The sequence below is a fragment of the Calliopsis andreniformis genome, unplaced genomic scaffold, assembly GCF_051401765.1.
Source record: "Calliopsis andreniformis isolate RMS-2024a unplaced genomic scaffold, iyCalAndr_principal scaffold0026, whole genome shotgun sequence".
In the NCBI taxonomy this organism is placed as follows: Eukaryota; Metazoa; Arthropoda; class Insecta; order Hymenoptera; family Andrenidae; genus Calliopsis; species Calliopsis andreniformis.
Window position 1 is genome coordinate 2,821,135 of NW_027480435.1, and position 72,089 is coordinate 2,893,223.

The following is a 72,089-nucleotide window of genomic DNA, read 5'->3' on the forward strand; positions in this document are numbered from 1 at the left end:
GGCCCTAACTATTCGATCTGGCGGAACAACGCCGTAGAGTGAAGCCTAGGTTGCCCGGAACGTAGAAATGACCATTACTTTCACACTGTTTGCAATTATCCCTTTTATACGATGGAAAAGCTGTTGTATTTATATCGTAGTTTATGCTTCTGGCGTTGACTTCTAAGGACCTAACTATTCGATCTGGCGGAGCATCGCCCTATAGTGAAGCCTAGGCTGCTCGGAATGTAGAAATAACAATAACTTTCACACTGGTAGCAATAATTCGTTTTATACGATGGAAAAACTGTTCTATTTATTTTGTATTTTATGCTTCGGGCGTTGACTTCTAAGGCCCTAGCTATTCGATCTGGTCGAGCAACGCCTTAGAGTGAAGCCTAGGTTGCCCGGAACGTAGAAATGACCATAACTTTCACAATGTATGCAATTATTCATTTTATGCGATAGAAAAACTGTTGTACTTATATTGTATTTTATGCTTCTAGCGTTGACTCCATAGGCACTAACTATTCGGTCTGTTGGAAAAACGCCCTAGAGTGAATCCTAGGTTGCTCGGAATGTAGAAATGGCCATAACTTTCACACTGGTTGCAATTAGTCCTGCTATACGATGGACAAACGGTTGCATTTTTATGGTATTTTATGCTTCTGGCGTTGACTTCTAAGGCCGTAGCTATTAGATATGGCGGAGCAACGCCCTAGAGTGACTGCTAGGTTACCCGGAACGTAGAAATGACCAGTACTTTCACACTGGTTGCAGTTATTCCTGTTATACGATGGAAAAACTGTTGCATCTTTATTGCATTTTATCCTTCTGGCGTTGACTTGTAAGGCCCTAACTATTCGATCTGGTGGAGCAACGCCCTAGAGTGAACCCTAGGTTGCCCGGAACGTAGAAATGACTATGACTTTCACACTGTTTGCAATTATTCATTTTATGCGATGGAAAAGCTGTTGTATTTATATTGTATTGTATGCTTCTAGCGTTGACTTCTAAGGCCCTAACTGTTCGATCTGGTGGAGCAACGCCCTAGAGTGAAGCCTAGGTTGCCCGGAACGTAGAAATGACCATTACCTTAACACTGTTTGCAAATATACATTATATACGATGGAAAAGCTGTTGTACTTGTATTGTAAGTTATGCTTCTGGCGTTGACTTCTTAGGCCCTAACTATGCCATCTGGTGGAACAACGCCCTTGGGTGAAGCCTAGGTTGCGCGGTACGTAGCAATGACTATTACTTTCACACTGGTAGCAATTATTCGTTTTATACGATGGAAAAACTGTTCTATTTATTTTGTATTTTATGCTTCGGGCGTTGACTTCTTAGGCCCTAACATTTCGATCTAGTGGAGCAACGCCCTACAGTGAAGCCTAGGTTGCCCGGAACGTAGATATGACCATGACCTTCACACAGGTTGCAATTATTCGTTTTATACGGTGTAAAGGCTGTTGTATTTATTTTGTATTTTATTCTTCTGGTGTTGACTTCTTAGGCCCTAACTATTCGATCTGGCGGAACAACGCCGTAGAGTGAAGCCTAGGTTGCCCGGAACGTAGAAATGACCATTACTTTCACACTGTTTGCAATTATCCCTTTTATACGATGGAAAAGCTGTTGTATTTATATCGTAGTTTATGCTTCTGGCGTTGACTTCTAAGGACCTAACTATTCGATCTGGCGGAGCATCGCCCTATAGTGAAGCCTAGGCTGCTCGGAATGTAGAAATAACAATAACTTTCACACTGGTAGCAATAATTCGTTTTATACGATGGAAAAACTGTTCTATTTATTTTGTATTTTATGCTTCGGGCGTTGACTTCTAAGGCCCTAGCTATTCGATCTGGTCGAGCAACGCCTTAGAGTGAAGCCTAGGTTGCCCGGAACGTAGAAATGACCATAACTTTCACAATGTATGCAATTATTCATTTTATGCGATAGAAAAACTGTTGTACTTATATTGTATTTTATGCTTCTAGCGTTGACTCCATAGGCACTAACTATTCGGTCTGTTGGAAAAACGCCCTAGAGTGAATCCTAGGTTGCTCGGAATGTAGAAATGGCCATAACTTTCACACTGGTTGCAACTAGTCCTGCTATACGATGGACAAACGGTTGCATTTTTATGGTATTTTATGCTTCTGGCGTTGACTTCTAAGGCCGTAGCTATTAGATATGGTGGAGCAACGCCCTAGAGTGACTGCTAGGTTACCCGGAACGTAGAAATGACCAGTACTTTCACACTGGTTGCAGTTATTCCTGTTATACGATGGAAAAACTGTTGCATCTTTATTGCATTTTATCCTTCTGGCGTTGACTTGTAAGGCCCTAACTATTCGATCTGGTGGAGCAACGCCCTAGAGTGAACCCTAGGCTGCTCGGAATGTAGAAATGTCTATAACTTTCACACTGGTTGCTATTATTCGTTTTATACGATGGAAAAGCTGTTATATTTATATTGCATTTTCTGCTTCTGGCGTTGAATGCTAAGTCCCTAGCTCGTCGATCTGGTGGAGCAACGCCCTAGAGTGAAGGCTAGGTTGCCCGGAACGTAGAAATGACTATGACTTTCACACTGTTTGCAATTATTCATTTTATGCGATGGAAAAGCTGTTGTATTTATATTGTATTGTATGCTTCTAGCGTTGACTTCTAAGGCCCTAACTGTTCGATCTGGTGGAGCAACGCCCTAGAGTGAAGCCTAGGTTGCCCGGAACGTAGAAATGACCATTACCTTAACACTGTTTGCAAATATACATTATATACGATGGAAAAGCTGTTGTACTTGTATTGTAAGTTATGCTTCTGGCGTTGACTTCTTCGGCCCTAACTATTTGATCTGGTGGAGCACCGCCCTAGGGTGAAGCCTAGGTTGCCCGGAACGTAGAACATTCCATCACCTTCACAACGGTTGCAGTTATTTCTGTTATACGATGGAAAAACTGTTGCACCTTTATTGTATTTTATGCTTCTGGCGCTGACTTCTTAGGCCCTAACTACTCAATCTGGTGGAGCAACGCCCTAGAGTGAAGCCTAGGTTGCCCGGAACGTAGAAATGACCATTACTTTCGCAATGTTTGCAATTATTCATTTTATACGATGGAAAAACTGTTGTATTTATATCGTATTTTATGCTTCTGGCGTGGACTTCGAAGGCCCTAACTGTTCGATCTGGTGGAGCAACGCCCTAGAGTGAAGCCTAGGTTGCCCGGAACGTAGAAATGACCATTACTTTCACAATGTTTGCAACTACTCATTTTATACGATGGAATAACTGTTGTACTTATATTGTATTTTATCCTTCTGGCGTTGAATTCTAAGTCCCTAGCTATTCGATCTGATAGAGCAACGCCCTAGAGTGGAACCTAGGTTATCCGGAACGTAGAAATGACCAGTACATTCACACTGGTTGCAGTTATTCCTGTAAAACGATGGAAAAACTGTTGCATCTTTATTGTATTTTATGCTTCGGGCGTTGACTTCTAAGGCCCAAACTGATTGATCTGGTGGAGCAGCGCCCTAGTGTGAAGCCTAGATTGCCCGGAACGTTGAAATGATCATAACTTTCACACTGGTTGCTATTATTCGTGTTATACGATGGAAAAAGTGTTATGTTTATATTGTATTTTATTCTTATGGCGTTGACTTCTTAGGCCCTAACTATTCGTTCTGGTGGAACAACGCCATAGAGTGAAGCCTAGGTTGCCTGGAACGTAGAAATGGCCACTACTTTGAGACTGTTTACAATTATTCGTTTTATACGATGGAAAAACTGTTGCATATTTATTGTATTTTATGTTTCTGGCGTTGACTTCTAAGGCCCTAACTATTCGATCAGGTGGAGCAACGCCCTGGAGTGAAGCCTAGGTTGCTCGGAACGTAGAAGTGACCATTACTTTCATAATGTTTGCAACTACGCATTTTATACGATGGAATAACTGTTGTACTTATATTGTATTTGATCCTTCTGGCGTTGAATTCTTAGGCCCTAACTATTCCCTCTGGTGGATCAACGCGGTAGGGTGAAACCTACGTCGCCCGGAACGTAGAAATGACCATTACTTTCACACTGGTTGCAATTATTCGTTTTATACGATGGAAAAGCTGTTGTATTTATATCGTATTTTATGCTTCTGGCGTTGACTTCTTAGGCCCTAACTATTCCATCCGGTGGAGCACCGCCCTAGAGTGAAGCCTAGGTTGTCCGGAACGTAGAAATGACCATAACTTTCACACTGGTAGCAATTATTCGTTTCATACGATGGAAAAGCTGTTGTATTTATATCGTAGTTTATGCTTCTGGCGTTGGCTTCTAAGGACCTAACTATTCGATCTGGCGGAGCATCGCCCTATAGTGAAGCCTAGGCTGCTCGGAATGTAGAAATAACAATAACTTTCACACTGGTAGCAATAATTCGTTTTATACGATGGAAAAACTGTTCTATTTATTTTGTATTTTATGCTTCGCGCGTTGACTTCTAAGGCCCTAGCTATTCGATCTGGTCGAGCAATGCCTTAGAGTGAAGCCTAGGTTGCCCGGAACGTAGAAATGACCATAACTTTCACAATGTATGCAATTATTCATTTTATGCGATAGAAAAACTGTTGTACTTATATTGTATTTTATGCTTCTAGCGTTGACTCCATAGGCACTAACTATTCGGTCTGTTGGAAAAACGCCCTAGAGTGAATCCTAGGTTGCTCGGAATGTAGAAATGGCCATAACTTTCACACTGGTTGCAACTAGTCCTGCTATACGATGGACAAACGGTTGCATTTTTATGGTATTTTATGCTTCTGGCGTTGACTTCTAAGGCCGTAGCTATTAGATATGGTGGAGCAACGCCCTAGAGTGACTGCTAGGTTACCCGGAACGTAGAAATGACCAGTACTTTCACACTGGTTGCAGTTATTCCTGTTATACGATGGAAAAACTGTTGCATCTTTATTGCATTTTGTCCTTCTGGCGTTGACTTGTAAGGCCCTAACTATTCGATCTGGTGGAGCAACGCCCTAGAGTGAACCCTAGGCTGCTCGGAATGTAGAAATGTCTATAACTTTCACACTGGTTGCTATTATTCGTTTTATACGATGGAAAAGCTGTTATATTTATATTGCATTTTCTGCTTCTGGCGTTGAATGCTAAGTCCCTAGCTCGTCGATCTGGTGGAGCAACGCCCTAGAGTGAAGGCTAGGTTGCCCGGGACGTAGAAATGACTATGACTTTCACACTGTTTGCAATTATTCATTTTATGCGATGGAAAAGCTGTTGTATTTATATTGTATTGTATGCTTCTAGCGTTGACTTCTAAGGCCCTAACTGTTCGATCTGGTGGAGCAACGCCCTAGAGTGAAGCCTAGGTTGCCCGGAACGTAGAAATGACCATTACCTTAACACTGTTTGCAAATATACATTATATACGATGGAAAAGCTGTTGTACTTGTATTGTAAGTTATGCTTCTGGCGTTGACTTCTTCGGCCCTAACTATTTGATCTGGTGGAGCACCGCCCTAGGGTGAAGCCTAGGTTGCCCGGAACGTAGAACATTCCATCACCTTCACAACGGTTGCAGTTATTTCTGTTATACGATGGAAAAACTGTTGCACCTTTATTGTATTTTATGCTTCTGGCGCTGACTTCTTAGGCCCTAACTACTCAATCTGGTGGAGCAACGCCCTAGAGTGAAGCCTAGGTTGCCCGGAACGTAGAAATGACCATTACTTTCGCAACGTTTGCAATTATTCATTTTATACGATGGAAAAACTGTTGTATTTATATCGTATTTTATGCTTCTGGCGTGGACTTCGAAGGCCCTAACTGTTCGATCTGGTGGAGCAACGCCCTAGAGTGAAGCCTAGGTTGCCCGGAACGTAGAAATGACCATTACTTTCACAATGTTTGCAACTACTCATTTTATACGATGGAATAACTGTTGTACTTATATTGTATTTTATCCTTCTGGCGTTGAATTCTAAGTCCCTAGCTATTCGATCTGATAGAGCAACGCCCTAGAGTGAAACCTAGGTTATCCGGAACGTAGAAATGACCAGTACATTCACACTGGTTGCAGTTGTTCCTGTAAAACGATGGAAAAACTGTTGCATCTTTATTGTATTTTATGCTTCGGGCGTTGACTTCTAAGGCCCAAACTGATTGATCTGGTGGAGCAGCGCCCTAGTGTGAAGCCTAGATTGCCCGGAACGTTGAAATGATCATAACTTTCACACTGGTTGCTATTATTCGTGTTATACGATGGAAAAAGTGTTATGTTTATATTGTATTTTATTCTTATGGCGTTGACTTCTTAGGCCCTAACTATTCGTTCTGGTGGAACAACGCCATAGAGTGAAGCCTAGGTTGCCTGGAACGTAGAAATGGCCACTACTTTGAGACTGTTTACAATTATTCGTTTTATACGATGGAAAAACTGTTGCATATTTATTGTATTTTATGTTTCTGGCGTTGACTTCTAAGGCCCTAACTATTCGATCAGGTGGAGCAACGCCCTGGAGTGAAGCCTAGGTTGCTCGGAACGTAGAAGTGACCATTACTTTCATAATGTTTGCAACTACGCATTTTATACGATGGAATAACTGTTGTACTTATATTGTATTTTATCCTCCTGGCGTTGAATTCTTAGGCCCTAACTATTCCCTCTGGTGGATCAACGCGGTAGGGTGAAACCTACGTCGCCCGGAACGTAGAAATGACCATTACTTTCACACTGGTTGCAATTATTCGTTTTATACGATGGAAAAGCTGTTGTATTTATATCGTATTTTATGCTTCTGGCGTTGACTTCTTAGGCCCTAACTATTCCATCCGGTGGAGCACCGCCCTAGAGTGAAGCCTAGGTTGTCCGGAACGTAGAAATGACCATAACTTTCACACTGGTAGCAATTATTCGTTTCATACGATGGAAAAGCTGTTGTATTTATATCGTATTTTATGCTTCTGGCGTTGACTTCTAAGGCCGTAGCTATTCGATGTGGTGGAGCAACGCCCTAGAGTGACGCCTAGGTTGCCCGGAACGTAGAAATGACCATTACTTCCACAATGTTTGCAATTACTCATTTCATACGATGAAAAAACTGTTGTACTTATACTGTATTTTATCCTTCTGGCTTTGAATTCTAAGTCTCTAGCTAATCGATCTGCTGGAGCAACGCCCTAGAGTGAAACCTAGGTTTCCCGGAACGTAGAAATGACCATCACTTTCAAACTGGTTGCAGTTGTTGCTGTTATACGATGGAAAAACTGTTGCATCTTTATTGTATTTTATGCTTCTGGCGTTGACTTCTAAGGCCCTAACTATTCGATCTGGTGGAGCAACTCCCTAGAGTGAACACTAGGTTGCTCGGAATGTATAAATGTCCACAACTTTCACACTGGTTGCAATTATTCGTTTTATACGATGGAAAAGCTGTTGTATTCACATCGTATTTTATGCTTCTGGCGTTGACTTCTTAGGCCCTAACTATTCCATCTGGTGGAACAACGCCCTAGGGTGAAGCCTAGGTTGCCCGGAACGCAGAAATGACCATAACTTTCACACTGGTAGCAATTATTCGTTTTATACGATGGAAAAACTGTTCTATTTATTTTGTATTGTACGCTTCGGGCGTTGACTTCTAAGGCCCTAGCTATTCGATCTGGTCGAGCAACGCCTCAGAGTTAAGTCTAGTAAGCCCGAATCGTCGATATGGTCATTACTTTCGCACTGGTTGCAATTAGTCATGCTATACGATGGAAAAACTGTTGTATTTTTATTGTGTTTTATGCTTCTGGCGTTCACTTCTTAGGCCCTAACTATTCGATCTGATGGAACAATGCCCTAGAGTGACCCCTAGGTTGCCCGGAACGTAGAAATGACCATTACTTTCACAACGTTTGCAATTATTCATTTTATACGACGGAAAAACTGTTGTACTTATATTGTATTTTATCCTTCTGGCGCTGAATACGAAGTCCCTAGCTATTCCCTCTGGTGGAGCAACGCCCTAGAGCGAATCCTAGGTTGCCCGGAACGTAGAAATGACCATCACTTTCAAACTGGTTGCAATTATTCCTGTTCTACGATGGACAAACAGTTGTATTTATATCGTATTTTATGCTTCTGGCGTTGACTTCTTAGGCCCTAACTATTCCATCTGGTGGAACAACGCCCTAGGGTGAAGCCTAGGTTGCCCGGAACGTAGAAATGACCATAACTTTCACACTGGTAGCAATTATTCGTTTCATACGATGGAAAAGCTGTTGTATTTATATCGTATTTTATGCTTCTGGCGTTGACTTCTAAGGCCGTAGCTATTCGATGTGGTGGAGCAACGCCCTAGAGTGACGCCTAGGTTGCCCGGAACGTAGAAATGACCATTACTTTCACAATGTTTGCAATTACTCATTTCATACGATGAAAAAACTGTTGTACTTATACTGTATTTTATCCTTCTGGCTTTGAATTCTAAGTCTCTAGCTAATCGATCTGCTGGAGCAACGCCCTAGAGTGAAACCTAGGTTTCCCGGAACGTAGAAATGACCATCACTTTCAAACTGGTTGCAGTTGTTGCTGTTATACGATGGAAAAACTGTTGCATCTTTATTGTATTTTATGCTTCTGGCGTTGACTTCTAAGGCCCTAACTATTCGATCTGGTTTAGCAACTCCCTAGAGTGAACACTAGGTTGCTCGGAATGTATAAATGTCCACAACTTTCACACTGGTTGCAATTATTCGTTTTATACGATGGAAAAGCTGTTGTATTCATATCGTATTTTATGCTTCTGGCGTTGACTTCCTAGGCCCTAACTATTCCATCTGGTGGAACAACGCCCTAGGTTGAAGCCTAGGTTGCCCGGAACGCAGAAATGACCATAACTTTCACACTGGTACCAATTATTCGTTTTATACGATGGAAAAACTGTTCTATTTATTTTGTATTGTATGCTTCGGGCGTTGACTTCTAAGGCCCTAGCTATTCGATCTGGTCGAGCAACGCCTTAGAGTGAAGCCCAGGTTGCCCGGAACGTAGAAATGACCATAACTTCCACACTGGTAGCAATTATTCGTTTCATACGATGGAAAAGCTGTTGTATTTATATCGTATTTTATGCTTCTGGCGTTGACTTCTTAGGCCCTAACTATTTGATCTGGTGGTGCACCGCCCTAGAGTGAAGCCTAGGTTGCCCGGAACGTAGAAAAGACCATTATCTTCACACTGGTTGCAATTATTCCTGTTTTACGATGGAAAAACTGTTGCATCTTTATTGTATTTTATGCTTCTGGCGTTGATTTCTAAGGCCCTAATTATTCGCTCTGGTGGAGCAACGCCCTAGAGTGAAGCCTAGGTTGCCCGGAACGTAGAAATGACCATTACATTCACACTGGTTGCAATTATTCATCTTATACGATTGAAAAGCTGTTGCATTTATATCGTATTTTATGCTTCTGGCGTTGACTTCTTAGGCCCTAACTATGCCATCTGGTGGAACAACGCCCTTGGGTGAAGCCTAGGTTGCGCGGTACGTAGCAATGACTATTACTTTCACACTGGTAGCAATTATTCGTTTTATACGATGGAAAAACTGTTCTATTTATTTTGTATTTTATGCTTCGGGCGTTGACTTCTTAGGCCCTAACATTTCGATCTAGTGGAGCAACGCCCTACAGTGAAGCCTAGGTTGCCCGGAACGTAGATATGACCATGACCTTCACACAGGTTGCAATTATTCGTTTTATACGGTGTAAAGGCTGTTGTATTTATTTTGTATTTTATTCTTCTGGTGTTGACTTCTTAGGCCCTAACTATTCGATCTGGCGGAACAACGCCGTAGAGTGAAGCCTAGGTTGCCCGGAACGTAGAAATGACCATTACTTTCACACTGTTTGCAATTATCCCTTTTATACGATGGAAAAGCTGTTGTATTTATATCGTAGTTTATGCTTCTGGCGTTGACTTCTAAGGACCTAACTATTCGATCTGGCGGAGCATCGCCCTATAGTGAAGCCTAGGCTGCTCGGAATGTAGAAATAACAATAACTTTCACACTGGTAGCAATAATTCGTTTTATACGATGGAAAAACTGTTCTATTTATTTTGTATTTTATGCTTCGGGCGTTGGCTTCTAAGGCCCTAGCTATTCGATCTGGTCGAGCAACGCCTTAGAGTGAAGCCTAGGTTGCCCGGAACGTAGAAATGACCATAACTTTCACAATGTATGCAATTATTCATTTTATGCGATAGAAAAACTGTTGTACTTATATTGTATTTTATGCTTCTAGCGTTGACTCCATAGGCACTAACTATTCGGTCTGTTGGAAAAACGCCCTAGAGTGAATCCTAGGTTGCTCGGAATGTAGAAATGGCCATAACTTTCACACTGGTTGCAACTAGTCCTGCTATACGATGGACAAACGGTTGCATTTTTATGGTATTTTATGCTTCTGGCGTTGACTTCTAAGGCCGTAGCTATTAGATATGGTGGAGCAACGCCCTAGAGTGACTGCTAGGTTACCCGGAACGTAGAAATGACCAGTACTTTCACACTGGTTGCAGTTATTCCTGTTATACGATGGAAAAACTGTTGCATCTTTATTGCATTTTATCCTTCTGGCGTTGACTTGTAAGGCCCTAACTATTCGATCTGGTGGAGCAACGCCCTAGAGTGAACCCTAGGCTGCTCGGAATGTAGAAATGTCTATAACTTTCACACTGGTTGCTATTATTCGTTTTATACGATGGAAAAGCTGTTATATTTATATTGCATTTTCTGCTTCTGGCGTTGAATGCTAAGTCCCTAGCTCGTCGATCTGGTGGAGCAACGCCCTAGAGTGAAGGCTAGGTTGCCCGGAACGTAGAAATGACTATGACTTTCACACTGTTTGCAATTATTCATTTTATGCGATGGAAAAGCTGTTGTATTTATATTGTATTGTATGCTTCTAGCGTTGACTTCTAAGGCCCTAACTGTTCGATCTGGTGGAGCAACGCCCTAGAGTGAAGCCTAGGTTGCCCGGAACGTAGAAATGACCATTACCTTAACACTGTTTGCAAATATACATTATATACGATGGAAAAGCTGTTGTACTTGTATTGTAAGTTATGCTTCTGGCGTTGACTTCTTCGGCCCTAACTATTTGATCTGGTGGAGCACCGCCCTAGGGTGAAGCCTAGGTTGCCCGGAACGTAGAACATTCCATCACCTTCACAACGGTTGCAGTTATTTCTGTTATACGATGGAAAAACTGTTGCACCTTTATTGTATTTTATGCTTCTGGCGCTGACTTCTTAGGCCCTAACTACTCAATCTGGTGGAGCAACGGCCTAGAGTGAAGCCTAGGTTGCCCGGAACGTAGAAATGACCATTACTTTCGCAATGTTTGCAATTATTCATTTTATACGATGGAATAACTGTTGTACTTATATTGTATTTTATCCTTCTGGCGTTGAATTCTAAGTCCCTAGCTATTCGATCTGATAGAGCAACGCCCTAGAGTGAAACCTAGGTTATCCGGAACGTAGAAATGACCAGTACATTCACACTGGTTGCAGTTATTCCTGTAAAACGATGGAAAAACTGTTGCATCTTTATTGTATTTTATGCTTCGGGCGTTGACTTCTAAGGCCCAAACTGATTGATCTGGTGGAGCAGCGCCCTAGTGTGAAGCCTAGATTGCCCGGAACGTTGAAATGATCATAACTTTCACACTGGTTGCTATTATTCGTGTTATACGATGGAAAAAGTGTTATGTTTATATTGTATTTTATTCTTATGGCGTTGACTTCTTAGGCCCTAACTATTCGTTCTGGTGGAACAACGCCATAGAGTGAAGCCTAGGTTGCCTGGAACGTAGAAATGGCCACTACTTTGAGACTGTTTACAATTATTCGTTTTATACGATGGAAAAACTGTTGCATATTTATTGTATTTTATGTTTCTGGCGTTGACTTCTAAGGCCCTAACTATTCGATCAGGTGGAGCAACGCCCTGGAGTGAAGCCTAGGTTGCTCGGAACGTAGAAGTGACCATTACTTTCATAATGTTTGCAACTACGCATTTTATACGATGGAATAACTGTTGTACTTATATTGTATTTTATCCTTCTGGCGTTGAATTCTTAGGCCCTAACTATTCCCTCTGGTGGATCAACGCGGTAGGGTGAAACCTACGTCGCCCGGAACGTAGAAATGACCATTACTTTCACACTGGTTGCAATTATTCGTTTTATACGATGGAAAAGCTGTTGTATTTATATCGTATTTTATGCTTCTGGCGTTGACTTCTTAGGCCCTAACTATTCCATCCGGTGGAGCACCGCCCTAGAGTGAAGCCTAGGTTGTCCGGAACGTAGAAATGACCATAACTTTCACACTGGTAGCAATTATTCGTTTCATACGATGGAAAAGCTGTTGTATTTATTTCGTATTTTATGCTTCTGGCGTTGACTTCTAAGGCCGTAGCTATTCGATGTGGTGGAGCAACGCCCTAGAGTGACGCCTAGGTTGCCCGGAACGTAGAAATGACCATTACTTTCACAATGTTTGCAATTACTCATTTCATACGATGAAAAAACTGTTGTATTTATATCGTATTTTATGCTTCTGGCGTTGACTTCTAAGGCCGTAGCTATTCGATGTGGTGGAGCAACGCCCTAGAGTGACGCCTAGGTTGCCCGGAACGTAGAAATGACCATTACTTTCACAATGTTTGCAATTACTCATTTCATACGATGAAAAAACTGTTGTACTTATACTGTATTTTATCCTTCTGGCTTTGAATTCTAAGTCTCTAGCTAATCGATCTGCTGGAGCAACGCCCTAGAGTGAAACCTAGGTTTCCCGGAACGTAGAAATGACCATCACTTTCAAACTGGTTGCAGTTGTTGCTGTTATACGATGGAAAAACTGTTGCATCTTTATTGTATTTTATGCTTCTGGCGTTGACTTCTAAGGCCCTAACTATTCGATCTGGTGGAGCAACTCCCTAGAGCGAACACTAGGTTGCTCGGAATGTATTAATGTCCACAACTTTCACACTGGTTGCAATTATTCGTTTTATACGATGGAAAAGCTGTTGTATTCATATCGTATTTTATGCTTCTGGCGTTGACTTCCTAGGCCCTAACTATTCCATCTGGTGGAACAACGCCCTAGGGTGAAGCCTAGGTTGCCCGGAACGCAGAAATGACCATAACTTTCACACTGGTACCAATTATTCGTTTTATACGATGGAAAAACTGTTCTATTTATTTTGTATTGTATGCTTCGGGCGTTGACTTCTAAGGCCCTAGCTATTCGATCTGGTCGAGCAACGCCTTAGAGTGAAGCCTAGGTTGCCCGGAACGTAGAAATGACCATAACTTCCACACTGGTTGCAATTATTCGTTTTATACGATGGAAAAGCTGTTGGATTTATATCGTATTTTATGCTTCTGGCGTTGACTTCTAATGCCCTAACTATTCGATCTGTTGGAGCAACGCCCTAGGGTGAAGCCTAGGTTGCCCGGAAAGTAGAAATGACCGTAACTTTCATACTGGTTGCAATTATTCGTTTTATACGATGGAAAAACTGTTGTATTTGTATTGTATTTTATGCTTCGGGCGTTGACTTCTAAGGCCCTAACTATTCAATCTGTTGGGTCAACGCCCTAGAGTGAAGACTAGGTTGCTCGGAATGTAGAAATGACCATAACATTCACACTGGTTGAAGTTATTCGTTTTATACGATGGAAAAACTCTTGTATTTTTATAGTATTTTATGCTTCTGGCGTTGACTTCTAAGGCCCTAAATATTCGATCTGGTGGAGCAATGCCTCAGAGTTAAGATTAGGATGCCCGAAACGCCGAAATGATCATGACTTTCACGCTTGTTGCAATTATTCCTGTTATGCGATGAAAAGACTGTTGTATTTTTATTGTATTTTATGCTTCAGGCGTGGACTTCTGAGGCCGTAGATATTCGATGTGGTGGAAGAACGCCATACAGTGAAGCCTAGGTTGCTCGGAACGTAGAAATGACCACTACTTTCACACTGTTTGCAATTATTCATTTAATACGATGGAAATGCTGTTGTATTCATATCGTATTTTATGCTTCGGGCGTTGACATCTTAGGCCCTAACTTTTCGATCTGGTGGAACAACGCCCGACAGTGAAGCCTAGGTTGCCCGGAACGTAGATATGACGATAACCTTCACACAGGTTGCAATTATTCGTTTTATACGGTGTAAAGTCTGTTGTATTTATTTTGTATTTTATTCTTCTGGCGTTGACTTCATAGGCCCTATCTATTCGATTTGGTGGAACAACGCCGTAGAGTGAAGCCTAGGTTGCCCGGAACGTAGAAATGACGATTACTTTCACACTGTTTGCAATTATTCCTTTTATACGATGGAAAAGCTGTTGCATTTATATCGTATTTTATGCTTCTGGCGTTGACTTCTAAGGACCTAATTATTCGATCTGGTGGAGCAACGCCCTAGAGTGAGGCCTAGGTTGCTCGGAATGTAGAAATGACCATAGCTTTCACACTGGTTGCAATTATTCGTTTTATACGAACGAAAAACTGTTGCATCTTTATCGTATTTTATGCTTCTGGCGTTGACTTCTTAGGCCGTAACTATTCGATCTGGTGGAGCAACGCCCTGGAGTGAAACCTGGTTTGCACGGAACGTAGAAATGACCACTACTATCACACTGGTTGCAAATTATTCCTGCTATACGATGGAAAAACTGTTGTATTTTTATTGCATTTTATGCTTCTGGCGTACACTTCTTAGGCCCTAACTATTCGATCTGGTGGAACAACGGCCTAGGGTGAAGCCTAGGTTGCACGGAACGTAGAAATGACCATAACTTTCACACTGGTTGCAATTATTTGTTTTATACGATGGAAAAGCTGTTGTATTTATATCGTATTTTATGCTTCTGGCGTTGACTTCTTAGGCCCTAACTATTCCATCTGGTGGAACAACGCCCTAGAGTAAAGCACAGGTTGCCCGGAACGTAGAAATGACCATTACTTTCACACTGTTTGCAATTATTCCTTTTATACCATGGAACAGCTGTTGTATTTATATCGTATTTTATGCTTCTGGCGTTGACTTCTAAGGACCTAACTATTCGATCTGGTGGAGCAGCGCCCTAGAGTGAAGCCTAGGTTGCTCGGAATGTAGAAATGACCATAAGTTGCATACTGGTTGCAATTATTCGTTTTATACGATGGAAAAACTGTTGCATCTTTATCGTATTTTATGCTTCTGGCGATGACTTCTTAGGCCGTAACTATTCGATCTGGTGGAGCAACGCCCTGGAGTGAAACCTGGGTTGCCCGGAACGTAGAAATGACCACTACTATCACACTGGTTGCAAATTATTCCTGCTATACGATGGAAAAACTGTTGTATTTTTATTGCATTTTATGCTTCTGGCGTACACTTCTTAAGCCCTAACTATTCGATCTGGTGGAACAACGGCCTAGGGTGAAGCCTAGGTTGCACGGAACGTAGAAATGACCATAACTTTCACACTGGTTGCAATTATTTGTTTTATACGATGGAAAAGCTGTTGTATTTATATCGTATTTTATGCTTCTGGCGTTGACTTCTAAGGACCTAACTATTCGATCTGGTGGAGCAACGCCCTAGAGTAAAGCCTAGGTTGCTCGGAATGTAGAAATGACCATAAGTTGCATACTGGTTGCAATTATTCGTTTTATACGATGGAAAAACTGTTGTATTTATATTGTATTTTATGCTTGTGGCGTTGACTTCTAAGGCCCTAAATATTCGATCTGGTGGAGCAATGCCTCAGAGTTATGTCTAGGATGCCCGAAACGCCGAAATGGTCATTACTGTCACGCTTGTTGCAATTATTCCTGTTATACGATGAAAAGACTGTTGTATTTTTATTGTATTTTATGCTTCAAGCGTGGACTTCTGAGGCCGCAGCTATTCGATATGGTGGAAGAACGCCATACAGTGAAGCCTAGGTTGCCCGGAACGTAGAAATGAACATTACTTTCACACTGTTTGCAATTATTCATTTAATACGATGGAAATGCTGTTGTATTTATATCGTATTTTATGCTTCGGGCGTTGACATCTTAGCCCCTAACTTTTCGATCTGGTGGAGCAACGCCCGACAGTGAAGCCTAGGTTGCCCGGAACGTAGATATGACGATAACCTTCACACAGGTTGCAATTATTCGTTTTATACGGTGTAAAGTCTGTTGTATTTATTTTGTATTTTATTCTTCTGGTGTTGACTTCTTAGGCCCTAACTATTCGATCTGGTGGAGCAACGCCCTAGAGTGAAGCCTAGGTTGCTCGGAATGTAGAAATGACCATAACTTTTACACTGATTGCAATTATTCGTTTTATACGATGGAAAAACTGTTGCATCTTTATCGTATTTTATGCTTCTGGCGTTGACTTCTTAGCCCGTAACTATTGGATCTGGTGGAGCAACGCCCTGGAGTGATACCTGGGTTGCCCGGAACGTAGAAATGACCACACTATCACACTGGTTGCAAATTATTCCTGCTATACGATGGAAAGGCTGTTGTATTTTTATTGCATTTTATGCTTCTGGCGTTCACTTCTTAGGCCCTAACTATTCGATCTGGTGGAACAACGGCCTAGGGTGAAGCCTAGGTAGCCCGGAACGTAGAAATGACCATAACTTTCACACTGGTTGCAATTATTTGTTTTATACGATGGAAAAGCTGTTGTATTTATATCGTATTATATGCTTCTGGCGTTCACTTCTTAGGCCCTAACTATTCCATCTGGTGGAACAACGCCCTAGAGTAAAGCCCAGGTTGCGCGGAACGTAGAAATGACGATAACTTTCACACTGGTAGCAATTATTCGTTTTATACAATCGAAAAACTGTTGTATTTATATTGTATTTTATGCTTCTGGCGTTGACTTCTTAGGCCCTAACTATTGGCTTTGGTGGAACAACGCCGTAGAGTGAAGCCTAGGTTGCCCGGAACGTAGAAATGTCCATAGCTTTTACACTCGTAGCAATTATTCGTTTTATACAATGGTAAAACCGTTCTATTTATTTTGTATTTTATGCTTCGGGCGTTGGCTTCTAAGGCCCTAACTATTCAATCTGTTGGAGCAACACCCTAGGGTGAAGCCTAGGTTGCTCGGAAAGTAGAAATGACCATAAGTTTCATACTGGTTGCAATTATTCGTTTTATACGATGGAAAAACTGTTGTATTTATATTGTATTTTATGCTTCTGGCGTTGACTTCTAAGGCCCTAATTATTCGATCTGGTGGAGCAATGCCTCAGAGTTAAGTCTAGGATGCCCGAAACGCCGAAATGATCATGACTTTCACGCTTGTTGCAATTATTCCTGTTATGCGATGAAAAGACTGTTGTATTTTTATTGTATTTTATGCTTCAGGCGTGGACTTCTGAGGCCGTAGATATTCGATGTGGTGGAAGAACGCCATACAGTGAAGCCTAGGTTGCCCGGAACGTAGAAATGACCACTACTTTCGCACTGTTTGCAATTATGCATTTAATACGATGGAAATGCTGTTGTATTTATATCGTATTTTATGCTTCGGGCGTTGACTTCTTAGGCCCTAACATTTCGATCTGGTGGAGCAACGCCCGACAGTGAAGCCTAGGTTGCCCGGAACGTAGATATGACGATAACCTTCACACAGGTTGCAATTATTCGTTTTATACGGTGTAAAGGCTGTTGTATTTATTTTGTATTTTATTCTTCTGGTGTTGACTTCTAACGCCCTAATTATTCGATCTGGTGGAGCAATGCCTCAGAGTTAAGTCTAGGATGCCCGAAACGCCGAAATGATCATGACTTTCACGCTTGTTGCAATTATTCCTGTTATGCGATGAAAAAACTGTTGTATTTTTATTGTATTTTATGCTTCAGGCGTGGACTTCTGAGGCCGTAGATATTCGATGTGGTGGAAGAACGCCATACAGTGAAGCCTAGGTTGCCCGGAACGTAGAAATGACCACTACTTTCACACTGTTTGCAATTATTCATTTAATACGGTGGAAATGCTGTTGTATTTATATCGTATTCTATGCTTCGGGCGTTGACTTCTTAGGCCCTAACATTTCGATCTGGTGGAGCCACGCCCGACAGTGAAGCCTAGGTTGCCCGGACCGTAGATATGACCATAACCTTCACACAGGTTGCAATTATTCGTTTTATACGGTGTAAAAGCTGTTGTACTTATTTTGTATGTTATTCTTCTAGTGTTGACTTCTTAGGCCCTAACTATTCGATCTGGTGGAACAACGCCGTAGAGTGAAGCCTAGGTTGCCCGAACGTAGAAATGACCATTACTTTCACACTGTTTGCAATTATTCCTTTTATACGATGGAAAAGCTCTTGTATTTATATCGTATTTTATGCTTCTGGCGTTGACTTCTAAGTACCTAACTATTCGATCTGGTGGAGCAACGCCCTAGAGTGAAGCCTAGGTTGCTGGTAATGTTGAAATGACCATATCTTTCACACTGATTGCAATTATTCGTTTTATACGATGGAAAAACTGTTGCATCTTTATCGTATTTTATGCTTCTGGCGATGACTTCTTAGGCCGTAACTATTCGATCTGGTGGAGCAACGCCCTGGAGTGAAACCTGGGTTGCGCGGAACGTAGAAATGACCACTACTATCACACTGGTTGCAAATTATTCCTGCTATACGATGGAAAAACTGTTGTATTTTTATTGCATTTTATGCTTCTGGCGTACACTTCTTAGGCCCTAACTATTCGATCTGGTGGAACAACGGCCTAGGGTGAAGCCTAGGTTGCACGGAACGTAGAAATGACCATAACTTTCACACTGGTCGCAATTATTCGTTTTATACGATGGAACAGCTGTTGTATTTATATCGTATTTTATGCTTCTGGCGTTGACTTCTAAGGACCTAACTATTCGATCTGGTGGAGCAGCGCCCTAGAGTGAAGCCTAGGTTGCTCGGAATGTAGAAATGACCATAAGTTGCATACTGGTAGCAATTATTCGTTTTATACAATGGAAAAACTGTTCTATTTATATTGTATTTTATGCTTCTGGCGTTGACTTCTTAGGCCCTAACTATTCGATCTGGTGGAGCAATGCCTCAGAGTTAAGTCTAGGATGCCCGAAACGCCGAAATGATCATTACTTTCACGCTTGTTGCAATTATTCCTGTTATACCATGAGAAGACTGTTGTATTTCTATTGTATTTTGTGCTTCAGGCGTAGGCTTCTAAGGCCGTAGCTATTCGATATGGTGGAGCACCGCCCTAGAGTGAAGCCTAGGTTACCGGGAACGTAGAAATGACCATAACTTTCACACTGGTTGCTATTATTCGTTTTATACGATGGAAAAACTGTTATATTTATATTGTATTTTATGCTTCTGGCGTTGACTTCTTAGGCCCTAACTATTCGATCTGGTGTAGCAATGCCTCAGAGTTAGGTCTAGGATGCCCGAAACGCCGAAATGATCATTACTTTCACGCTTGTTGCAATTATTCCTGTTATACCATGAGAAGACTGTTGTATTTCTATTGTATTTTGTGCTTCAGGCGTAGGCTTCTAAGGCCGTAGCTATTCGATATGGTGGAGCACCGCCCTAGAGTGAAGCCTAGGTTGCTCGGAACGTAGAAATGACCACTTCTTTTACACCGTCTGCAATTATTCATTTAATATGATGGAAAAGCTGTTGTATTTATTTCGTATTTTATGCTCCGGGCGTTGACTTCTTAGGCCCTAACATTTCGATCTGTTTGAGCAACGCCCTACAGTGAAGCCTATGTTGTCCGGAATGTAGATATGACCATAACCGTCACACAGGTTGCAATTATTCGTTTTATACGGTGTAAAGGCTGTTGTGTTTATTTTGCATTTTATTCTTCTGGTGTTGACTTCTTAGGCCCTAACTATTCGATCTGGTGGAACAACGCCGTAGAGTGAAGCCTAGGTTACCCGGAACGTAGAAATGACCATTACTTTCACACTGTTTGCAATTATTCCTTTTATACTATGGAAAAGCTGTTGTATTTATATCGTATTTTATGCTACTGGCGTTGACTTCTAAGGACCTAACTATTCGATCTGCTCGAGCAACGCCCTAGAGTGAAGCCTAGGTTGCTCGGAATGTAGAAATGACCATAACTTTCACACTGGTTGCAGTTATTCCTGTTATACGACGGAAAAACTGTTGCACCTTTATTGTATTTTATGCTTCTGGCGTTGACATCTAAGGCCCTGACTGTTTGATCTGGTGGAGCAACGCCCTAGAGTGAAGCCTAGGTTACCGGGAACGTAGAAATGACCATAACTTTCACACTGGTTGCTATTATTCGTTTTATACGATCGAAAAACTGTTATATTTATATTGTATTTTATGATTCTGGCGTTGACTTCTTAGGCCCTAACTATTCGATCTGGTGGAGCAACGCCGTAGAGTGAAGCCTAGGTTGCTCGGAATGTAGAAATGTCCATAACTTTCACACTGGTTGCAATTATTCGTTTTATACGATGGAAAAACTGTTGCATCTTTATCGTATTTTATGCTTCTGGCGTTGACTTCTTAGGCCGTAACTATTCGATCTGGTGAAGCAACGCCCTGGAGAGAAACCTAGGTTGCCCGGAACGTAGAAATGACCACTACTATCACACTGGTTGCAAATTATTCCTGCTATACGGTGGAAAAACTGTTGTATATTTATTGCATTTTATGCTTCGGGCATTGACTTCTAAGGCCCTAACTATTCAATCTGTTGGAGCAACGCCCTTGGGTGAAGCCTAGGTTGCCCGGAACGTAGAAATGACCATAACTTTCAAAATGGTTGCAATTATTCGTTTTATACGATGGAAAACCTGTTGTATTTATATCGTATTTTATGCTTCTGGCGTTGACTTCTTAGGTCCTAACTATTCGATCAGGTGGAACAACGGCCTAGGGTGAAGCCTAGGTTGCCCGGAAAGTAGAAATGACCATAACTTTCACACTGGTAGCAATTATTCGTAATAGACGATGGAAAAACTGTTCTATTTATTTTATATTTTATGCTTCGGGCGTTGACTTCTAAGGCCCTAACTATTGAATCTGTTGGAGCAACGACCTAGAGTGAAGCCTAGGTTGCTCGGAAAGTAGAAATGACCATAAGTTTCATACTGGTTGCAATTATTCGTTTTATACGATGGAAAAACTGTTGGATTTATATTGCGTTTTATGTTTCTGGCGTAGACTTCTAAGGCCCTAGCAATTCGATCTAGTGGAGCAACGCCTTAGAGTGAAGCCTAGGTTGCCCGGAACGTAGAAATGACCATCACTTTCAAACTGGTTGCAATGAATCCTGTTATACGGTGGAAAAACCTTTGTATTTATATTGCAGTTTATGCTTCTGGCGTACACTTCTTAGGCCCTAACTATTCGATCTGGTGGAACAACGGCCTAGAGTGAAGCCTAGGTTGCTCGGAATGTAGAAATGACCATAACTTTTACACTGGTAGCAATTATTCGTTTTATACAATGGAAAAACTGTTCTATTTATCTTGTATTTAGTGCTTCGGGCGTTGGCTTCTAAGGCCCTAGCCTTTTGATCTGGTGGAGTAACGCCCTAGAGTGAATCCTAGGTTGCCCGGAACGTAGAAATGACCATAACTTTCACACTGGCTGCTATTGTTCGTTTTATACGATGGAAAAACTGTTATATTTATATTGTATTTTATGCTTCTGGCGTTTAATTCTAAGTCCCGAGCTATTCGATATGGTGGAGCAATGCCCTAGAGTGAAGCCTAAGTTGCCCGAATCGTAGAAATGACCATTACTTTCACACTGGTTGCAATTATTCGTTTCATACAATGGAAAAACTGTTTTATTTATTTTGTATTTTATGCTTCGGGCGTTGACTTCTGAGGCCCTAACTATTCAACCTGTTGGTGCAACGCCCTAGGGTGAAGCCTAGGTTGCCCGGAACGTAGAAGTGACCATATCTTCCACACTGGTTGCAATTATTCATTTAATATGATGGAAAAGTTGTTGTATTTATATCGTATTTTATGCTTCGGGCGTTGACTTCTTAGGCCCTAACATTTCGATCGGGTGGAGCAACGCCCTACTGTGAAGCCTAGGTTGCCCGGAACGTGGATATGACCATAACCTTCACACAGGTTGCAATTACTCGTTTTATACGGTGTGAAGGCTGTTGTGTTTATTTTGTATTTTATTCTTCTGGTGTTGACTTCTTAGGCCCTAACTATTCGATCTCGTGGAGCAACGCCGTAGAGTGAAGCCTAGGTTGCCCGGAACGTAGAAATGACCATTACTATCACACTGGTTGCAAATTATTCCTGTTATACGATGGAAAAACTCTTGTATATTTATTCTATTTTATGCTTCTGGCGTTGACTTCTAAGGCCCTAACTATACGATCTGGTGGAGCAACGCCCTAGAGTGAAGCCTAGGTTGCCCGGAACGTAGAAATAAACATAACTTTCACACTGGCAGCATTTATTCGCTTTATACAATGGAAAAACTGTTGTATTTATTTTGTATTTTATGCTTCGGCCGTGGACTTCTAAGGCCCTAACTACTCGATCTGGTTGAGTAACGCTCTAGAGTGAAGATTAGGTTGCCCGGAACGTAGAAATGATCATCACTTTCACACTGGTTGCAATTATTCCTGTTATACGATGGAAAAACTCTTGTATATTTATTGTATTTTATTCTTCGGGCGTTGACTTCTATGGCCCTACCTATTCGATCTGTTGGAGCAACACCCTACAGTTAAGCCTAGGTTGCCCGGAACGTAGAAATAAACATAACTTTCACACTGGCAGCATTTATTCGCTTTATACAATGGAAAAACTGTTCTATTTATTTTGTATTTTATGCTTCGGCCGTGGACTTCTAAGGCCCTAACTACTCGATCTGGTTGAGTAACGCCCTAGAGTGAAGATTAGGTTGCCCGGAACGTAGAAATGGTCATCACTTTCACACTGGTTGCAATTATTCCTGTTATACGATGGAAAAACTCTTGTATATTTATTGTATTTTATTCTTCGGGCGTTGACTTCTGTGGCTCCACCTATTCGATCTGTTGGAGCAACACCCTACAGTGAAGCCTAGGTTGCCCGGAACGTAGAAATAAACATAACTTTCACACTGGCAGCAATTATTCGCTTTATACAATGGAGAAACTGTTCTATTTATTTTGTATTTTATGCTTCGGCCGTGGACTTCTAAGGCCCTAACAACTCGATCTGGTGGAGCAACGCCCTAGAGTGAAGCCTAGGTGGCTCGGAATGTAGAAATGACCATAACTTTCACAGTGATTGCAATTATTCGTTTTATACGATGGAAAAACTGTTGCATCTTTATCGTATTTTATGCTTCTGGCGTTGACTTCTTAGGCCGTAACTATTGGATCTGGTGGAGCAACGCCCTGGAGTGATACCTGGGTTGCCCGGAACGTAGAAATGACCACTACTATCACACTGGTTGCAAATTATTCCTGCTATACGATGGAAAAGCTGTTGGATTTTTATTGCATTTTATGCTTCTGGCGTTCACTTCTTAGGCCCTAACTATTCGATCTGGTGGAACAACGGCCTAGGGTGAAGCCTAGGTAGCCCGGAACGTAGAAATGACCATAACTTTCACACTGGTTGCAATTATTTGTTTTATACGATGGAAAAGCTGTTGTATTTATATCGTATCTTATGCTTCTGGCGTTGACTTCTTAGGCCCTAATTATTCCATCTGGTGGAACAACGCCCTAGAGCAAAGCCCAGGTTGCGCGGAACGTAGAAATGACCATAACTTTCACACTGGTAGCAATTATTCGTTTTATACAATGGAAAAGCTGTTGCATTTATATCGTATTTTATGCTTCTGGCGTTGACTTCTAAGGACCTAACTATTCGATCTGGTGGAGCAACGCCCTGGAGTGAAACCTGGTTTGCACGGAACGTAGAAATGACCACTACTATCACACTGGTTGCAAATTATTCCTGCTATACGATGGAAAAACTGTTGTATTTTTATTGCATTTTATGCTTCTGGCGTTAACTTCTTAGGCCCTAACTGTTCGATCTGGTGGATCAACGCCCTAGGGTGAAGCCTAGGTTGCCCGGAACGTAGAAATGACCATAGCTTTTACATTCGTAGCAATTATTCGTTTTATACAATGGTAAAACCGTTCTATTTATTTTGTATTTTATGCTTCGGGCGTTGACTTCTAAGGCCCTAGCTATTCGATTTGGCCGAGCACCGCCCGACAGTGAAGCCTAGGTTGCCCGGAACGCAGATATGACGATAACCTTCACACAGGCTGCAATTATTCGTTTTATACGGTGCAAAGGCTGTTGTATTTATTTTGTATTTTATTCTTCTGGTGTTGACTTCTTAGGCCCTAACTATTCGATCTGGTGGAGCAACGCCCTAGAGTGAAGCCTAGGTTGCTCGGAATGTAGAAATGACCATAACTTTTACACTGATTGCAATTATTCGTTTTATACGATGGAAAAACTGTTGCATCTTTATCGTATTTTATGCTTCTGGCGTTGACTTCTTAGCCCGTAACTATTGGATCTGGTGGAGCAACGCCCTGGAGTGATACCTGGGTTGCCCGGAACGTAGAAATGACCACTACTATCACACTGGTTGCAAATTATTCCTGCTATACGATGGAAAGGCTGTTGTATTTTTATTGCATTTTATGCTTCTGGCGTTCACTTCTTAGGCCCTAACTATTCGATCTGGTGGAACAACGGCCTAGGGTGAGGCCTAGGTAGCCCGGAACGTAGAAATGACCATAACTTTCACACTGGTTGCAATTATTTGTTTTATACGATGGAAAAGCTGTTGTATTTATATCGTATTTTATGCTTCGGCCGTGGACTTCTAAGGCCCTAACTACTCGATCTGGTTGAGTAACGCTCTAGAGTGAAGATTAGGTTGCCCGGAACGTAGAAATGATCATCACTTTCACACTGGTTGCAATTATTCCTGTTATACGATGGAAAAACTCTTGCATATTTATTGTATTTTATTCTTCGGGCGTTGACTTCTATGGCCCTACCTATTCGATCTGTTGGAGCAACACCCTACAGTTAAGCCTAGGTTGCCCGGAACGTAGAAATAAACATAACTTTCACACTGGCAGCATTTATTCGCTTTATACAATGGAAAAACTGTTCTATTTATTTTGTATTTTATGCTTCGGCCGTGGACTTCTAAGGCCCTAACTACTCGATCTGGTTGAGTAACGCCCTAGAGTGAAGATTAGGTTGCCCGGAACGTAGAAATGGTCATCACTTTCACACTGGTTGCAATTATTCCTGTTATACGATGGAAAAACTCTTGTATATTTATTGTATTTTATTCTTTGGGCGTTGACTTCTGTGGCTCCACCTATTCGATCTGTTGGAGCAACACCCTACAGTGAAGCCTAGGTTGCCCGGAACGTAGAAATAAACATAACTTTCACACTGGCAGCAATTATTCGCTTTATACAATGGAGAAACTGTTCTATTTATTTTGTATTTTATGCTTCGGCCGTGGACTTCTAAGGCCCTAACTACTCGATCTGGTGGAGCAACGCCCTAGAGTGAAGCCTAGGTTGCTCGGAACGTAGAAATGACCTTTACTTTCACACTGGTTTGCAATTATTCCTTTTATACGATGGAAAAGCTGTTGTATTTATATCGTATTTTATGCTTCTGGCGTTGACTTCTAAGGACCTAACTATTCGATCTGGTGGAGCAACGCCCTAGAGCAAAGCCCAGGTTGCGCGGAACGTAGAAATAACCATAACTTTCACACTGGTAGCAATTATTCGTTTTATACAATGGAAAAGCTGTTGCATTTATATCGTATTTTATGCTTCTGGCGTTGACTTCTAAGGACCTAACTATTCGATCTGGTGGAGCAACGCCCTGGAGTGAAACCTGGTTTGCACGGAACGTAGAAATGACCACTACTATCACACTGGTTGCAAATTATTCCTGCTATACGATGGAAAAACTGTTGTATTTTTATTGCATTTTATGCTTCTGGCGTTAACTTCTTAGGCCCTAACTATTCGATCTGGTGGATCAACGCCCTAGGGTGAAGCCTAGGTTGCCCGGAACGTAGAAATGACCATAGCTTTTACATTCGTAGCAATTATTCGTTTTATACAATGGTAAAACCGTTCTATTTATTTTGTATTTTATGCTTCGGGCGTTGACTTCTAAGGCCCTAGCTATTCGATTTGGCCGAGCACCGCCCGACAGTGAAGCCTAGGTTGCCCGGAACGCAGATATGACGATAACCTTCACACAGGTTGCAATTATTCGTTTTATACGGTGTAAAGGCTGTTGTATTTATTTTGTATTTTATTCTTCTGGTGTTGACTTCTTAGGCCCTAACTATTCGATCTGGTGGAGCAACGCCCTAGAGTGAAGCCTAGGTTGCTCGGAATGTAGAAATGACCATAACTTTTACACTGATTGCAATTATTCGTTTTATACGATGGAAAAACTGTTGCATCTTTATCGTATTTTATGCTTCTGGCGTTGACTTCTTAGCCCGTAACTATTGGATCTGGTGGAGCAACGCCCTGGAGTGATACCTGGGTTGCCCGGAACGTAGAAATGACCACTACTATCACACTGGTTGCAAATTATTCCTGCTATACGATGGAAAGGCTGTTGTATTTTTATTGCATTTTATGCTTCTGGCGTTCACTTCTTAGGCCCTAACTATTCGATCTGGTGGAACAACGGCCTAGGGTGAAGCCTAGGTAGCCCGGAACGTAGAAATGACCATAACTTTCACACTGGTTGCAATTATTTGTTTTATACGATGGAAAAGCTGTTGTATTTATATCGTACTTTATGCTTCTGGCGTTCACTTCTTAGGCCCTAACTATTCCATCTGGTGGAACAACGCCCTAGAGTAAAGCCCAGGTTGCGCGGAACGTAGAAATGACCATAGCTTTTACACTCGTAGCAATTATTCGTTTTCTACAATGGTAAAACCGTTCTATTTATTTTGTATTTTACGCTTTGGGCGTTGACTTCTAAGGCCCTAACTATTCAATCTGTTGGAGCAACACCCTAGGGTGAAGCCTAGGTTGCTCGGAAAGTAGAAATGACCATAAGTTTCATACTGGTTGCAATTATTCGTTTTATACGATGGAAAAACTGTTGTATTTATATTGTATTTTATGCTTCTGGCGTTGACTTCTAAGGCCCTAATTATTCGATCTGGTGGAGCAATGCCTCAGAGTTAAGTCTAGGATGCCCGAAACGCCGAAATGATCATGACTTTCACGCTTGTTGCAATTATTCCTGTTATGCGATGAAAAGACTGTTGTATTTTTATTGTATTTTATGCGTCAGGAGTGGACTTCTGAGGCCGTAGATATTCGATGTGGTGGAAGAACGCCATACAGTGAAGCCTAGGTTGCCCGGAACGTAGAAATGACCACTACTTTCGCACTGTTTGCAATTATGCATTTAATACGATGGAAATGCTGTTGTATTTATATCGTATTTTATGCTTCGGGCGTTGACTTCTTAGGCCCTAACATTTCGATCTGGTGGAGCAACGCCCGACAGTGAAGCCTAGGTTGCCCGGAACGTAGATATGACGATAACCTTCACACAGGTTGCAATTATTCGTTTTATACGGTGTAAAGGCTGTTGTATTTATTTTGTATTTTATTCTTCTGGTATTGACTTCTAACGCCCTAATTATTCGATCTGGTGGAGCAATGCCTCAGAGTTAAGTCTAGGATGCCCGAAACGCCGAAATGATCATGACTTTCACGCTTGTTGCAATTATTCCTGTTATGCGATGAAAAAACTGTTGTATTTTTATTGTATTTTATGCGTCAGGCGTGGACTTCTGAGGCCGTAGATATCGATGTGGTGGAAGAACGCCATACAGTGAAGCCTACGTTGCCCGGAACGTAGAAATGACCACTACTTTCACACTGTTTGCAATTATTCATTTAATACGATGGAAATGCTGTTGTATTTATATCGTATTTTATGCTTCGGGCGTTGACTTCTTAGGCCCTAACATTTCGATCTGGTGGAGCCACGCCCGACAGTGAAGCCTAGGTTGCCCGGACCGCAGATATGACCATAACCTTCACACAGGTTGCAATTATTCGTTTTATACGGTGTAAAAGCTGTTGTACTTATTTTGTATGTTATTCTTCTGGTGTTGACTTCTTAGGCCCTAACTATTCGATCTGGTGGAACAACGCCGTAGAGTGAAGCCTAGGTTGCCCGAACGTAGAAATGACCATTACTTTCACACTGTTTGCAATTATTCCTTTTATACGATGGAAAAGCTCTTGTATTTATATCGTATTTTATGCTTCTGGCGTTGACTTCTAAGTACCTAACTATTCGATCTGGTGGAGCAACGCCCTAGAGTGAAGCCTAGGTTGCTGGGAATGTAGAAATGACCATATCTTTCACACTGGTCGCAATTATTCGTTTTATACGATGGAACAGCTGTTGTATTTATATCGTATTTTATGCTTCTGGCGTTGACTTCTAAGGACCTAACTATTCGATCTGGTGGAGCAGCGCCCTAGAGTGAAGCCTAGGTTGCTCGGAATGTAGAAATGACCATAAGTTGCATACTGGTAGCAATTATTCGTTTTATACGGTGTAAAAGCTGTTGTACTTATTTTGTATGTTATTCTTCTGGTGTTGACTTCTTAGGCCCTAACTATTCGATCTGGTGGAACAACGCCGTAGAGTGAAGCCTAGGTTGCCCGAACGTAGAAATGACCATTACTTTCACACTGTTTGCAATTATTCCTTTTATACGATGGAAAAGCTCTTGTATTTATATCGTATTTTATGCTTCTGGCGTTGACTTCTAAGTACCTATCTATTCGATCTGGTGGAGCAACGCCCTAGAGTGAAGCCTAGGTTGCTGGGAATGTAGAAATGACCATATCTTTCACACTGATTGCAATTATTCGTTTTATACGATGGAAAAACTGTTGCATCTTTATCGTATTTTATGCTTCTGGCGATGACTTCTTAGGCCGTAACTATTCGATCTGGTGGAGCAACGACCTGGAGTGAAACCTGGGTTGCCCGGAACGTAGAAATGACCACTACTATCACACTGGTTGCAAATTATTCCTGCTATACGATGGAAAAACTGTTGTATTTTTATTGCATTTTATGCTTCTGGCGTACACTTCTTAGGCCCTAACTATTCGATCTGGTGGAACAACGGCCTAGGGTGAAGCCTAGCTTGCACGGAACGTAGAAATGACCATAACGTTCACACTGGTTGCAATTATTTGTTTTATACGATGGAAAAGCTGTTGTATTTATATCGTATTTTATGCTTCTGGCGTTGACTTCTAAGGACCTAACTATTCGATCTGGTGGAGCAACGCCCTAGAGTGAAGCCTAGGTTGCTCGGAATGTAGAAATGACCATAAGTTGCATACTGGTTGCAATTATTCGTTTCATACGATGCAAAAACTGTTGTATTTATATTGTATTTTATGCTTGTGGCGTTGACTTCTAAGGCCCTAAATATTCGATCTGGTGGAGCAATGCCTCAGAGTTATGTCTAGGATGCCCGAAACGCCGAAATGGTCATTACTTTCACGCTTGTTGCAATTATTCCTGTTATACGATGAAAAGACTGTTGTATTTTTATTGTATTTTATGCTTCTGGCGTTGACTTCTTAGGCCCTAACTATTCGACCTGGTGGAGCAACGCCCTAGTGTGAAACCTAGGTTGCCCGGAACGTAGAAATGACCATTACATTCACACTGGTTGCAATTATTCCTGTTACACGATGGAAAAACTGTTGCACCTTTATTGTATTTTATGCTGCTGGCATTGCCTTCATAGGCCCTAGCTATTCGACCTGGTGGAGCAACGTCCAAGAGTGAAGCCTAGGTTGCCCGGAACGTAGAAATAAACATAACTTTCACACTGGCAGCATTTATTCGCTTTATACAATGGAAAAACTGTTCTATTTATTTTGTATTTTATGCTTCGGCCGTGGACTTCTAAGGCCCTAACTACTCGATCTGGTTGAGTAACGCCCTAGAGTGAAGATTAGGTTGCCCGGAACGTAGAAATGGTCATCACTTTCACACTGGTTGCAATTATTCCTGTTATACGATGGAAAAACTCTTGTATATTTATTGTATTTTATTCTTTGGGCGTTGACTTCTGTGGCTCCACCTATTCGATCTGTTGGAGCAACACCCTACAGTGAAGCCTAGGTTGCCCGGAACGTAGAAATAAACATAACTTTCACACTGGCAGCAATTATTCGCTTTATACAATGGAGAAACTGTTCTATTTATTTTGTATTTTATGCTTCGGCCGTGGACTTCTAAGGCCCTAACTACTCGATCTGGTGGAGCAACGCCCTAGAGTGAAGCCTAGGTTGCTCGGAACGTAGAAATGACCTTTACTTTCACACTGGTTTGCAATTATTCCTTTTATACGATGGAAAAGCTGTTGTATTTATATCGTATTTTATGCTTCTGGCGTTGACTTCTAAGGACCTAACTATTCGATCTGGTGGAGCAACGCCCTAGAGCAAAGCCCAGGTTGCGCGGAACGTAGAAATAACCATAACTTTCACACTGGTAGCAATTATTCGTTTTATACAATGGAAAAGCTGTTGCATTTATATCGTATTTTATGCTTCTGGCGTTGACTTCTAAGGACCTAACTATTCGATCTGGTGGAGCAACGCCCTGGAGTGAAACCTGGTTTGCACGGAACGTAGAAATGACCACTACTATCACACTGGTTGCAAATTATTCCTGCTATACGATGGAAAAACTGTTGTATTTTTATTGCATTTTATGCTTCTGGCGTTAACTTCTTAGGCCCTAACTATTCGATCTGGTGGATCAACGCCCTAGGGTGAAGCCTAGGTTGCCCGGAACGTAGAAATGACCATAGCTTTTACATTCGTAGCAATTATTCGTTTTATACAATGGTAAAACCGTTCTATTTATTTTGTATTTTATGCTTCGGGCGTTGACTTCTAAGGCCCTAGCTATTCGATTTGGCCGAGCACCGCCCGACAGTGAAGCCTAGGTTGCCCGGAACGCAGATATGACGATAACCTTCACACAGGTTGCAATTATTCGTTTTATACGGTGTAAAGGCTGTTGTATTTATTTTGTATTTTATTCTTCTGGTGTTGACTTCTTAGGCCCTAACTATTCGATCTGGTGGAGCAACGCCCTAGAGTGAAGCCTAGGTTGCTCGGAATGTAGAAATGACCATAACTTTTACACTGATTGCAATTATTCGTTTTATACGATGGAAAAACTGTTGCATCTTTATCGTATTTTATGCTTCTGGCGTTGACTTCTTAGCCCGTAACTATTGGATCTGGTGGAGCAACGCCCTGGAGTGATACCTGGGTTGCCCGGAACGTAGAAATGACCACTACTATCACACTGGTTGCAAATTATTCCTGCTATACGATGGAAAGGCTGTTGTATTTTTATTGCATTTTATGCTTCTGGCGTTCACTTCTTAGGCCCTAACTATTCGATCTGGTGGAACAACGGCCTAGGGTGAAGCCTAGGTAGCCCGGAACGTAGAAATGACCATAACTTTCACACTGGTTGCAATTATTTGTTTTATACGATGGAAAAGCTGTTGTATTTATATCGTACTTTATGCTTCTGGCGTTCACTTCTTAGGCCCTAACTATTCCATCTGGTGGAACAACGCCCTAGAGTAAAGCCCAGGTTGCGCGGAACGTAGAAATGACCATAGCTTTTACACTCGTAGCAATTATTCGTTTTCTACAATGGTAAAACCGTTCTATTTATTTTGTATTTTACGCTTTGGGCGTTGACTTCTAAGGCCCTAACTATTCAATCTGTTGGAGCAACACCCTAGGGTGAAGCCTAGGTTGCTCGGAAAGTAGAAATGACCATAAGTTTCATACTGGTTGCAATTATTCGTTTTATACGATGGAAAAACTGTTGTATTTATATTGTATTTTATGCTTCTGGCGTTGACTTCTAAGGCCCTAATTATTCGATCTGGTGGAGCAATGCCTCAGAGTTAAGTCTAGGATGCCCGAAACGCCGAAATGATCATGACTTTCACGCTTGTTGCAATTATTCCTGTTATGCGATGAAAAGACTGTTGTATTTTTATTGTATTTTATGCGTCAGGAGTGGACTTCTGAGGCCGTAGATATTCGATGTGGTGGAAGAACGCCATACAGTGAAGCCTAGGTTGCCCGGAACGTAGAAATGACCACTACTTTCGCACTGTTTGCAATTATGCATTTAATACGATGGAAATGCTGTTGTATTTATATCGTATTTTATGCTTCGGGCGTTGACTTCTTAGGCCCTAACATTTCGATCTGGTGGAGCAACGCCCGACAGTGAAGCCTAGGTTGCCCGGAACGTAGATATGACGATAACCTTCACACAGGTTGCAATTATTCGTTTTATACGGTGTAAAGGCTGTTGTATTTATTTTGTATTTTATTCTTCTGGTATTGACTTCTAACGCCCTAATTATTCGATCTGGTGGAGCAATGCCTCAGAGTTAAGTCTAGGATGCCCGAAACGCCGAAATGATCATGACTTTCACGCTTGTTGCAATTATTCCTGTTATGCGATGAAAAAACTGTTGTATTTTTATTGTATTTTATGCGTCAGGCGTGGACTTCTGAGGCCGTAGATATCGATGTGGTGGAAGAACGCCATACAGTGAAGCCTACGTTGCCCGGAACGTAGAAATGACCACTACTTTCACACTGTTTGCAATTATTCATTTAATACGATGGAAATGCTGTTGTATTTATATCGTATTTTATGCTTCGGGCGTTGACTTCTTAGGCCCTAACATTTCGATCTGGTGGAGCCACGCCCGACAGTGAAGCCTAGGTTGCCCGGACCGCAGATATGACCATAACCTTCACACAGGTTGCAATTATTCGTTTTATACGGTGTAAAAGCTGTTGTACTTATTTTGTATGTTATTCTTCTGGTGTTGACTTCTTAGGCCCTAACTATTCGATCTGGTGGAACAACGCCGTAGAGTGAAGCCTAGGTTGCCCGAACGTAGAAATGACCATTACTTTCACACTGTTTGCAATTATTCCTTTTATACGATGGAAAAGCTCTTGTATTTATATCGTATTTTATGCTTCTGGCGTTGACTTCTAAGTACCTAACTATTCGATCTGGTGGAGCAACGCCCTAGAGTGAAGCCTAGGTTGCTGGGAATGTAGAAATGACCATATCTTTCACACTGGTCGCAATTATTCGTTTTATACGATGGAACAGCTGTTGTATTTATATCGTATTTTATGCTTCTGGCGTTGACTTCTAAGGACCTAACTATTCGATCTGGTGGAGCAGCGCCCTAGAGTGAAGCCTAGGTTGCTCGGAATGTAGAAATGACCATAAGTTGCATACTGGTAGCAATTATTCGTTTTATACGGTGTAAAAGCTGTTGTACTTATTTTGTATGTTATTCTTCTGGTGTTGACTTCTTAGGCCCTAACTATTCGATCTGGTGGAACAACGCCGTAGAGTGAAGCCTAGGTTGCCCGAACGTAGAAATGACCATTACTTTCACACTGTTTGCAATTATTCCTTTTATACGATGGAAAAGCTCTTGTATTTATATCGTATTTTATGCTTCTGGCGTTGACTTCTAAGTACCTATCTATTCGATCTGGTGGAGCAACGCCCTAGAGTGAAGCCTAGGTTGCTGGGAATGTAGAAATGACCATATCTTTCACACTGATTGCAATTATTCGTTTTATACGATGGAAAAACTGTTGCATCTTTATCGTATTTTATGCTTCTGGCGATGACTTCTTAGGCCGTAACTATTCGATCTGGTGGAGCAACGACCTGGAGTGAAACCTGGGTTGCCCGGAACGTAGAAATGACCACTACTATCACACTGGTTGCAAATTATTCCTGCTATACGATGGAAAAACTGTTGTATTTTTATTGCATTTTATGCTTCTGGCGTACACTTCTTAGGCCCTAACTATTCGATCTGGTGGAACAACGGCCTAGGGTGAAGCCTAGCTTGCACGGAACGTAGAAATGACCATAACGTTCACACTGGTTGCAATTATTTGTTTTATACGATGGAAAAGCTGTTGTATTTATATCGTATTTTATGCTTCTGGCGTTGACTTCTAAGGACCTAACTATTCGATCTGGTGGAGCAACGCCCTAGAGTGAAGCCTAGGTTGCTCGGAATGTAGAAATGACCATAAGTTGCATACTGGTTGCAATTATTCGTTTCATACGATGCAAAAACTGTTGTATTTATATTGTATTTTATGCTTGTGGCGTTGACTTCTAAGGCCCTAAATATTCGATCTGGTGGAGCAATGCCTCAGAGTTATGTCTAGGATGCCCGAAACGCCGAAATGGTCATTACTTTCACGCTTGTTGCAATTATTCCTGTTATACGATGAAAAGACTGTTGTATTTTTATTGTATTTTATGCTTCTGGCGTTGACTTCTTAGGCCCTAACTATTCGACCTGGTGGAGCAACGCCCTAGTGTGAAACCTAGGTTGCCCGGAACGTAGAAATGACCATTACATTCACACTGGTTGCAATTATTCCTGTTACACGATGGAAAAACTGTTGCACCTTTATTGTATTTTATGCTGCTGGCATTGCCTTCATAGGCCCTAGCTATTCGACCTGGTGGAGCAACGTCCAAGAGTGAAGCCTAGGTTGACCGGAACGTAGAAGTGACCATAACTTTCACACTGGTTTCCATTACTCGTTTTATACGATGGAATAGCTGTTGTATTTATATCGTACTTTAAGCTTCTGGCGTTGACTTCTTAGGCCCTAACTATTCCATCTGGTGGAACAACGGCCTAGGGTGAAGCCAAGGTTGCCCGGAACGTAGAAATGACCAGTACTTTCACGCTGGTTGCAGTTATTCGTTTTATACAATGGAACAACTGTTCTATTTATTTTGCATTTTATGCTTCGGGCGTTGACTTCTAAGGCCCTAACTATTCGATCTGGTGGAGCAACGCCCTAGAGTGAAGCCCAGGTTGCCCGGAACGTAGAAGTGACCATTACTTCCACACTGTTTGCAAATATACATTATATACGATGGAAAAGCTGTTGTACTTATATTGTAATATATGCTACTGGCGTTGACTTCTTAGGCCCTAACTATTTGATCTGGTGGAGCACCGCCCGAGAGTGAAGCCCAGGTTGCCCGGAACGTAGAACATACCATTACCTTCATACTGTTTGCAATTATTCCTGTTATACGATGGAAAAACTGTTGCACCTTTATTGTTTTTATGCTTCTGGCGTTGACATCATAGGCCCTAGCTATTCGATCTGGTGGAACAACGTCCTAGAGTGAAGCCGAGGTTGTCTGGAACGTAGAAATGACCATAACTTTCACACTGGTTACCATTATTCGTTTTATACGATGGAAAAGCTGTTGTATTTATATCGTATTTTATGCTTCTAGCGTTGACTTTTAAGGCCGTAGCTATTAGATGTGGTGGAGCAACGCCCTTGCGTGTCGCATAGGTTGCCCGGAACGTAGAAATGACCACTGCTTTCACAATTTTTGCAAATATACATTTTATACGATGGAAAAACTGTTGTACTTATATTGTACTTTATCCTTCTGGCGTTGAATTATAAGTCCATAGCTATTCTATCTGGTGGACCAACGCCCTAGAGTGAAACCTAGGTTGCCCGGAACGTAGAAATGACCAGTAGTTTCACACTGTTTGAAGTTATTCCTGTTGTATGATGGAAAAACTGTTGCATCTTTATTGTATTTTATGTTTCTGGCGTTGACTTCTAAGGCCCTGACTATTCGATCTGGTGGAGCAAGGCCCTAGAGTGAAGCCTAGGTTGCCCGGAACGTAGAAATGATCAGTACTTTCACACTGGTTGCAGTTATTCGTTTTATACAATGAAAAACTGTTCTATTTATTTTGCATTTTATGCTTCGGGTGCTGACTGCTAAGGCCCTAACTATTCGATCTGGTGGAGCAACGCCCTAGAGTGAAGCCTAGGTTGCCCGGGAAGTAGAAATGACCATAACTTTCACGCTGGTTGCAATTATTCCTGTTACACGATGGAAAAACTGTTGCACCTTTATTGTATTTTATGCTTCTGGCGTTGACTTCATAGGCACTAACTATTCGATCTGGTGGAGCAACGACCAAGAGTGAAGCCTAGGTTGACCGGAACGTAGAAATGACCAGTACTTTCATACTGGTTGCAGTTATTCGTTTTATACAATGGAACAACTGTTCTATTTATTTTGCATTTTATTCTTCGGGCGTTGACTTCTAAGGCCAAGCTATTCGATATGGTGGAGCAACGCCCTAGAGTGCAGCCTAGGTTGCCCGGCACGTAGAACATACCATTACCTTCACACTGTTTGCAATTATTCGTTTTATACGATGGGAAAACTGTTGCACCTTTATTGTATTTTATGCATCTGGCGTTGACTTCTTAGGCCGTAACTATCCGATCTGGTGGAGCAACGCCCTGGAGTGAAACCTAGGTTTCGCGGAACGCAGAAATGACCATCACTTTCAAAGTGGTTGCAATTATTCGTTTTATACGATGGAAAACCTGTTGTATTTATATCGTATTTTATGCTTCTGGCGTTGACTTCTTAGGCCCTAACTATTCGATCTGGTGGAACAACGGCCTAGGGTGAAGCCTAGGTTGCCCGGAAAGTAGAAATGACCATAACTTTCACACTGGTAGCAATTATTCGTAATAGACGATGGAAAAACTGTTCTATTTATTTTATATTTTATGCTTCGGGCGTTGACTTCTAAGGCCCTAACTATTGAATCTGTTGGAGCAACGACCTAGAGTGAAGCCTAGGTTGCTCGGAAAGTGGAAATGACCATAAGTTTCATACTGGTTGCAATTATTCGTTTTATACGATGGAAAAACTGTTGGATTTATATTGCGTTTTATGTTTCTGGCGTAGACTTCTAAGGCCCTAGCAATTCGATCTAGTGGAGCAACGCCTTAGAGTGAAGCCTAGGTTTCCCGGAACGTAGAAATGACCATCACTTTCAAACTGGTTGCAATGAATCCTGTTATACGGTGGAAAAACCTTTGTATTTATATTGCAGTTTATGCTTCTGGCGTTCACTTCCTAGGCCCTAACTATTCGAACTGGTGGAACAACGGCCTAGGGTGAAGCCTAGGTTGCCCGGAACGTAGAAATGACCATAACTTTTACACTGGTAGCAATTATTCGTTTTATACAATGGAAAAACTGTTCTATTTATCTTGTATTTAGTGCTTCGGGCGTTGGCTTCTAAGCCCCTAGCCTTTTGATCTGGTGGAGTAACGCCCTAGAGTGAATCCTAGGTTGCCCGGAACGTAGAAATGACCATAACTTTCACACTGGCTGCTATTGTTCGTTTTATACGATGGAAAAACTGTTATGTTTATATTGTATTTTATGCTTCTGGCGTTTAATTCTAAGTCCCGAGCTATTCGATATGGTGGAGCAATGCCCTAGAGTGAAGCCTAGGTTGCCCGAATCGTAGAAATGACCATTACTTTCACACTGCTTGCAATTATTCCTGTTATACAATGAAAAAACTGTTGTATTTTTATTGTATTTTATGCTTCTGGCGTTTAATTCTAAGTCCCTAGCTATTCGATATGGTGGAGCAATGCCCTAGAGTGAATCCTAGGTTGCCCGGATCGTAGAAATCACCATTACTTTCACACTGGTTGCAATTATTCATTTTATACGATGGAAAAGCTGTTGTATTTATATTGTACTTTATGCTTCTGGCGTTGACTTCTAAGGCCGTAGCTATTAGATGTGGTGCAGCAACGTCCTAGAGTGACGGCTAAGTTGCCGGGAACGTAGAAATGACCATTACTTTCACAATGTTTGCAATCATTCATTTTATACGATGGAAAAACTGTTGTACTTATATTGTATTTTATCCATCTGGCGTTGCATTCTAAGTCGCTAGCTGTTAGATCTGGTGGGGCAACGCCCTAGAGTGAAACCTCGGTCACCTGGAACGTAGAAATGACCATTACTTTCACACTGTTTGCAATTATCCATTTTATACGACGGAAAAGCTGTTCTATTTATTTTGTATTTTATGATTCGGGCGTTGACTTCTAAGCCCCTAACTATTGGATCTGGTGGAACAACGCCCTAGAGTGAAGCCTAGGTTGCCCGGAACGAAGAAATGACCACCACATTCACACTGGTTGCAATTATTTCTGTTATACGATGGAAAAACTCTTGTATATTTATTGTATTTTATGCTTCTGGCGTTGACTTCTAAGGCCCTAACTATACGATCTAGTGGAGCAACGCCCTAGAGTGAAGATTAGGTTGCCCGGAACGTAAAAATGATCATCACTTTCACACTGGTTGCAATTATTCCTGTTATACGATGGAAAAACTCTTGTATATTTATTGTATTTTATGCTTCGGGCGTTGCCTTCTGTGGCTCCACCTATTCGATCTGTTGGAGCAACACCCTACAGTGATGCCTAGGTTGCCCGGAACGTAGAAATAAACATAACTTTCACACTGGCAGCAATTATTCGCTTTATACAATGGAAAAACTGTTCTCTTTATTTTGTATTTTATGCTTCGGCCGTGGACTTCTAAGGCCCTAACTGCTCGATCTGGTGGAGCAACGCACTAGAGTGAAGCATAGGTTGCCCGGAACGTAGAAATGACCTTTACTTTCACACTGGTTGCAATTATTCCTTTTATACGATGGAAAAGCTGTTGTATTTATATCGTATTTTATGCTTCTGGCGTTGACTTCTAAGGACCTAACTATTCGACCTGGTGGAGCAACGCCCTAGAGTGAAGCCTAGGTTGCCCGGAATGTAGAAATGACCATTACTTTCACACTGATTGCAATTATCCCTTTTATACGATGGAAAAGCTGTTGTATTTATATCGTATTTTATGCTTCTGGCGTTGACTTCTAAGGACCTAACTATTCGATCTGGTGGAGCAACGCCCTAGAGTGAAGCCTAGGTTGCTGGGAATGTAGAAATGACCATATCTTTCACACTGATTGCAATTATTCGTTTTATACGATGGAAAAACTGTTGCATCTTTATCGTATTTTATGCTTCTGGCGGTGACTTCTTAGGCCGTAACTATTCGATCTGGTGGAGCAACGCCCTGGAGTGTAACCTGGGTTGCCCGGAACGTAGAAATGACCACTACTATCACACTGGTTGCAAATTATTCCTGCTATACGATGGAAAAACTGTTGTATTTTTATTGCATTTTATGCTTCTGGCGTACACTTCTTAGGCCCTAACTATTTGATCTGGTGGAACAACGCCCTAGAGTGAAGCCTAGGTTGCTCGAAATGTAGAAATGGCCATAACTTTCACACTGGTTGCAATTATTCATTCTATACGATGGAAAAACTGTTGTATTTATCTTGTATTTTATTCTTCTGGCGTTGACTTCTTAGGGCCTAACTATTTGATCTGGTGGAGCAACGCCCGAAAGTGAAGCCTAGGTTGCCCGGAACGTAGAAGTGACCATAACTTCCACACTGGTTGCAATTATCCATTTAATATGATGGAAAAGCTGTTGTATTTATATCGTATTTTATGCTTCGGGCGTTGACTTCTTAGGCCCTAACATTTCGATCTGGTGGAGCAACGCCCTACTGTGAAGCCTAGGTTGCCCGGAACGTGGATATGACCATAACCTTCACACAGGTTGCAATTACTCGTTTTATACGGTGTAAAGGCTGGTGTGTTTATTTTGTATTTTATTCTTCTGGTGTTGACTTCTTAGGCCCTAACTATTCGATCTCGTGGAACAACGCCGTAGAGTGAAGCCTAGGTTGCCCGGAACGTAGAAATGACCATTACTATCACACTGGTTGCAAATTAGTCCTGCTATACGATGGAAAAACTGTTGCATCTTTATCGTATTTTATGCTTCTGGCGTTGACTTCTTAGGCCGTAACTATCCGATCTGGTGGAGCAACGCCCTGGAGTGAAACCTAGGTTGCGCGGAACGCAGAAATGACCATCACTTTCAAACTGGTTGCAATTATTCGTTTTATACGATGGAAAACCTGTTGTATTTATATCGTATTTTATGCTTCTGGCGTTGACTTCTTAGGCCCTAACTATTCGATCTGGTGGAACAACGGCCTAGGGTGAAGCCTAGGTTGCCCGGAAAGTAGAAATGACCATAACTTTCACACTGGTAGCAATTATTCGTAATAGACGATGGAAAAACTGTTCTATTTATTTTATATTTTATGCTTCGGGCGTTGACTTCTAAGGCCCTAACTATTGAATCTGTTGGAGCAACGCCCTAGAGTGAAGCCTAGGTTGCTCGGAAAGTAGAAATGACCATGAGTTTCATACTGGTTGCAATTATTCGTTTTATACGATGGAAAAACTGTTGGACTTATATTGTGTTTTATGTTTCTGGCGTAGACTTCTAAGGCCCTAGCAATTCGATCTAGTGGAGCAACGCCTTAGAGTGAAGCCTAGGTTGCCCGGAACGTAGAAATGACCATCACTTTCAAACTGGTTGCAATTAATCCTGTTATATGGTGGAAAAACTGTTGTATTTATATTGCAGTTTATGCTTCTGGCGTTCACTTCCTAGGCCCTAACTATTCGATCTGGTGGAACAACGGCCTAGGGTGAAGCCTAGGTTGCCCGGAACGTAGAAATGACCATAACTTTTACACTGGTAGCAATTATTCGTTTTATACAATGGAAAAACTGTTCTATTTATCTTGTATTTAGTGCTTCGTGCGTTGGCTTCTAAGGCGCTAGCCTTTTGATCTGGTGGAGCAACGCCCTACAGTGATGCCTAGGTTGCCCGGAACGTAGAAATAAACATAACTTTCACACTGGCAGCAATTATTCGCTTTATACAATGGAAAAACTGTTCTCTTTATTTTGTATTTTATGCTTCGGCCGTGGACTTCTAAGGCCCTAACCGCTCGATCTGGTGGAGCAACGCCCTAGAGTGAAGCATAGGTTGCCCGGAACGTAGAAATGACCTTTACTTTCACACTGGTTGCAATTATTCCTTTTATACGATGGAAAAGCTGTTGTATTTATATCGTATTTTATGCTTCTGGCGTTGACTTCTAAGGACCTAACTATTCGACCTGGTGGAGCAACGCCCTAGAGTGAAGCCTAGGTTGCCCGGAATGTAGAAATGACCATTACTTTCACACTGATTGCAATTATTCCTTTTATACGATGGAAAAGCTGTTGTATTTATATCGTATTTTATGCTTGTGGCGTTGACTTCTAAGGACCTAACTGTTCGATCTGGTGGAGCAACGCCCTAGAGTGAAGCCTAGGTTGCTGGGAATGTAGAAATGACCATATCTTTCACACTGATTGCAATTATTCGTTTTATACGATGGAAAAACTGTTGCATCTTTATCGTATTTTATGCTTCTGGCGGTGACTTCTTAGGCCGTAACTATTCGATTTGGTGGAGCAACGCCCTGGAGTGTAACCTGGGTTGCCCGGAACGTAGAAATGACCACTACTATCACACTGGTTGCAAATTATTCCTGCTATACGATGGAAAAACTGTTGTATTTTTATTGCATTTTATGCTTCTGGCGTACACTTCTTAGGCCCTAACTATTTGATCTGGTGGAACAACGCCCTAGAGTGAAGCCTAGGTTGCTCGAAATGTAGAAATGGCCATAACTTTCACACTGGTTGCAATTATTCATTCTATACGATGGAAAAACTGTTGTATTTATCTTGTATTTTATTCTTCTGGCGTTGACTTCTTAGGGCCTAACTATTTGATCTGGTGGAGCAACGCCCGAAAGTGAAGCCTAGGTTGCCCGGAACGTAGAAGTGACCATAACTTCCACACTGGTTGCAATTATCCATTTAATATGATGGAAAAGCTGTTGTATTTATATCGTATTTTATGCTTCGGGCGTTGACTTCTTAGGCCCTAACATTTCGATCTGGTGGAGCAACGCCCTACTGTGAAGCCTAGGTTGCCCGGAACGTGGATATGACCATAACCTTCACACAGGTTGCAATTACTCGTTTTATACGGTGTAAAGGCTGGTGTGTTTATTTTGTATTTTATTCTTCTGGTGTTGACTTCTTAGGCCCTAACTATTCGATCTCGTGGAACAACGCCGTAGAGTGAAGCCTAGGTTGCCCGGAACGTAGAAATGACCATTACTATCACACTGGTTGCAAATTAGTCCTGCTATACGATGGAAAAACTGTTGCATTTTTATTGCATTTTATGCTTCGGGCATTGACTTCTAAGGCCCTAACTATTCGATCTGGTGGAGCAACGCCCTGGAGTGAAGCCTAGGTTGCTCGGAATGTAGAAATGACCATAACTTTCACACTGGTTGCAATTATTCGTTTTATACGATGGAAAAACTGTTGCATCTTTATCGTATTTTATGCTTCTGGCGTTGACTTCTTAGGCCGTAACTATCCGATCTGGTGGAGCAACGCCCTGGAGTGAAACCTAGGTTGCGCGGAACGCAGAAATGACCATCACTTTCAAACTGGTTGCAATTATTCGTTTTATACGATGGAAAACCTGTTGTATTTATATCGTACTTTATGCTTCTGGCGTTGACTTCTTAGGCCCTAACTATTCGATCTGGTGGAACAACGGCCTAGGGTGAAGCCTAGGTTGCCCGGAAAGTAGAAATGAACATAACTTTCACACTGGTAGCAATTATTCGTAATAGACGATGGAAAAACTGTTCTATTTATTTTATATTTTATGCTTCGGGCGTTGACTTCTAAGGCCCTAACTATTGAATCTGTTGGAGCAACGCCCTAGGGTGAAGCCTAGGTTGCTCGGAAAGTAGAAATGACCATAAGTTTCATACTGGTTGCAATTATTCGTTTTATACGATGGAAAAACTGTTGGACTTATATTGTGTTTTATGTTTCTGGCGTAGACTTCTAAGGCCCTAGCAATTCGATCTAGTGGAGCAACGCCTTAGAGTGAAGCCTAGGTTGCCCGGAACGTAGAAATGACCATCACTTTCAAACTGGTTGCAATTAATCCTGTTATACGGTGGAAAAACTGTTGTATTCATATTGCAGTTTATGCTTCTGGCGTTCACTTCCTAGGCCCTAACTATTCGATCTGGTGGAACAACGGCCTAGGGTGAAGCCTAGGTTGCCCGGAACGTAGAAGTGACCATAACTTTTACACTGGTAGCAATTATTCGTTTTATACAATGGAAAAACTGTTCTATTTATCTTGTATTTAGTGCTTCGGGCGTTGGCTTCTAAGGCCCTAGCCTTTTGATCTGGTGGAGCAACGCCCTAGAGTGAATCCTAGGTTGCCAGGAACGTAGAAATGACCATAACTTTCACACTAGTAGCAATTATTCGTTATATACAATGGAAAAACTGTTCTACTTATTTTGTATTTTATGCTTCGGGCGTTTACTTCCATGGCCCTACCTATTTGATCTGGTGGAGCAACGCCCTACAGTGAAGCCTAGTTTGCCCGGAACGTAGATACGACCTTAACCTTCACACAGGTTGCAGTTATTCGTTTTATACGATGTAAAGGCTGTTGTACTTATTTTGTAGTTTATGCGTCTGGCGTTGACTTCTATGGCCCTAACTCTTCGAACTGGTGGAGCAACGCCTCAGAGTTAAGTCTGGGGTGCCCGAAACGTCGAAATGATCATTACTATAGCACTGGTTGCAATTAATCATGCTATACGATGGAAAAACTGTTGCATTTTTGTTGTAATTACTGCTTCTGGCTTCGACTTCTAGGGTCGTAGCTACTCGATCTGGTGGAGCAACTCCCTAGAGTGAAGCCTAGGTTGCCCGGAACGTAGAAATGACCATAACTTTCACACCGGTTGCAATTATTCGTTTTATACGATGGAAAAGCTGTTGTATTAATATTGCATTTTATGCTTCTGGCGTTGACTTCTTAGGTCCTAACTACTCGATCTGGTGGAGTAATGCCTCACAGTTAAGTCTAGGATGCCCGAAACGCCGAAATGATCATTACTTTCACACTGGTTGCAATTATTCATGCTATACGATGGAAAAACTGTTGCATTCTTGTTGTATTTTCTGTTTCTGGCTTCGACTTCTAAGGCCCTAACTATTCGATCTCGTGGAACAACGCCGTAGAGTGAAGCCTAGGTTGCCCGGAACGTAGAAATGACCATTACTATCACACTGGTTGCAAATTAGTCCTGCTATACGATGGAAAAACTGTTGCATTTTTATTGCATTTTATGCTTCGGGCATTGACTTCTAAGGCCCTAACTATTCGATCTGGTGGAGCAACGCCCTGGACTGAAGCCTAGGTTGCTCGGAATGTAGCAATGACCATAACTTTCACACTGGTTGCAATTATTCGTTTTATACGATGGAAAAACTGTTGCATCTTTATCGTATTTTATGCTTCTGGCGTTGACTTCTTAGGCCGTAACTATCCGATCTGGTGGAGCAACGCCCTGGAGTGAAACCTAGGTTGCGCGGAACGCAGAAATGACCATCACTTTCAAACTGGTTGCAATTATTCGTTTTATACGATGGAAAACCTGTTGTATTTATATCGTATTTTATGCTTCTGGCGTTGACTTCTTAGGCCCTAACTATTCGATCTGGTGGAACAACGGCCTAGGGTGAAGCCTAGGTTGCCCGGAAAGTAGAAATGACCATAACTTTCACACTGGTAGCAATTATTCGTAATAGACGATGGAAAAACTGTTCTATTTATTTTATATTTTATGCTTCGGGCGTTGACTTCTAAGGCCCTAACTATTGAATCTGTTGGAGCAACGCCCTAGAGTGAAGCCTAGGTTGCTCGGAAAGTAGAAATGACCATGAGTTTCATACTGGTTGCAATTATTCGTTTTATACGATGGAAAAACTGTTGGACTTATATTGTGTTTTATGTTTCTGGCGTAGACTTCTAAGGCCCTAGCAATCCGATCTAGTGGAGCAACGCCTTAGAGTGAAGCCTAGGTTGCCCGGAACGTAGAAATGACCATCACTTTCAAACTGGTTGCAATTAATCCTGTTATATGGTGGAAAAACTGTTGTATTTATATTGCAGTTTATGCTTCTGGCGTTCACTTCCTAGGCCCTAACTATTCGATCTGGTGGAACAACGGCCTAGGGTGAAGCCTAGGTTGCCCGGAACGTAGAAATGACCATAACTTTTACACTGGTAGCAATTATTCGTTTTATACAATGGAAAAACTGTTCTATTTATCTTGTATTTAGTGCTTCGTGCGTTGGCTTCTAAGGCGCTAGCCTTTTGATCTGGTGGAGCAACGCCCTACAGTGATGCCTAGGTTGCCCGGAACGTAGAAATAAACATAACTTTCACACTGGCAGCAATTATTCGCTTTATACAATGGAAAAACTGTTCTCTTTATTTTGTATTTTATGCTTCGGCCGTGGACTTCTAAGGCCCTAACCGCTCGATCTGGTGGAGCAACGCCCTAGAGTGAAGCATAGGTTGCCCGGAACGTAGAAATGACCTTTACTTTCACACTGGTTGCAATTATTCCTTTTATACGATGGAAAAGCTGTTGTATTTATATCGTATTTTATGCTTCTGGCGTTGACTTCTAAGGACCTAACTATTCGACCTGGTGGAGCAACGCCCTAGAGTGAAGCCTAGGTTGCCCGGAATGTAGAAATGACCATTACTTTCACACTGATTGCAATTATTCCTTTTATACGATGGAAAAGCTGTTGTATTTATATCGTATTTTATGCTTCTGGCGTTGACTTCTAAGGACCTAACTATTCGATCTGGTGGAGCAACGCCCTAGAGTGAAGCCTAGGTTGCTGGGAATGTAGAAATGACCATATCTTTCACACTGATTGCAATTATTCGTTTTATACGATGGAAAAACTGTTGCATCTTTATCGTATTTTATGCTTCTGGCGGTGACTTCTTAGGCCGTAACTATTCGATTTGGTGGAGCAACGCCCTGGAGTGTAACCTGGGTTGCCCGGAACGTAGAAATGACCACTACTATCACACTGGTTGCAAATTATTCCTGCTATACGATGGAAATACTGTTGCATTTTTATTGCATTTTATGCTTCGGGCATTGACTTCTAAGGCCCTAACTATTCGATCTGGTGGAGCAACGCCCTGGAGTGAAGCCTAGGTTGCTCGGAATGTAGAAATGACCATAACTTTCACACTGGTTGCAATTATTCGTTTTATACGATGGAAAAACTGTTGCATCTTTATCGTATTTTATGCTTCTGGCGTTGACTTCTTAGGCCGTAACTATCCGATCTGGTGGAGCAACGCCCTGGAGTGAAACCTAGGTTGCGCGGAACGCAGAAATGACCATCACTTTCAAACTGGTTGCAATTATTCGTTTTATACGATGGAAAACCTGTTGTATTTATATCGTACTTTATGCTTCTGGCGTTGACTTCTTAGGCCCTAACTATTCGATCTGGTGGAACAACGGCCTAGGGTGAAGCCTAGGTTGCCCGGAAAGTAGAAATGAACATAACTTTCACACTGGTAGCAATTATTCGTAATAGACGATGGAAAAACTGTTCTATTTATTTTATATTTTATGCTTCGGGCGTTGACTTCTAAGGCCCTAACTATTGAATCTGTTGGAGCAACGCCCTAGAGTGAAGCCTAGGTTGCTCGGAAAGTAGAAATGACCATAAGTTTCATACTGGTTGCAATTATTCGTTTTATACGATGGAAAAACTGTTGGACTTATATTGTGTTTTATGTTTCTGGCGTAGACTTCTAAGGCCCTAGCAATTCGATCTAGTGGAGCAACGCCTTAGAGTGAAGCCTAGGTTGCCCGGAACGTAGAAATGACCATCACTTTCAAACTGGTTGCAATTAATCCTGTTATACGGTGGAAAAACTGTTGTATTCATATTGCAGTTTATGCTTCTGGCGTTCACTTCCTAGGCCCTAACTATTCGATCTGGTGGAACAACGGCCTAGGGTGAAGCCTAGGTTGCCCGGAACGTAGAAGTGACCATAACTTTTACACTGGTAGCAATTATTCGTTTTATACAATGGAAAAACTGTTCTATTTATCTTGTATTTAGTGCTTCGGGCGTTGGCTTCTAAGGCCCTAGCCTTTTGATCTGGTGGAGCAACGCCCTAGAGTGAATCCTAGGTTGCCCGGAACGTAGAAATGACCATAACTTTCACACTAGTAGCAATTATTCGTTATATACAATGGAAAAACTGTTCTACTTATTTTGTATTTTATGCTTCGGGCGTTTACTTCCATGGCCCTACCTATTTGATCCGGTGGAGCAACGCCCTACAGTGAAGCCTAGTTTGCCCGGAACGTAGATACGACCTTAACCTTCACACAGGTTGCAGTTATTCGTTTTATACGATGTAAAGGCTGTTGTACTTATTTTGTAGTTTATGCGTCTGGCGTTGACTTCTATGGCCCTAACTCTTCGAACTGGTGGAGCAACGCCTCAGAGTTAAGTCTGGGATGCCCGAAACGTCGAAATGATCATTACTATAGCACTGGTTGCAATTAATCATGCTATACGATGGAAAAACTGTTGCATTTTTGTTGTAATTACTGCTTCTGGCTTCGACTTCTAGGGTCGTAGCTACTCGATCTGGTGGAGCAACTCCCTAGAGTGAAGCCTAGGTTGCCCGGAACGTAGAAATGACCATAACTTTCACACCGGTTGCAATTATTCGTTTTATACGATGGAAAAGCTGTTGTATTAATATTGCATTTTATGCTTCTGGCGTTGACTTCTTAGGTCCTAACTACTCGATCTGGTGGAGTAATGCCTCACAGTTAAGTCTAGGATGCCCGAAACGCCGAAATGATCATTACTTTCACACTGGTTGCAATTATTCATGCTATACGATGGAAAAACTGTTGCATTCTTGTTGTATTTTCTGTTTCTGGCTTCGACTTCTAAGGTCCTAGCTATTCGATCTGGTGGGGCAACGTCCAAGAGTGAAGCCTATGTTGCCCGGAACGTAGAAATGACCATAACTTTCACACTGGTTGCATTTACTCTTTTTATACAATGGACAAAATGTTGTATCTATATTGTATTTTATGCTTCTGGCGTTGACTTCTAAGGCCGTTGCTATTCGATGTGGTGGAGCAACGCCCTAGATTGAAGCCTAGGTTGACCGGAACGTAGAAATGACCATATCATTCAAACTGGTTGCAATTATTCCTGTTATACGATGGATCAGCTGTTGTATTCATATCGTATTTTATGTCTCTGGCGTTGACTTCTTAGGCCCTAACTATTCGATCTGGTGGAGCAATGACATAGAGTGAAACGTAGGTTGCCCAGAACGAGGAAATTACCATTACTTTCACACTGGTTGCAATTATTCCTCTTATACGATGGAAAAACTGTTGTATTTTTATTGTATTTTATGCTTCTGGCGTTGAATTCTAAGTCCATAGCTATTCGATCTGGTGGAGCAACGCCCTAGAGTGAAGCCTAGGTTGCCCGGAACGTAGAAATGACCATTACTTTCACACTGTTTGCAATTATTCATTTTATACGATGGAAAAGCTGTTGTACTAATATTGTATTTTATTCTTCTGGCGCTGAATTCCAAGTCGCTAGCTCTTCGATCTGTTGGAACAACGCCCTAGAGTGAAACCTAGGTTGCTCGGAATGTAGAAATGACCATAACTTTCACACTGGTCCCAATTAATCATTTTATACGATGGAAAAGCTGTTGTATTTTGTATCGTATTTTATGCTTCGGGCGTTGACTTCTAAGGCCCTCACTATTCGATCTGGTGGAGTAACGCCCTAGAGTGAAACCTAGGTTGCCCAGAACGTAGAAATGACCAACACTTTCACACTGGTTGCAATTATTCCTGTTATACGATGGAAAAACTCTTGTATATTTATTGTATTTTATGCTTCGGGCGTTGACTTCTATGGCCCTACCTATTCGATTTGGTGGAGCAACACCCTACAGTGAAGCCTAGGTTGTCAGGAACGTAGAAATGAACGTAACTTTCACGCTGGTAGCAATTATTCGTTTTATACAATGGAAAAACTGTTCTATTTATTTTGTATTTTATGCTTCGGGCGTTGACTTCTAAGGCCCTAACCATTCGATCTGGTGGAGCAACGCCCTAGTGTGAAGCCTAGGTTGCCCGGAACGTAGAAATGACAAGAACTTTCACCCTGGTTGCTATTATTCGTTTTATACGATGGAAAAACTGTTTTATTTATATTGTATTTTGTGCTTCTGGCGTTGACTTCTTAGGCCCTAACTTTTCGATCTGGTGGAACAGCGCCCTAGAGTGAAGCCTAGGTCGCCCGGAACGTAGAAATGACCATCACTTTCACACTGGTAGCAATTATTCGTTTAATACAATGGAAAAACTGTTCTATTTATTTTGTATTTTATGCTTCGGGCGTTGACTTCTAAGGCCCTAACTATTCGATCTGGTGGAGCAACGCCCTAGTGTGAAGCCTAGGTTGCCCGGAACGTAGAAATGACCAGAACTTTCACCCTGGTTGGAATTATTCATGCTATACGATGGAAAAACGGTTGCATTTTTATTGTATTTTATGCTTCTAGCGTTGACTTCTAAGGCCCTAACTATTCAACCTGTTGGGCCAACGCCCTAGCGAGAAGCCTAGGTTGCCCGGAAAGTAGAAATGACCATAACTTTCGTACTGGTCGCAATTATTCGTTTTATAGGATGGTAAAACTGTTGTATTTATATTGTATTTTATGCTTCTGCCGTTAACTTCTTAGGCCCTAAATATTCGATCTGGTGGAACAACGCCCTAGGGTGAAGCCTAGGTTGCGCGGAACGTAGAAATGACCATAACATTCACACCGGTTGCAATTATTCGTTTTATACGATGGAAAAGCTGTTGTATTAATATTGCATTTTATGCTTCGGGCGTTGACTTCTAAGGCCATAACTATTCAATCTGTTGGAGCAACGCCCTAGGGTGGAGCCTAGGTTGCCCGGAAAGTAGAAATAACCACAACTTTCATACTTGTTGCAATTATTCGTTTTATACGACGGAAAAACTGTTATATTTATATTGTATTTTATGCTTCTGGCGTTGACTTCTTAGGCTCTAACTATTCGATCTGGTGGAACGACGCCCTAGAGTGAAGCCTGGATTGCCCAGAACGTAGAAATGACCATCACTTTCACACTGGTTGCAATTATTCCTGTTATACGATGGAAAAACTCTAGTATATTTATTGTATTTTATGCTTCTGGCGTTGACTTCTATGACCCTACCTATTCGATTTGGTGGAGCAACACCCTACAGTGAAGCCTAGGTTGTCAGAAACGTAGAAATCAACATAACTTTCACACTGGTAGCAATTATTCGTTTAATACAATGGAAAAACTGTTCTATTTATTTTGTATTTTAGGCATCGGGCGTTGACTTCCATGGCCCTACCTATTCGATCTCGTGGAGCAACACACTACAGTGAAGCCTAGGTTGCCCGGAACGTAGAAATGACCAGAACTTTCACACTGGTTGCTATTATTCGTTTTATACGATGGAAAAACTGTTATATTTATATTGTATTTTATGCTTCTGGCGTTGACTTCAATGACCCTACCTATTCGATTTGGTGGAGCAACACCCTACAGTGAAGCCTAGGTTGTCAGAAACGTAGAAATGAACATAACTTTCACACTGGTAGCAATTATTCGTTTAATACAATGGAAAAACTGTTCTATTTATTTTGTATTTTATGCTTCGGGCGTTGACTTCTAAGGCCCTAACTATTCGATCTGGTGGAGCAACGCCCTAGAGTGAAGCCTAGGTTGCCCGGAACGTAGAAATGAACATAACTTTCACACTGGTAGCAATTATTCGTTTTATACAATGGAAAAGCTGTTCTATTTATTTTGTATTTTATGCTTCGGGCATTAACTTCTTTAGCCCTACCTATTCGATCTGGTGGAGCAACACCCTACAGTCAAGCCTAGGTTGCCCGGAACGTAGAAATGACCATAACATTCACACCCGTTGCAATTATTCATGCTATACGATGGAAAAACTGTTGCATTTTTATTGTATTTTATGCTTCTAGCGTTGACTTCTAAGGCCGTAGCTATTAGATGTGGTGGAGTAACGCCCTAGAGTGACGCCTAGGTTGCCTGGAACGTAGAAAGGACCATTACTTTCACAATTTTTCCAATTATTCATTTTATACGATGGAAAAACTGTTGTACTTATATTGTATTTTATTCTTATGGCGTTGAGTTCTAAGTCCCTAGCTATGCGATCTGGTGGAGCAACGCCATAGAGTGAAATCAAGGTTGCCCGGAACGTAGAAATTACCATAACTTTCAAACTGGTAGCAATTATTCGTTTTATACAATGGAAAAACTGTTATATTTATTTTGTATTTTATACTTCGGGCGTTGACTTCTATGGCCCTACCTATTCGATTTGGTGGAGCAACACCCTACAGTGAAGCCTAGGTTGTTAGGAACGTAGAAATGAACGTAACTTTCACGCTGGTAGCAATTATTCGTTTTATACAATGGAGAAACTGTTCTATGTATTTTGTATTTTATGCTTCGGGCGTTGACTTCTAAGGCCCTAACTATTCGATCTGGTGGAGCAACACCCTAGAGTGAATCCTAGGTTGCCCGGAACGTAGAAATGACCAGAACTTTCGCACTGGTTGCTATTATTCGTTTTATACGATGGAAAAACTGTTATATTTATATTGTATTTTATGCTTCTGGCGTTGACTTCTTAGGCCCTAACTTCTCGATCTGGTGGAACAACGCCCTAGAGTGATGCCTAGGTTGCCCGGAACGTAGAAATGACCATCACTTTCACACTGCTTGCATTTATTCCTGTTATACGACGGAAAAGCTCTTGTATACTTAGTGTATTTTATGCTTCGGGCGTTGACTTCTATGGCCCTACCTATTCGATCTGGTGGAGCAACACCCTACAGTCAAGCCTAGGTTGCCCAGTACGTAGAAATGAACATAACTTTCACACTGGTAGCAATTATTCGTTTTATACAATGGAAAAACTGTTCTATTTATATTGTATTTTATGCTTCGGGCGTTGACTTCTATGGCCCTACCTATTCGATCTGCTGGAGTAACACCCTACAGTCAAGCCTAGGTTGCCCGGAACGTAGAAATGACCATAACATTCACACTGGTAGCAATTATTCGTTTTATAAAATGGAAAATCTGTTCTATTTATTTTGTATTTTATGCTTCGGGCATTGACTTCTTTGGCCCTACCTATTCGATCTGGTGGAGCAACACCCTACAGTCAAGCCTAGGTTGCCCGGATCGCAGAAATGACCATAACATTCACACCCGTTGCAATTATTCATGCTATACGATGGAAAAACTGTTGCATTTTCATTGTATTTTATGCTTCTAGCGTTGACTCCTAACGCCGTAGCTATTAGATGTGGTCGAGTAACGCCCTAGAGTGACGCCTAGGTTGCCTGGAACGTAGAAATGACCATTACTTTCACAATGTTTCCAATTATTCATTTTATACGATGAAAAAACTGTTGTACTTATATTGTATTTTATTCTTATGGCTTTGAGTTCTAAGTCCCTAGCTATGCGATCTGGTGGAGCAACGCCATAGAGTGAAATCAAGGTTGCCCGGAACGTAGAAATTAACATAACTTTCATACTTGTTGCAATTATTCGTTTTATACGACGGAAAAGCTGTTATATTTATATTGTATTTTATGCTTCTGGCGTTGACTTCATAGGCCTTAACTATTCGATCTGGTGGAACGACGCCCTAGAGTGAAGCCTAGGTTGCCCTGAACGTAGAAGTGACCATCACTTTCACACTGGTTGCAATTATTCCTGCTATACGATGGAAAAACTGTTCTATTTATTTTGTATTTTATGCTTCGGGCGTTGACTTCTAAGGCCCTAACCATTCGATCTGGTGGAGCAACGCCCTAGTGTGAAGCCTAGGTTGCCCGGAACGTAGAAATGACAAGAACTTTCACCCTGGTTGCTATTATTCGTTTTATACGATGGAAAAACTGTTTTATTTATATTGTATTTTGTGCTTCTGGCGTTGACTTCTTAGGCCCTAACTTTTCGATCTGGAGGAACAGCGCCCTAGAGTGAAGCCTAAGTCGCCCGGAACGTAGAAATGACCATCACTTTCACACTGGTAGCAATTATTCGTTTAATACAATGGAAAAACTGTTCTATTTATTTTGTATTTTATGCTTCGGGCGTTGACTTCTAAGGCCCTAACTATTCGATCTGGTGGAGCAACGCCCTAGTGTGAAGCCTAGGTTGCCCGGAACGTAGAAATGACCAGAACTTTCACCCTGGTTGCAATTATTCATGCTATACGATGGAAAAACGGTTGCATTTTTATTGTATTTTATGCTTCTAGCGTTGACTTCTAAGGCCCTAACTATTCAACCTGTTGGGCCAACGCCCTAGCGAGAAGCCTAGGTTGCCCGGAAAGTAGAAATGACCATAACTTTCGTACTGGTCGCAATTATTCGTTTTATAGGATGGTAAAACTGTTGTATTTATACTGTATTTTATGCTTCTGCCGTTAACTTCTTAGGCCCTAAATATTCGATCTGGTGGAACAACGCCCTAGGGTGAAGCCTAGGTTGCGCGGAACGTAGAAATGACCATAACATTCACACCGGTTGCAATTATTCATGCTATACGATGGAAAAACGGTTGCATTTTTATTGTATTTTATGCTTCTAGCGTTGACTTCTAAGGCCCTAACTATTCAACCTGTTGGGCCAACGCCCTAGCGAGAAGCCTAGGTTGCCCGGAAAGTAGAAATGACCATAACTTTCGTACTGGTCGCAATTATTCGTTTTATAGGATGGTAAAACTGTTGTATTAATATTGCATTTTATGCTTCGGGCGTTGACTTCTAAGGCCATAACTATTCAATCTGTTGGAGCAACGCCTTAGGGTGGAGCCTAGGTTGCCCGGAAAGTAGAAATAACCACAACTTTCATACTTGTTGCAATTATTCGTTTTATACGACGGAAAAACTGTTATATTTATATTGTATTTTATGCTTCTGGCGTTGACTTCTTAGGCTCTAACTATTCGATCTGGTGGAACGACGCCCTAGAGTGAAGCCTGGATTGCCCAGAACGTAGAAATGACCATCACTTTCACACTGGTTGCAATTATTCCTGTTATACGATGGAAAAACTCTTGTATATTTATTGTATTTTATGCTTCGGGCGTTGACTTCCATGGCTCTAACTATTCGATCTGGTGGAACGACGCCCTAGAGTGAAGCCTGGATTGCCCAGAACGTAGAAATGACCATCACTTTCACACTGGTTGCAATTATTCCTGTTATACGATGGAAAAACTCTAGTATATTTATTGTATTTTATGCTTCGGGCGTTGACTTCCATTGCCCTACCTATTCGATCTGGTGGAGCAACAAACTACAGTGAAGCCTTGGTTGCCTGGAACGTACAAATGACCATCACTCACACACGGGTTGCAATTATTCCTGTTATAGGACGGAAAGACTGTTGTATTTTTATTGTATTTTATGCTTCTGGCGTAGACTTCTAAGGCACTAACTATTCGATCTGGTGGAGCGACGCCCTAGAGTGAAGCCTAAGAAACCCGGCACGTAGAAATGACGTTAACTTTCATACTGGTTGCAATTATTCGTTTTATACGATGGAAAAACAGTTCTAATTATTTTGTATTTTATGCTTCGGCCGTTGACTTCTAAGGCACTAACTATTCGATCTGTTGGAGCAACGCCCTAGGGTGTAGCCTAGGTTGCCCGGAAAGTAGAAATGACCACAACTTTCATACTGGTTCCAATTACTCGTTTTATATGATGGAAAAACTGTTGTATTTATATTGTATTTTATGCTTCTGGCGTTCACTTCTAAGGCCCTAACTATTCGATCTGGTGGAACAACGCCCTAGGGTGAAGCCTAGGTTGCCCGGAAAGTAGAAATGACCATAACTTTTACACAGGTAGCAATTATTCGTTTTATACAATGGAAAAAATGTTCTATTTATTTTGTATTTTATGCTCCGGGCGTTGACTTCTAAGGCCCTAACTGTTTGATCTGGTGGAGCAACGCCCTAGGTGTGAAGGCTAGGTTGCCCGGAACGTAGAAATGACCATAAATTTCACACTGGTTGCTATTATTCTTTCTATACGATGGAATAACTGTTATATTTATATTCTATCTTATGCTTCTGGCGTTGGCTTCTTAGGCCCTAACAATTCGATCTGGTGGAACAACGCCCTAGAGTGATGCCTAGGTTGCCTGGAACGTACAAATGACCATCACTTTCACAAGGGTTGCAATTATTCCTGTTATAGGATGGAAAGACTGTTGTATTTTTATTGTATTTTATGCTTCAGGCGTTAACTTCTGAGGCCGCAGCTATTCGATGTGGTGGAAGAACGCCATAGAGTGAAGCCTAGGTTGCCCAGAACGTAGAAATGACCATAACTTTCATACTGGTTGCAATTATTCGTTTTATATGATGGAAGAACTGTTGTACTTATATTGTATTTTATTGTGCTGGAGTTCACATCTTAGGTCCTAACTATTCGATCTGGTGGAACAACGCCCTGTGGTGAAGCCTAGGTTGCCGGAACGTAGAAATGACCATAACATTCACACTGGTTGTAATTATTCGTTTAATACGATGGAAAAGCTGTTGCATCTTTATTGTATTTTATGATTCTGGCGTTGACTTCTAAGGCCCTAACTATTCGATATGGTGGAGCAACGCCCTAGAGTGAAGCCTAGGATGCCCTGCACGTAGAAATGACGTTAACTTTCATACTGGTTGCAATTATTCGTTTTATACGATGGAAAAACAGTTCCATTTATTTTGTATTTTATGCTTCGGAAGTTGACTTCTAAGGCACTAACTATTCGATCTGTTGGAGCAACTCCCTAGGGTGTAGCCTAGGTTGCCCGGAAAGTAGAAATGACCACAACTTTCATAGTGGTTGCAATTACTCGTTTTATATGATGGAAAAACTGTTGTATTTATATTGTATTTTATGCTTCTGGCGTTCACTTCTAAGGCCCTAACTATTCGATCTGGTGGAACAACGCCCTAGGGTGAAGCCTAGGTTGCCCGGAAAGTAGAAATGACCATAACTTTTACACAGGTAGCAATTATTCGTTTTATACAATGGAAAAACTGTTCTATTTATTTTGTATTTTATGCTTCGGGCGTTGACTTCTAAGGCCCTAACTGTTTGATCTGGTGGAGCAACGCCCTAGGTGTGAAGCCTAGGTTTCCCGGAACGTAGAAATGACCATAAATTTCACACTGGTTGCTATTATTCTTTCTATACGATGGAATAACTGTTACATATATATTGTATCTTATGCTTCTGGTGTTGACTTCTTAGGCCCCAACAATTCGATCTGTTGGAACAACGCCCTAGAGTGATGCCTAGGTTGCCTGGAACGTACAAATGACCATCACTTTCACAAGGGTTGCAATTATTCCTGTTATAAGATGGAAAGACTGTTGTACTTTTATTGTATTTTATGCTTCAGGCGTTGACTTCTGAGGCCGCAGCTATTCGATGTGGTGGAAGAACGCCATAGAGTGAAGCCTAGGTTGCCCGGAACGTAGAAATGACCATAACTTTCATACTGGCTGCAATTATTCGTTTTATATGATGGAAGAACTGTTGTACTTATATTGTATTTTATTCTGCTGGCGTTCACATCTTAGGTCCTAACTATTCGATCTGGTGGAACAACGCCCTGGGGTGAAGCCTAGGTTGCCGGAACGTAGAAATGATCATAACTTTCACACTGGTTGCTATTATTCGTTTTATACGATGGAAAGACTGTTCTATTTATTTTGTATTTTATGCTTCTGGCGTTGCCTTCTTAGGCCCTAACTGTTCGATCTGGTGGAACAACGCCCTAGAGTGTAGCCTAGGTTACCCGGAACGTAGAAATGACCAGTACTTTCACACTGTTTGGAGTCATTCCTGCTATACGATGGAAAAACTGTTGCATCTTTATTGAATTTTATGCTTCTGGCGTTGACTTCTAAGGCCCTAGCTATTCTATCTGGTGGATCAACGCCCTAGAGTGAAGCCTAGGTTGCTCCGAATGTAGAAATGACCATAACATTCACACTGGTTGAAATTATTCGTTTAATACGATGGAACAGCTGTTGCATCTTTATTGTATTTTATGATTCTGGCGTTGACTTCTAAGGCCCTAACTATTCAATCTGGTGGAACAACGCCATAGAGTGAGGCCTAGGTTGCCCGGAACGTAGAAATGACCATCACTTCCATACTGGTAGCAATTATTCGTTTTATACGATGGAAAAACTGTTGTGTTTATATTGTATTTTATGCTTCTGGCGTTGACTTCTAAGGCACTAACTATTCGATCTGGTGGATCAACGCCCTAGAGTGAAGCCTAGGTTCCCCGGAACGTAGAAATGACCATCACTTTCAAACCGGGTGCAATTATTCCTGTTATAGGATGGAAAGACTGTTGTATTTTTATTGTATTTTATGCTTCAGGCGTTGACTTCTGAGGCCGTAGCTATTCGTTGTGGTGGAAGAACGCCATAGAGTGTGCCTGGGTTGCCCGGAACGTAGAAATGACCATAACTTTCATACTGGTTGCAATTATTCGTTTTATATGATGGAAAAACTGTTGTATTTATATTGTATTTTATGCTTCTGGCGTTGACTTCTAAGGCACTAGCTATTCGATCTGGTGGAGCAACGCTCTAGAGTGAAGCCTAGGTTGCCCGGAACGTAGAAATGACCATCACTTTCACACGGGTTGCAATTATTCCTGTTATATGGTGGAAAAACTGTTGTATTTATATTGTATTTTATGCTTCGGGCGTTGACTGCTAAGGCCCTAACTATTCAATCTGTTGGATCAACGCCCTAGAGTGAAGCCTAGGTTGCTCGGAATGTAGAAATGACCATAACATTCACACTGGTTGAAATTATTCGTTTAAGACGATGGAAAAGCTGTTGCATCTTTATTGTATTTTATGATTCTGGCGTTGACTCTTAAGGCCCTAACTATTCAATCTGGTGGAACAACGCCCTAGAGTGAGGCCTAGGTTGCCCGGAACGTAGAAATGACCATCACTTCCATACTGGTAGCAATTATTCGTTTTATACGATGGAAAAACTGTTGTGTTTATAATGTATTTTATGCTTCTGGCGTTGACTTCTAAGGCACTAACTATTCGATCTGGTGGATCAACGTCCTAGAGTGAAGCCTAGGTTCCCCGGAACGTAGAAATGACCATCACTTTCAAACTGGTTGCAATTATTCCTGTTATAGGACGGAAAGACTGTTGTATTTTTATTGTATTTTATGCTTCAGGCGTTGACTTCTGAGGCCGTTGCTATTCGATGTAGTGGAAGAACGCCATAGAGTGAAGCCTAGGTTGCCCGGATCGTAGAAATGACCATAACTTTCATACTGGTTGCAATTATTTGTTTTATACGATGGAAAAACTGTTGTATTTATATTGCATTTTATGCTTCGGGCGTTGACTTCTAAGGAACTAACTGTTTGATCTGGTGGAGCAACGCCCTAGACTGAAGCCTAGGTTGCCCGGAACGTAGAAATGACCATAACTTTCACACTGGATGCTATTATTCGTTCTATACGATGGAAAAACTGTTATACTTATATTGTATCTTATGCTTCTGGCGTTGACTTCTTAGGCCCTAACAATTCGATCTGGTGGTACAACGCCCTAGAGTGAAGCCTAGGTTGCCTGGAACGTACAAATGACCATCACTTTCACAAGGGTTGCAATTATTCCTGTTATAGGATGGAAAGACTGTTGTATTTTTATTGTATTTTATGCTTCAGGCGTTGACTTCTGAGGCCGCAGCTATTCGAAGTGGTGGAAGAACGCCATAGAGTGAAGCCTAGGTTGCCCGGAACGTAGAAATGACCATAACTTTCATACTGGTTGCAAATATTCGTTTTATATGATGGAAGAACTGTTGTACTTATATTGTATTTTATGCTGCTGGCGTTCACTTCTTAGGCCCTAACTATTCGATCTGGTGGAACAACGCCCTGGGGTGAAGCCTAGGTTGCCGGAACGTAGAAATGATCATAACTTTCACACTGGTTGCTATTATTCGTTTTATACTATGGAAAAACTGTTCTATCTATTTTGTATTTTATGCTTCGGGCGTTGACTTCTAAGGAACTAACTGTTTGATCTGGTGGAGCAACGCCCTAGAGTGAAGCCTAGGTTGCCCGGAACGTAGAAATGACCATAACTTTCACACTGGATGCTATTACTCGTTCTATACGATGGAAAAACTGTTATATTTATATTGTATCTTATGCTTCTGGCGTTGACTTCTTAGGCCCTAACAATTCGATCTGGTTGTACAACGCCCTCGAGTGAAGCCTAGGTTGCCTGGAACGTACAAATGACCATCACTTTCACACGGGTTGCAATTATTCCAGTTATAGGATGGAAAGACTGTTGTATTTTTATTGTATTCTATGCTTCAGGCGTTGACTTCTGAGGCCGTAGCTATTCGATGTGGTGGAAGAACGCCATAGAGTGAAGCCTAGGTTGCCCGGAACGTAGAAATGACCATAACCTTCATACTGGTTGCAATTATCCGTTTTATATGCTGGAAGAACTGTTGTATTTATATTGTATTTTATGTTGCTGTCGTTCACTTCTTAGGCCCTAACTTTCGATCTGGTGGAACAACTACCTGGGGTGAAGCCTAGGTTGCCCGGAACGTAGAAGTGACCATAACTTTCACACTGGCAGCTATTATTCGTTTTATACGATGGAAAAACTGTTATATTTATATTGTATTTTATGCTTCTGGCGTTGCCTTGTTAGGCCGTAATTGTTCGATCTGGTGGAACAACGCCCTAGAGTGAAGCCTTGGTTACCCGGAACGTAGAGATGACCAGTACTTTCACACTGTTTGCAGTTATTCCTGCTATACGATGGAGAAACTGTTGCATCTTTATTGAATTTTATGCTTCTGGCGTTGACTTCTAAGGCACTAACTATTCGATCTGTTGGAGCAACGCCCTAGGGTGTAGCCTAGGTTGCCCGGAAAGTAGAAATGACCACAACTTTCATACTGGTTGCAATTACTCGTTTTATATGATGGAAAAACTGTTGTATTTAAATTGTATTTTATGCTTCTGGCGTTCACTTCTAAGGCCCTAACTATTCGATCTGGTGGAACAACGCCCTAGGGTGAAGCCTAGGTTGCCCGGAAAGTAGAAATGACCATAACTTTTACACAGGTAGCAATTATTCGTTTTATACAATGGAATAACTGTTATATTTATATTGTATCTTATGCTTCTGGCGTTGGCTTCTTAGGCCCTAACAATTCGATCTGGTGGAACAACGCCCTAGAGTGATGCCTAGGTTGCCTGGAACGTACAAATGACCATCACTTTCACAAGGGTTGCAATTATTCCTGTTATAGGATGGAAAGACTGTTGTATTTTTATTGTATTTTATGCTTCAGGCGTTGACTTCTGAGGCCGCAGCTATTCGAAGTGGTGGAAGAACGCCATAGAGTGAAGCCTAGGTTGCCCGGAACGTAGAAATGACCATAACTTTCTTACTGGTTGCAAATATTCGTTTTATATGATGGAAGAACTGTTGTATTTATATTGTATTTTATGCTGCTGGCGTTCACTTCTTAGGCCCTAACTATTCGATCTGGTGGAACAACGCCCTGGGGTGAAGCCTAGGTTGCCGGAACGTAGAAATGATCATAACTTTCACACTGGTTGCTATTATTCGTTTTATACTATGGAAAAACTGTTCTATCTATTTTGTATTTTATGCTTCGGGCGTTGACTTCTAAGGAACTAACTGTTTGATCTGGTGGAGCAACGCCCTAGAGTGAAGCCTAGGTTGCCCGGAACGTAGAAATGACCATAACTTTCACACTGGATGCTATTACTCGTTCTATACGATGGAAAAACTGTTATATTTATATTGTATCTTATGCTTCTGGCGTTGACTTCTTAGGCCCTAACAATTCGATCTGGTTGTACAACGCCCTCGAGTGAAGCCTAGGTTGCCTGGAACGTACAAATGACCATCACTTTCACACGGGTTGCAATTATTCCAGTTATAGGATGGAAAGACTGTTGTATTTTTATTGTATTCTATGCTTCAGGCGTTGACTTCTGAGGCCGTAGCTATTCGATGTGGTGGAAGAACGCCATAGAGTGAAGCCTAGGTTGCCCGGAACGTAGAAATGACCATAACCTTCATACTGGTTGCAATTATCCGTTTTATATGATGGAAGAACTGTTGTATTTATATTGTATTTTATGTTGCTGTCGTTCACTTCTTAGGCCCTAACTTTCGATCTGGTGGAACAACTACCTGGGGTGAAGCCTAGGTTGCCCGGAACGTAGAAGTGACCATAACTTTCACACTGGCAGCTATTATTCGTTTTATACGATGGAAAAACTGTTATATTTATATTGTATTTTATGCTTCTGGCGTTGCCTTGTTAGGCCGTAATTGTTCGATCTGGTGGAACAACGCCCTAGAGTGAAGCCTTGGTTACCCGGAACGTAGAGATGACCAGTACTTTCACACTGTTTGCAGTTATTCCTGCTATACGATGGAGAAACTGTTGCATCTTTATTGAATTTTATGCTTCTGGCGTTGACTTCTAAGGCCCTAACTATTCTATCTGGTGGATCAACGCCCTAGCGTGAAGCCTAGGTTCCTCGGAATGTAGAAATGACGATAACATTCACACTGGTTGAAATTATTCGTTTAATACGATGGAAAATCTGTTGCATCTTTATTGTATTTTATGATTCTGGCGTTGACTTCTAAGGCCCTAACTATTCGATCTGGTGGTGCAACGCCCTAGAGTGAAGCCTAGGTTCCCCGGAACGTAGAAATGACGTTAACTTTCATACTGGTTGCAATTATTCGTTTTATACGATGGAAAAACAGTTGTATTTATTTTGTATTTTATGCTTCGGCCGTTGACTTCTAAGGCACTAACTATTCGATCTGTTGGAGCAACGCCCTAGGGTGTAGCCTAGGTTGCCCGGAAAGTAGAAATGACCCCAACTTTCATACTGGTTGCAATTACTCGTTTTATATGATGGAAAAACTGTTGTATTTATATTGTATTTTATGCTTCTGGCGTTCACTTCTTAGGCCCTAACTATTCGGTCAGGTGGAACAACGCCCTGGGGTGAAGCCGAGGTTGCCGGAACGTAGAAATGACCATAACTTTCACACTGGTTGCTAGTATTCGTTTTATACGATGGAAAAACTGTTCTATTTATTTTGTATTTTATGCATCGGGCGTTGACTTCTAAGGCCCTAACTATTCAATCAGCTGGAGCAACGCCCTAGGGTGAAGCCTAGGTTGCCCGGAAAGTAGAAATGACGTTAACTTTCACACTGGTTGCTATTATTCGTTCTATACGATGGAAAAACTGTTATATTTATATACTATCTTATGCTTCTGGCGTTGACTTCTTAGGCCCTAACAATTCGATCTGGTGGAACAACGCCCTGGAGTGAAGCCTAGGTTGCCTGGGACGTACAAATGACCATCACTCACACACGGGTTGCAATTATTCCTGTTATAGGACGTAAAGACTGTTGTATTTTTATTGTATTTTATGCTTCAGGCGTTGACTTCTGAGGCCGTTGCTATTGGATGTAGTGGAAGAACGCCATAGAGTGAAGCCTAGGTTGCCCGGAACGTAGAAATGACCATAACTTTCATACTGGTTGCAATTATTCGTTTTATACGATGGAAAAACTGTTGTATTTATATTGTATTTTATGCTTCTGGCGTAGACTTCTAAGGCACTAACTATTCGATCTGGTGGCGCAACGCTCTAGAGTGAAGCCTAGGTTGCCCGGACCGTAGAAATGACCATCACTTTCAAACTGGTTGCAATTATTCCTGTTATATGATGGAAAAACTGTTGTATTTATATTGTATTTTATGCTTCGGGCGTTGACTGCTAAGGCCCTAACTATTCAATCTGTTGGATCAGCGCCCTAGAGTGAAGCCTAGGTTGCTCGGAATGTAGAAATGACCATAACATTCACACTGGTTGAAATTATTCGTTTAATACGATGGAAAAGCTGTTGCATCTTTATTGTATTTTATGATTCTGGCGTTGACTTCTAAGGCCCTAACTATTCGATCTGGTGGAGCAACGCCCTAGAGTGAAGCCTAGGATGCCCGGCACGTAGAAATGACGTTAACTTTCGTACTGGTTGCAATTATTCGTTTTATACGATGGAAAAACAGTTCTAATTATTTTGTATTTTATGCTTCGGCCGTTGACTTCTAAGGCACTAACTATTCGGTCTGTTGGAGCAACGCCCTAGGGTGTAGCCTAGGTTGCCCGGAAAGTAGAAATGACCACAACTTTCATACTGGTTGCAATTACTCGTTTTATATGATGGAAAAACTGTTGTATTTATACTGTATTTTATGCTTCTGGCGTTCACTTCTAAGGCCCTAACTATTCGATCTGGTGGAACAACGCCCTAGGGTGAAGCCTAGGTTGCCCGGAAAGTAGAAATGACCATAACTTTTACACAGGTAGCAATTATTCGTTTTATACAATGGAATAACTGTTATATTTATATTGTATCTTATGCTTCTGGCGTTGGCTTCTTAGGCCCTAACAATTCGATCTGGTGGAACAACGCCCTAGAGTGATGCCTAGGTTGCCTGGAACGTACAAATGACCATCACTTTCACAAGGGTTGCAATTATTCCTGTTATAGGATGGAAAGACTGTTGTATTTTTATTGTATTTTATGCTTCAGGCGTTGACTTCTGAGGCCGCAGCTATTCGAAGTGGTGGAAGAACGCCATAGAGTGAAGCCTAGGTTGCCCGGAACGTAGAAATGACCATAACTTTCTTACTGGTTGCAAATATTCGTTTTATATGATGGAAGAACTGTTGTATTTATATTGTATTTTATGCTGCTGGCGTTCACTTCTTAGGCCCTAACTATTCGATCTGGTGGAACAACGCCCTGGGGTGAAGCCTAGGTTGCCGGAACGTAGAAATGATCATAACTTTCACACTGGTTGCTATTATTCGTTTTATACTATGGAAAAACTGTTCTATCTATTTTGTATTTTATGCTTCGGGCGTTGACTTCTAAGGAACTAACTGTTTGATCTGGTGGAGCAACGCCCTAGAGTGAAGCCTAGGTTGCCCGGAACGTAGAAATGACCATAACTTTCACACTGGATGCTATTACTCGTTCTATACGATGGAAAAACTGTTATATTTATATTGTATCTTATGCTTCTGGCGTTGACTTCTTAGGCCCTAACAATTCGATCTGGTTGTACAACGCCCTCGAGTGAAGCCTAGGTTGCCTGGAACGTACAAATGACCATCACTTTCACACGGGTTGCAATTATTCCAGTTATAGGATGGAAAGACTGTTGTATTTTTATTGTATTCTATGCTTCAGGCGTTGACTTCTGAGGCCGTAGCTATTCGATGTGGTGGAAGAACGCCATAGAGTGAAGCCTAGGTTGCCCGGAACGTAGAAATGACCATAACCTTCATACTGGTTGCAATTATCCGTTTTATATGATGGAAGAACTGTTGTATTTATATTGTATTTTATGTTGCTGTCGTTCACTTCTTAGGCCCTAACTTTCGATCTGGTGGAACAACTACCTGGGGTGAAGCCTAGGTTGCCCGGAACGTAGAAGTGACCATAACTTTCACACTGGCAGCTATTATTCGTTTTATACGATGGAAAAACTGTTATATTTATATTGTATTTTATGCTTCTGGCGTTGCCTTGTTAGGCCGTAATTGTTCGATCTGGTGGAACAACGCCCTAGAGTGAAGCCTTGGTTACCCGGAACGTAGAGATGACCAGTACTTTCACACTGTTTGCAGTTATTCCTGCTATACGATGGAGAAACTGTTGCATCTTTATTGAATTTTATGCTTCTGGCGTTGACTTCTAAGGCCCTAACTATTCTATCTGGTGGATCAACGCCCTAGCGTGAAGCCTAGGTTGCTCGGAATGTAGAAATGACGATAACATTCACACTGGTTGAAATTATTCGTTTAATACGATGGAAAATCTGTTGCATCTTTATTGTATTTTATGATTCTGGCGTTGACTTCTAAGGCCCTAACTATTCGATCTGGTGGAGCAACGCCCTAGAGTGAAGCCTAGGTTCCCCGGAACGTAGAAATGACGTTAACTTTCATACTGGTTGCAATTATTCGTTTTATACGATGGAAAAACAGTTGTATTTATTTTGTATTTTATGCTTCGGCCGTTGACTTCTAAGGCACTAACTATTCGATCTGTTGGAGCAACGCCCTAGGGTGTAGCCTAGGTTGCCCGGAAAGTAGAAATGACCCCAACTTTCATACTGGTTGCAATTACTCGTTTTATATGATGGAAAAACTGTTGTATTTATATTGTATTTTATGCTTCTGGCGTTCACTTCTTAGGCCCTAACTATTCGGTCTGGTGGAACAACGCCCTGGGGTGAAGCCGAGGTTGCCGGAACGTAGAAATGACCATAACTTTCACACTGGTTGCTAGTATTCGTTTTATACGATGGAAAAACTGTTCTATTTATTTTGTATTTTATGCATCGGGCGTTGACTTCTAAGGCCCTAACTATTCAATCAGCTGGAGCAACGCCCTAGGGTGAAGCCTAGGTTGCCCGGAAAGTAGAAATGACGTTAACTTTCACACTGGTTGCTATTATTCGTTCTATACGATGGAAAAACTGTTATATTTATATACTATCTTATGCTTCTGGCGTTGACTTCTTAGGCCCTAACAATTCGATCTGGTGGAACAACGCCCTGGAGTGAAGCCTAGGTTGCCTGGGACGTACAAATGACCATCACTCACACACGGGTTGCAATTATTCCTGTTATAGGACGTAAAGACTGTTGTATTTTTATTGTATTTTATGCTTCAGGCGCTGACTTCTGAGGCCGTTGCTATTGGATGTAGTGGAAGAACGCCATAGAGTGAAGCCTAGGTTGCCCGGAACGTAGAAATGACCATAACTTTCATACTGGTTGCAATTATTCGTTTTATACGATGGAAAAACTGTTGTATTTATATTGTATTTTATGCTTCTGGCGTAGACTTCTAAGGCACTAACTATTCGATCTGGTGGCGCAACGCTCTAGAGTGAAGCCTAGGTTGCCCGGACCGTAGAAATGACCATCACTTTCAAACTGGTTGCAATTATTCCTGTTATATGATGGAAAAACTGTTGTATTTATATTGTATTTTATGCTTCGGGCGTTGACTGCTAAGGCCCTAACTATTCAATCTGTTGGATCAGCGCCCTAGAGTGAAGCCTAGGTTGCTCGGAATGTAGAAATGACCATAACATTCACACTGGTTGAAATTATTCGTTTAATACGATGGAAAAGCTGTTGCATCTTTATTGTATTTTATGATTCTGGCGTTGACTTCTAAGGCCCTAACTATTCGATCTGGTGGAGCAACGCCCTAGAGTGAAGCCTAGGATGCCCGGCACGTAGAAATGACGTTAACTTTCGTACTGGTTGCAATTATTCGTTTTATACGATGGAAAAACAGTTCTAATTATTTTGTATTTTATGCTTCGGCCGTTGACTTCTAAGGCACTAACTATTCGGTCTGTTGGAGCAACGCCCTAGGGTGTAGCCTAGGTTGCCCGGAAAGTAGAAATGACCACAACTTTCATACTGGTTGCAATTACTCGTTTTATATGATGGAAAAACTGTTGTATTTATACTGTATTTTATGCTTCTGGCGTTCACTTCTAAGGCCCTAACTATTCGATCTGGTGGAACAACGCCCTAGGGTGAAGCCTAGGTTGCCCGGAAAGTAGAAATGACCATAACTTTTACACAGGTAGCAATTATTCGTTTTATACAATGGAATAACTGTTATATTTATATTGTATCTTATGCTTCTGGCGTTGGCTTCTTAGGCCCTAACAATTCGATCTGGTGGAACAACGCCCTAGAGTGATGCCTAGGTTGCCTGGAACGTACAAATGACCATCACTTTCACAAGGGTTGCAATTATTCCTGTTATAGGATGGAAAGACTGTTGTATTTTTATTGTATTTTATGCTTCAGGCGTTAACTTCTGAGGCCGCAGCTATTCGATGTGGTGGAAGAACGCCATAGAGCGAAGCCTAGGTTGCCCGGAACGTAGAAATGACCATAACTTTCATACTGGTTGCAATTATTCGTTTTATATGATGGAAGAACTGTTGTACTTATATTGTGTTTTATTCTGCTGGAGTTCACATCTTAGGTCCTAACTATTCGATCTGGTGGAACAACGCCCTGGGGTGAAGCCTAGGTTGCCGGAACGTAGAAATGATCATAACTTTCACACTGGTTGCTATTATTCGTTTTATACGATGGAAAGACTGTTCTATTTATTTTGTATTTTATGCTTCTGGCGTTGCCTTCTTAGGCCCTAACTGTTCGATCTGGTGGAACAACGCCCTAGAGTGTAGCCTAGGTTACCCGGAACGTAGAAATGACCAGTACTTTCACACTGTTTGCAGTTATTCCTGCTATACGACGGAAAAACTGTTGCATCTTTATTGAATTTTATGCTTCTGGCGTTGACTTCTAAGGCCCTAACTATTCTATCTGGTGGATCAACGCCCTAGAGTGCAGCCTAGGTTGCCCGGAACGTAGAAATGACCATAACTTTCCAGCTGGTTGCAATTATTCGTTTTATACGGTGGAAAAGCGGTTGTATTTTTATTGTATTTTATGCTTCAGGCATTGACTTCTGAGGCCGTTGCTATTCGATGTAGTGGAAGAACGCAATAGAGTGAAGCCTAGGTTGCCCGGAACGTAGAAATGACCATAACTTTCATACTGGTTGCAATTATTCGTTTTATACGATGGAAAAACTGTTGTATTTATATTGTATTTTATGCTTCTGGCGCTGACTTCTAAGGCACTAACTATTCGATCTGGTGGAGCAACGCTCTAGAGTGAAGCCTAGGTTGCCCGGAACGTAGAAATGACCATCACTTTCAAACTGGTTGCAATTATTCCTGTTATATGACGGAAAAACTGTTGTATTTATATTGTATTTTATGCTTCGGGCGTTGACTGCTAAGGCCCTAACTATTCAATCTGTTGGATCAACGCCCTAGAGTGAAGCCTAGGTTGCTCGGAATGTAGAAATGACCATAACATTCACACTGGTTGTAATTATTCGTTTAATACAATGGAAAAGCTGTTGCATCTTTATTGAATTTTATGCTTCTGGCGTTGACTTCTAAGGCCCTAACTATTCTATCTGGTGGATCAACGGCCTAGAGTGAAGCCTAGGTTGCCCGGAACGTAGAAATGACCACAAATTTCATACTGGTTGCAATTATTCGTTTTATACGTTGGAAAAACTGCTGTGTTTATATTGTATTTTATGCTTCTGGCGTTGACTTCTAAGGCACTAACTATTCGATCTGGTGGAGCAACGCCCTAGAGTGAAGCCTAGGTTGCCCGGAACGTAGAAATGATCATCACTTTCAAACTGGTTGCAATTATTCCTGTTATATGATGGAAAAACTGTTGTAATTATATTGTATTTTATGATTCTGGCGTCGACTTCTAAGGCCCTAACTATTCAATCTGGTGGAACAACGCCCTAGAGTGAGGCCTAGGTTGCCCGGAACGTAGAAATGACCATCACTTCCATACTGGTGGCAATTATTCGTTTTATACGATGGAAAAACTGTTGTGTTTATATTGTATTTTATGCTTCTGGCGTTGACTTCTAAGGCACTAACTATTCGATCTGGTGGAGCAACGCCCTAGAGTGAAGCCTAGGTTCCCCGGAACGTAGAAATGACCATCACTTTCAAACTGGTTGCAATTATTCCTGTTATAGGATGGAAAGACTGTTGTATTTTTATTGTATTTTATGCTTCAGGCGTTGACTTCTGAGGCCGTAGCTATTCGATGTGGTGGAAGAACGCCATAGAGTGAAGCCTGGGTTGCCCGGAACGTAGAAATTACCATTACTTTCATACTGGTTGCAATTATTCGTTTTATATGATGGAAAAACTGTTGTATTTATATTGTATTTTATGCTTCTGGCGTTGACTTCTAAGGCACTAACTATTCGATCTGGTGGAGAAACGCCCTAGGCGTGAAGCCTAGGTTGCCCGGAACGTAGAAATGACCATAATTTTCACACTGGTTGCTATTATTCTTTCTATAGGATGGAATGACTGTTATATTTATATTGTATCTTATGCTTCTGGCGTTGACTTCTTAGGCCCTAACAATTCGATCTGGTGGAACAACGCCCTAGAGTGATGCCTAGGTTGCCTGGAACGGATAAATGACCATCACTTTCACAAGAGTTGCAATTATTCCTGTTATAGGATGGAAAGACTGTTGTATTTTTATTGTATTTTATGCTTCAGGCGTCGACTTCTGAGGCCGCAGCTATTCGATGTGGTGGAAGAACGCCATAGAGTGAAGCCTAGGTTGCCCGGAACGTAGAAATGACCATAACTTTCTTACTGGTTGCAATTATTCGTTTTATATGATGGAAGAACTGTTGTATTTATATTGTATTTTATGCTTCTGGCGTAGACTTCTAAGGCACTAACTATTCGATCTGGTGGAGCAACGCTCTAGAGTGAAGCCTAGGTTGCCCGGAACGTACAAATGACCATCACTTTCAAACTGGTTGCAATTATTCCTGTTATATGATGGAAAAACTGTTGTATTTATATTGTATTTTATGCTTCGGGCGTTGACTGCTAAGGCCCTAACTATTCAATCTGTTGGATCAACGCCCTAGAGTGAAGCCTAGGTTGCTCGGAATGTAGAAATGACCATAACATTCACACTGGTTGAAATTATTCGTTTAATACGATGGAAAAGCTGTTGCATCTTTATTGTATTTTATGATTCTGGCGTTGACTTCTAAGGCCCTAACTATTCGATATGGTGGAGCAACGCCCTAGAGTGAAGCCTAGGATGCCCTGCACGTAGAAATGACGTTAACTTTCATACTGGTTGCAATTATTCGTTTTATACGATGGAAAAACAGTTCTATTTATTTTGTATTTTATGCTTCGGGCGTTGACTTCTAAGGCCCTAACTGTTTGATCTGGTGGAGCAACGCCCTAGGTGTGAAGCCTAGGTTTCCCGGAACGTAGAAATGACCATAAACTTCACACTGGTTGCTATTATTCTTTCTATACGATGGAATAACTGTTATATATATATTGTATCTTATGCTTCTGGCGTTGACTTCTTAGGCCCTAACAATTCGATCTGTTGGAACAACGCCCTAGAGTGACGCCTAGGTTGCCTGGAACGTACAAATGACCATCACTTTCACAAGGGTTGCAATTATTCCTAGTATAGGATGGAAAGACTGTTGTACTTTTATTGTATTTTATGCTTCAGGCGTTGACTTCTGAGGCCGCAGCTATTCGATGTGGTGGAAGAACACCATAGAGTGAAGCCTAGGTTGCCCGGAACGTAGAAATGACCATAACTTTCATACTGGTTGCAATTATTCGTTTTATATGATGGACGAACTGTTGTACTTATATTGTATTTTATTCGGCTGGCGTTCACATCTTAGGTCCTAACTATTCGATCTGGTGGAACAACGCCCTGGGGTGAAGCCTAGGTTGCCGGAACGTAGAAATGATCACAACTTTCACACTGGTTGCTATTATTCGTTTTATACGATGGAAAGACTGTTCTATTTATTTTGTATTTTATGCTTCTGGCGTTGCCTTCTTAGGCCCTAACTGTTCGATCTGGTGGAACAACGCCCTAGAGTGTAGCCTAGGTTACCCGGAACGTAGAAATGACCAGTACTTTCACACTGTTTGGAGTCATTCCTGCTATACGATGGAAAAACTGTTGCATCTTTATTGAATTTTATGCTTCTGGCGTTGACTTCTAAGGCCCTAACTATTCTATCTGGTGGATCAACGGCCTAGAGTGAAGCCTAGGTTGCTCCGAATGTAGAAATGACGATAACATTCACACTGGTTGAAATTATTCGTTTAATACGATGGAAAAGCTGTTGCATCTTTATTGTATTTTATGATTCTGGCGTTGACTTCTAAGGCCCTAACTATTCGATCTGGTGGAGCAACGCCCTAGGGTGTAGCCTAGGTTGCCCGGAAAGTAGAAATGACCCCAACTTTCACACTGGTTGCTATTATTCGTTTTATACGATGGGAAAACTGTTCTATTTATTTTGTATTTTATGCATCTGGCGTTGCCTTCTTAGGCCCTAACTGTTCGATCTGGTGGAACAAAGCTCTAGAGTGAAGCCTAGGTTACCCGGAACGTAGAAATGACCAGTACTTTCACACAGGTTGCAGTTATTCCTGCTATACGATGGAAAAACTGTTGCATCTTTATTGAATTTTATGCTTCTGGCGTTGACTTCTAAGGCCCTAACTATTCTATCTGGTGGATCAACGCCCTAGAGTGAAGCCTAGGTTGCTCCGAATGTAGAAATGACCATAACATTCACACTGGTTGAAATTATTCGTTTTATACGATGGAAAAACTGTTGTATTTATATTGTATTTTATGCTTCTGGCGTTGATTTCTTAGGCCCTAACTATTCAATCTGGTGGAACAACGCCCTAGAGTGAGGCCTAGGTTGCCCGGAACGTAGAAATGACCATCACTTCCATACTGGAAGCAATTATTCGTTTTGTACGATGGAAAAACTGTTGTGTTTATATTGTATTTTATGCTTCTGGCGTTGACTTCTAAGGCTCTAACTATTCGATCTGGTGGAGCAACGCCCTAGAGTGGAGCCTAGGTTCCCCGGAACGTAGAAATGACCATCACGATCAAACTGGTTGCAATTATTCCTGTTACAGGATGGAAAGACTGTTGCATTTATATTGTATTTTATGCTTCAGGCGTTGACTTCTGAGGCCGTAGCTATTCGATGTGGTAGAAGAACGCCATAGAGTG